This window comes from Lolium perenne, chromosome 5 (genome assembly GCF_019359855.2).
Source record: "Lolium perenne isolate Kyuss_39 chromosome 5, Kyuss_2.0, whole genome shotgun sequence".
Classification (NCBI taxonomy): Eukaryota; Viridiplantae; Streptophyta; class Magnoliopsida; order Poales; family Poaceae; genus Lolium; species Lolium perenne.
In genome coordinates this window covers 212,325,954-212,398,042 of record NC_067248.2, presented here as the reverse complement: position 1 = coordinate 212,398,042, position 72,089 = coordinate 212,325,954, and the positions used below count along the sequence as shown (strand labels likewise).

The following is a 72,089-nucleotide window of genomic DNA, read 5'->3' as shown; positions in this document are numbered from 1 at the left end:
TCTTCACTAAAGCAACATTGGAATTTCAGATGTTTAGTATTCTGTTGAGAGCAATAGTTTATATCATGGCGTTTAAGCAAGATTTTAGCAATTGTATACAATTTTTCTATCACAACACTCATGACTTTACCCGTTCTTGATTCTCTATAATTATTATATAATTCTATAAGCTCCAAATAAGTTGTAGGTTCTCCCATAACAACAGTTTTTAATTTTTAGGTTTTTCAAATTTTTATGGATTTTTGGATATATAAGAAAAATAAAACAAGACAAAAAGAAACTAAGCAAAAGTAAACTAAGCAAAATAATATTTCTCGCCTCCCAGATGACGAAGTGAACCAGAAGGGGGAGCTGAGGGGACCCGAGGTGGGCCCACCCCATAGGCCGGCGCAGCCCAAGGCCTGGCCGTGCCGCCCTATGAGGAGGGGGGCCCACAGCCCCTCTCGCCTCCTTTTCTTCGCGAAATCCTTCGTCCCGAAGACCTAAGCTCCAGAGGGTACCTCACGAAGAGTTACAGCCGCCTCTGCGGGGCGGAGAACACCAGAGAGAAAAGAGCTCTCCGGCGGGCTGAGATCCTCCGGGGAAATTCCCTCCGGGAGGGGGAAATCGACGCCATCGTCACCGTCATCGAGCTGGACATCATCTCCATCACCATCATCATCATCTTCACCATCATCACCGCCGTCTCCACCGCTGGACATCGTCACCGCCGTAGCAATTTGGGTTTGATCTTGATTGTTTGATAGGGGAAACTCTCCCGGTATTGATTTCGACTTGTTATTGATGCTATTGAGTGAAACCGTTGAACCAAGGTTTATGTTCAGATTGTTATTCATCATCATATCACCTCTGATCATGTTCCATATGATGTCTCGTGAGTAGTTCGTTTAGTTCTTGAGGACATGGGTGAAGTCTAAATGTTAGTAGTGAAGTATGGTTGAGTAATATTCAATGTTATGATATTTAAGTTGTGGTGTTATTCTTCTAGTGGTGTCGTGTGAACGTCGACTACACGACACTTCACCTTTATGGGCCTAGGGGAATGCATCTTGTACTCGTTTGCCAATTGCGGGGTTGCCGGAGTGACAGAAACCTAAGCCCCGTTGGTATATCGATGCGGGAGGGATAGCGGGATCTCAGTAGTTTAAGGCTGTGGTTAGATTTATCTTAATTACTTTCTTGTAGTTGCGGATGCTTGCAAGGGGTATAATCACAAGTATGTATTAGTCCTAGGAAGGGCGGTACATTAGCACAGGTTCACCCACACAACACTTATCAAAACAATGAAGATTAATTAGCCGTATGTAGCGAAAGCACTAGACTAAAATCCCCTGTGTCCTCGAGAACGTTTGGTCATTATAAGTAAACAAACCGGCTTGTCCTTTGTGCTAAAAGGGATTGGGCGACTCGCTGCAATTGTTACTCTCGCACTTTACTTACTCGTACTTTGTTCAACTGTTACATCAAAACCCCCTGAATACTTGTCTGTGAGCATTTACAGTGAATCCTTCATCGAAACTGCTTGTCAACACCTTCTGCTCCTCGTTGGGTTCAACACTCTTACTTATCGAAGATACTACGATACACCCCCTATACTTGTGGGTCATCACCCACGTTGTTTCCCTTCGGACTTGGAAGCTTCGTGGAAAAATAAGACCCTAGGCGTTGATTTCGTCCAATTCCGAGAATATTTCTTACTAGGATTTCTGAAACCAAAAACAGCAGAAAACAGCAACTGGCTCTTCGGCATCTTGTTAATAGGTTAGTGCCGGAAAATGCATAAATATGACATAAAGTATGTATAAAACATGTAGGTATTGTCATAAAACAAGCATGGAACATAAGAAATTATCGATACGTTCGAGACGTATCAGCATCCCCAAGCTTAGTTCCTACTCGTCCCGAGTAGGTAAACGATAACAAAGATAATTTCTGAAGTGACATGCTATCATAATCTTGATCAATACTATTGTAAGTACATGTAATGAATGCAGCGTTCCGAAGCAATGGTAAAGACAATGAGTAAACAATTGAATCATATAGCAAAGACTTTTCATGAATAGTACTTTCAAGACAAGCATCAATAAGTCTTGCATAAGAGTTAACTCATAAAGCAATAGATTCTAAATAAAGGCATTGAAGCAACACAAAGGAAGATTAAGTTTCAGCGGTTGCTTTCAACTTGTAACATGTATATCTTATGGATATTGTCAACATAAAGTAATATAATAAGTGCAATATGCAAGTATGCAGGAATCAATGCACAGTTAACACAAGTGTTTGCTTCTTAAGATGGAGAGAAGTGGGTAAACTGACTCAACATAAAAGTAGAAGAATGACCCTTCGACGAGGGAAGCATTGATACGTCTCCGACGTATCGATAATTTCTTATGTTCCATGCCACATTATTGATGTTATCTACATGTTTTATGCACACTTTATGTCATATTCGTGCATTTTCTGGAACTAACCTATTAACAAGATGCCACAGTGCCAGTTCCTGTTTTCTGCTGTTTTTGGTTCCAGAAAGGCTGTTCGGGCAATATTCTCGGAATTGGACGAAATCAACGCCAAACCTCCTATTTTTCCCGGAAGGCTCCAGAACACCGAAGAAGAGTCGGAGAGGGGCCAGGGGGCCACCACACCACATGGCGGCGCGGGCCAGACCCTGGCTGCGCCGGCCTAGGGTGTGGCGCCCCAGTGCCCCCTGCGCCGCCTCTTCGCCTATAAAATCCCTTTCGACCTAAAAACACCGTACCAATTGACGAAACTCCAGAAAGACTCCAGGGGCGCCGCCACCGTCGCGAAACTCCAATTCGGGGGACAGAACTCTGTCCCGGCACCCTGCCGGGACGGGGAAGTGCCCCCGGAAGCCATCTCCATCAACGCCACCGCCTCTGCCATGCTCCGTGAGTAGTTCCCCTATGGACTACGGGTTCTAGCAGTAGCTATGTCGGTATACTCTCCCCCATGTACTTCAATACAATGGTCTCATGAGCTGGCTCACATGATTGAGATTCATCTGATGTAATCGGTGTTGTGTTTGTTGGGATCCGATGGATGATACATTATGATTAGTCTATCTATAAAGTTTGTGAAGTTATTGTTGCTGCAATCTTGTTATTCTTAATGCTTGTCACTAGGGCCCGAGTGGCATGATCTTAGATTTAAGCTCTATACTTATTGCTTAGATTGTATCTACAAGTTGTATGCACATGTCGCTGTCCGGAACCAATGGCCCCGAAGTGACAAGAATCGGGACAACCGGAGGGGATGGCGGTGATGTGAGGGACACATGTTTTCACGGAGTGTTAATGCTTTGCTCCGGTACTCTATTAAAAGGAGTACCTTAATATCCAGTAGTTTCCCTTGAGGCCCGGCTGCCACCGGCTGGTAGGACAAAAGATGTTGTGCAAGTTTCTCATTGCGAGCACGTACGACTATAATTGGAAAACATGCCTACATAATTAATAATCTGGATGTTCTATCTTAATGCTTTGATTCCTGTCAATTGCCCAACTGTAATTTGTTCACCCAACACTTGTCACTTATTGGAGAGTTACCACTAGTGTAGATCGCTGGGAACCCCGGTCCATCTCTCATCATTATATACTCGTTCTACATGTCATTGGAAGTAGTATCAACTATTTTCTGGTGCCATTGCTCTCATATTGCTATTCTTCTTTTTGTGTTACTATTACTACTGCTCTCATATTACTGCTACTTTCACATCACCCCTGTTGCTAGTGCTTTTCCAGGTGCAGCTGAATTGACAACTCAGTTGTTAAGGCTTATAAGTATTCTTTACCTCCCCTTGTGTCGAATCAATAAATTTGGGTTTTACTTCCCTCGAAGACTATCGCGATCCCCTATACTTGTGGGTCATCAAGACTGTTTTACGGCGCCGTTGCAGGGAGGCATAGCTCTACTCATAAGTTCACCTGGGGAGTACACTCTACCTCTCTCTCTGTTTTATTTTATTTTGTTTTGCTTAGTTTACTTTTGTCTAGTTTATTTGTGCTTAGTTTATTTCTGTCTAGTATTATTTTGCGTAGTTTACTTTTGCTTAGTTTATTTTTGTCTTGTTTTATTTGTCTCATATACCCAAAAATCCATAAAATTTTGAAAAACCAAAAAATTAAAAACTGCTGTTATGGGAGAACCAACAACCTACTTGGAGCTTATGGAATGTTATAATTGTTATAGAGAATCAAGAACTGGTAAAATAATGAGTGCTATGATAGAAAAATTAAATACAATTGCTAGAATCTTGCTTAGACGCCATGATATAAACTGTTGCTCTCAATAGGATACTAAACATCTTAAATTTCAATGTGGCTTTAGTGAGGAATATTTTATTAAGAGCTATAATCGGAATTGCTATATTCATTATGGGTTCGAAGAGGTAGAACAATTTGTCTTATTTATGGGAGCCTCCGAGATAGAATCCTTCATGGTTGAGAATTATGAAACTTGTGCTATTTGTAAGGACCTTAAAGATTATGTCTCTACTATCCTTAATTCTTGCATAGAATGTTACAATAGGAATCCTTATATCCTTGATTATAAAGAGAGACACATTAATGCACAAGAATGCACTCACAATTTGCAGGAACCGGTGGAAGAAGAAACTGATGAACCTGAAAGCTCATTGGATGAAAAAGAGGAGGAAATTGATGAACCTGAAAGCTCATTGGATGAAAAAGAAGAAGAGAGCGACGAACAAAAGGAGGAAGAATGGATTAGCTACCCATGCCAACCTTCTAATGAGAGTAACTCTTTATCTCTTACACTATTTGATTGTCCTCCATGCTTATCGAAAGAGGTTGAATGTTATGTTCCTGTGGATTCTCTTGAAATAGTACCTATGAGTAATACTTGTGAGAATAATTATGCTACTGTTATTTATGATAATCCATGCTACTTTGATAAATCTTATGATAATGCTCTGTTTGTGCCTGATGTCGAAATGCATGGTACTAAAATTTTTTGCTTGGCAAATGTTTATGATAAAGCTCTAGATGATGGTCCTATGTTACTTGATAATATTAATTGTGCTACTAATGAAAATGGGATTGGAGAGTTCTTGACTTATTCTATGAGTCCCATATCTCTTGAGATTGATCAACTACCTTGTTATATTATTAATAAAAGTAAGTTTGAAAGTTTTTATTCCACTATTCTTGAACTTGATAAAAATTATGTGTTTGGAAATCATGAGAAGCATGCTGCATGTGATAGTTATATTGTTGAGTTTGTTCATGAAGCTACTGAAAATTATTATGAGAGAGGATAATATGGTAGTAGAAATTTTCATGGTACTAATACACCTCTCTATATGCTGAAATTGTTGAAGTTACACTTGTTCTATCTTCTTATGCTTGTCACTTTGTTCTTCATGAATTTATTTGTGTACAAGATTCCTTTGCATAGGAAGCATGTTAGACTTAAATGTGTTTTGGATTTGCCTCTTGATGCTCTCTTTTGCTTCAAATACTATTTTTTGCGAGTGCATCATTAAAACTGCTGAGCCCATCTTAATGGCTATAAAGAAAGCAACTTCTTGGGAGATAACCCATGTGTTATTTTGCTACAGTACTTTGTTTTATATTTGTATCTTGGAAGTTGTATACTACTGTAGCAACCTCTCCTTATCTTAGTTTTGTGTTTTCTTGTGCCAAGTGAAGCCTCTAATCGAAGGTTGATACTAGATTTGGATTTCTGCGCAGAAACAGATTTCTATCTGTCACGAATCTGGGCTATTTTCTCTGTAGGAAAATCAGAAAAATATGACAATTTACGTGCGCGTTCCTCAGATATGTACGCAACTTTCATTAGTTTTGAGTTTTCTGATTTGAGCAACGGAAGTATTTCTTTTAAATTCGTCTTTACTGGCTGTTCTGTTTTGGCAGATTCTGTCTCTGTTTTTTGCATTGTCTCTTGTGGACTTTAAGCGAGCTTTTCTAGACGTAGAGAGCTGTAGCTAATGTTTTATTGAGTTCTTGCAATGTGCCACTACAGGACCAAGGTGGATTCAAATTTTTTGAGTACTAACCCCTCTAATGAAGTTTATGAGAAGTTTGTTGTGAAGGAAGTTTTCAAGGGTCAAGAGAGGAGGATGATATATGATCAAGAAGAGTGAAAAGTCTAAGCTTGGGGATGCCCCCGTGGTTCATCCCTGCATATTTCAAGAAGACTCAAGCGTCTAAGCTTGGGGATGCCCAAGGCATCCCCTTCTTCATCAACTTATCAGGTTCCTCCCCTGAAACTATATTTTTATTCGGTCACATCATATGTACTTTACTTGGAGCGTCTGTGTGCTTTTATTTTTGTTTTGTTTGAATAAGATCGGATCCTAGCAATCCTTGTTTGGGAGAGAGACACGCTCGGCTTTTTCATATGAACACTTGTTCTTCGTTTTACTTTTAATGTTCAATGATAAAAGTTGGAAGCTACAATACTTATTGTTTGGTTGGAAACAGAAAATGCCTCATATGTTGTGGATAATTTGACACTTGGCAATTGTTTTGAGCTCTCAAATAGATTAAGTTTTTTTTTTCATGTGGTTTAAACCTATTAGTGGAGAACTACCGTAAAGCTTGTTGAAATTGGTTTGCATAATTGATCTCTCTTAAGGTCTAGATATTTTCTAGTAAAAATGTTTGAGCAACAAGGAAGACAGTGTAGAGTATTATAATGCTTGCGATATGTTCTTATGTAAGTTTTGCTGTACCGGTTCATACTTGTGCTTGCTTCAAACAACCTTGCTAGCCTAAGCCTGGTATCGAGAGGGAATACTTCTCATGCATCCAAAATCCTTGAGCCAACCACTATGCCAATTGTGTCCACCATACCTACCTACTATGTGGTATTTCCTGCCATTCCAAAGTAAATTGCTTGAGTGCTACCTTTAAACAATTCAAAATGCTTCTCAATTTGTGTTAATGTTTTATAGCTCATGAGGAAGTATGTGGTGTTTATCTTTCATTCTTGTTGGGCAACTTTCACCAATGGACTAGTGGCTTCATCCGCTTATCCAATAATTTTGCAAAAAGAGCTGGCAATGGGATTCCCAGTCCCAAATTAATTAACCTAAATAGACACTCCTCCATGGTATGTGATTGTTGGACGGCACCCGAAGGATTCGGTTAGCCATGGCTTGTGTAAGCAAAGGTTGGGAGGAGTGTCATCATAATAAAACTAAAATAAAAAGGCACTCCTTCATGGTATGAGATTGTTGGCAGGCACCCGAGGATTCGGTTAGCCATGGTTTGTGAAAGAAAGGTTGGAAGGAGTGCCACCCAAAAATAAAAATAAAAATGGGAGCCGCTCTTTGAAGGTTTGTCTGGCAAGGGGGTTAGAGTGCCCACTACCATTCGTTGACAACAACAAACACCTCTCAAAACTTTACTTTTGTGCTCTCTTTATGTTTTCAAAACCAAAGCTCTAGCACAAATATAGCAATCAATGCTTCCCTCTGCGAAGGGCCATTCTTTTACTTTATGTTGAGTCAGTATACCTACTTCCTTCCATCTTAGAAGCAAACACTTGTGTTAACTGTGCATTGATTCTTACATACTTGCATATTTACATTCATCATATTACTTTGTGTTGACAATTATCCATGAGATATGCATGTTGAAAGTTGAAAGCAACCGCTGAAACTTATATCTTCCTTTGTGTTGCTTCGATGCCTTTACTTTGAATCTATTGCTTTATGAGTTAACTCTTGTGCAATCTTTTGATGCTTGTCTTGAAAGTACTATTCATGAAAAGTTTTGCTATATGTTATCTATTTGTTAGCAACTATAGATCATTGCCTTGAGTCACTTCATTCATTTCATATGCTTTGTAATAGTATGATCAAGGTTATGTAAGTAGCATGTCACTACAGAAATTATTCTTTTTATCGTTTACCTGCTCGGGACGAGCAGGAACTAAGCTTGGGGATGCTGATACGTCTCCGACGTATCGATAATTTCTTATGTTCCATGCCACATTATTGATGTTATCTACATGTTTTATGCACACTTTATGTCATATTCGTGCATTTTCTGGAACTAACCTATTAACAAGATGCCACAGTGCCAGTTCCTGTTTTCTGCTGTTTTTGGTTCCAGAAAGGCTGTTCGGGCAATATTCTCGGAATTGGACGAAATCAACGCCAAACCTCCTATTTTTCCCGGAAGGCTCCAGAACACCGAAGAAGAGTCGGAGAGGGGCCAGGGGGCCACCACACCACATGGCGGCGCGGGCCAGACCCTGGCCGCGCCGGCCTAGGGTGTGGCGCCCCCAGGTGCCCCCCTGCGCCGCCTCTTCGCCTATAAAATCCCTTTCGACCTAAAAACATCGTACCAATTGACGAAACTCCAGAAAGACTCCAGGGGCGCCGCCACCGTCGCGAAACTCCAATTCGGGGGACAGAACTCTGTCCCGGCACCCTGCCGGGACGGGGAAGTGCCCCCAGAAGCCATCTCCATCAACGCCACCGCCTCCGCCATGCTCCGTGAGTAGTTCCCCTATGGACTACGGGTTCTAGCAGTAGCTATGTCGGTATACTCTCCCCCATGTACTTCAATACAATGGTCTCATGAGCCGCCTCACATGATTGAGATTCATCTGATGTAATCGGTGTTGTGTTTGTTGGGATCCGATGGATGATACATTATGATTAGTCTATCTATAAAGTTTGTGAAGTTATTGTTGCTGCAATCTTGTTATTCTTAATGCTTGTCACTAGGGCCCGAGTGGCATGATCTTAGATTTAAGCTCTATACTTATTGCTTAGATTGTATCTACAAGTTGTATGCACATGTCGCTGTCCGGAACCAATGGCCCCGAAGTGACAAGAATCGGGACAACCGGAGGGGATGGCGGTGATGTGAGGGACACATGTTTTCACGGAGTGTTAATGCTTTGCTCCGGTACTCTATTAAAAGGAGTACCTTAATATCCAGTAGTTTCCCTTGAGGCCCGGCTGCCACCGGCTGGTAGGACAAAAGATGTTGTGCAAGTTTCTCATTGCGAGCACGTACGACTATAATTGGAAAACATGCCTACATAATTAATAATCTGGATGTTCTATCTTAATGCTTTGATTCCTGTCAATTGCCCAACTGTAATTTGTTCACCCAACACTTGTCACTTATTGGAGAGTTACCACTAGTGTAGATCGCTGGGAACCCCGGTCCATCTCTCATCATTATATACTCGTTCTACATGTCATTGGAAGTAGTATCAACTATTTTCTGGTGCCATTGCTCTCATATTGCTATTACTGCTGCTGTGTTACTGTTACTACTGCTCTCATATTACTGCTACTTTCACATCACCCCTGTTGCTAGTGCTTTTCCAGGTGCAGCTGAGTTGACAACTCAGTTGTTAAGGCTTATAAGTATTCTTTACCTCCCCTTGTGTCGAATCAATAAATTTGGGTTTTACTTCCCTCGAAGACTATCGCGATCCCCTATACTTGTGGGTCATCAAGCATCGATTGCTATATTTGTGCTAGAGCTTTTATTTTGAAAACAAGAAACAATTTTGTCAACGGTAGTAATAAAGCATATGCATTATGTAAATTATATCCTACAAGTTGCAAGCCTCATGCATAGATTACCAATAGTGCCCGCACCTTGTCCTAATTAGCTTGGATTTACATGGATTATCATCGCAATACATATGTTTTAACCAAGTATCACAAAGGGGTACCTCTATGCCGCCTGTACAAAGGTCTAAGGAGAAAGCTCACATTGGATTTCTCGCTTTTGATTATTCTCAACTTAGACATCCATACCGGGACAACATAGACAACAGATAATGGACTCCGCTTTTATGCATAAGCATTCAACAACAAATAATATTCTCATAAGAGATTGAGGATTGCTGTCCAAAACTGAAACTTCCACCATGGATCATGGCTTTAGTTAGCGGCCCAATGTTCTTCTCTAACAATATGCATACTCAAACCATTAAACTCATGATAAATCACCCTTACTTCAGACAAGACGAACATGCATAGCAACTCATATGATATTCAACAAAGATAGTTGATGGCGTCCCCAGGAACATGGTTATCGCAGAACAAGCAACTTAATAGGAAATAAGATACATAAGTACATATTCAATACCACAATAGTTTTTAGGCTATTTTTCCCATGAGCTATATATTTCAAAGACAAAGAAAGGAAATTTAAAGGTAGCACTCAAGCAATTTACTTTGGAATGGCAGAGAAATACCATGTAGTAGATAGGTATGGTGGACACAATTGGCATAGTTTTTGGCTCAAGGATTTTGGATGCATGAGAAGTAATCCCTCTCAATACAAGGCTTAGGCTAGCAAGGTTATTTGAAACAAACACAAGTATGAACCGGTACAGCAAAACTCACATAAAAACATATTGCAAGCATTATAAGACTCTACACCGTCTTCCTTGTTATTCAAACCCTTACTAGAAAATATCTAGACCTTAGAGAGACCAATCATGCAAACCAAATTTTAGCAAGCTCTATGTATTTCTTCACTAATAGGTGCAAAGTATATGATGCAAGAGCTTAAACATGATCCATATGAGCACAAAAATTGCCAAGTATCAAATTATTCAAGACATTCTACCAATTACTACATGTAGCATTTCCCGTTTCCAACCATATAACAATTAACGAAGCAGTTCCAACCTTCGCCATGAACATTATGAGTAAATCTAAGGACATATTTGTCCATATGCAACAGCGGAGCGTGTCTCTCTCCCACACAATGAATGCTAGGATCCAATTTTATTCAAACAAAATAAAAACAAAAACAAACAGACGCTCCAAGTAAAGCACATAAGATGTGACAGAATAAAAATATAGTTTCACTAGAGGAACCTGATAATGTTGTCGATGAAGAAGGGGATGCCTTGGGCATCCCCAAGCTTAGATGCTTGAGTCTTCTTGAAATATTCAGGGATGAACCACCGGGGCATCCCCAAGCTTAGAGCTTTCACTCTCCTTGATCATATTGTATCATCCTCCTCTCTTGATCCTTGAAAACTTCCTCCACACCAAACTCAAAACAACTCATTAGAGGGTTAGTGCATAATCAAAATTCACATGTTCAGAGGTGACATAATCATTCTTAACACTTCTGGACATTGCACAAAGCTACTGAAAGTTAATGGAATAAAGAAATCCATCAAACATAGCAAAATAGGCAATGCGAAATAAAAGGCAGAATCTGTCAAAACAGAACAGTCCGTAAAGACGAATTTTTTAGGTGCACCAGACTTGCTCAAATGAAAATGCTCAAATTGAATGAAAGTTGACATATCTTAGGATTACTCACGTAAATTGGCAGATTTTTCTGAGTTACCTACAGAGACTACTGCTCAAATTCGTGACAGCAAGAAATCTGTTTCTGCGCAGTAATCCAAATCTAGTATGAACCTTACTATCAAAGACTTTACTTGGCAGAACAATGCAACAAAATAAAGATAAGGAGAGGTTGCTACAGTAGTAACAACTTCCAAGACTTAAATATAAAACAAAAGTACTGAAGTAAAATCATGGGTTGTCTCCCATAAGCGCTTTTCTTTAACGCCTTTCAGCTAGGCGCAGAAAGTGTGTATCAAGTATTATCAAGAGATGAAGCATCAACATCATAATCGGTTCTAATGATAGAATCAAAAGGTAACTTCATTCTCTTTCTAGGGAAGTGTTCCATACCTTTCTTGAGAGGAAATTGATATTTAATATTACCTTCCTTCATATCAATGATAGCACCAACAGTTCGAAGAAAAGGTCTTCCCAATATAATGGGGCAAGATGCATTGCATTCAATATCCAACACAACAAAATCAACGGGGACAAGGTTATTGTTAACCGTAATGCGAACATTATCAACCTTCCCCAAGGGTTTCTTTGTAGAGTTATCAGCAAGATTAACATCCAAATAACAATTTTTCAATGGTGGCAAGTCAAGCATATTATAGATTTTCCTAGGCATAACGGAAACACTTGCACCAAGATCACATAAAGCATTACAATCAAAGTCATTGACCTTCATCTTAATGATGGGCTCCCAACCATCCTCTAACTTCCTAGGAATAGAAGCTTCACGATTTAATTTCTCTTCTCTAGCTTTTATGAGAGCATTTGTAATATGTTTTGTAAAGGCCAAATTTATAATACTAGCATTAGGACTTTTAGCAAGTTTTTGTAAGAACTTTATAACTTAAGAGATGTGACAATCATCAAAATCTAAACCATTATGATCTAAAGCAATGGGATCATTGTCCCCAACATTAGAAAAAGTTTCAGCAGTTTTATCACAAGCAGTTTTAGCAGTTTTAGCACGTTCCGACAGTTTTGCAGGCTTTGCATTAGAAGTAGAAACATTGCCAACACCAATTATTTTACCATTGATATTAGGAGGTGTAGCAACATGTGAAGCATTAGCATTACTAGTGGTGGTAATAGTCCAAACTTTAGTTACATTGTTATCTTTAGCATTTTCTTCTTTTTCCCACCTAGCACGCAATTCGGCCATCAATCTTATATTCTCATTAATTCTAACTTGGATGGCGTTTGCTGTAGCAAATGAATTAATATCTTTATTTTCATTAGGCATAACTTTCGATTTCAAAAGATCAACATCAGCAGCAAGACTATCGACTTTAGAAGCAAGTATATCAATTTTCCCAAGCTTTTCTTCAACAGATTTGTGAAAAGCAGTTTGTGTACTAATAAATTCTTTAAGCATGGCTTCAAGTCCAGGGGGTGTATTCCTATTATTATTGTAAGAATTCCCATAAGAATTACCATAACCGTTACAATTATTATAAGGATATGGCCTATAGTTGTTACTAGAATTGTTCCGATAAGCATTGTTGTTGAAATTATTATTTTTAATGAAGTTCACATCAACATGTTCTTCTTGAGCAACCAATGAAGCTAACGGAACATTATTAGGATCAACATTAGTCCTACCATTCACAAGCATAGACATAATAGCATCAATCTTATCACTCAAGGAGGAGGTTTCTTCAACAGAATTTACCTTCTTACCTTGTAGAGCTCTTTCTGTGTGCCATTCAGAGTAATTAATCATCATATTATCAAGAAGATTTGTTGCGGCGCCTAGAGTGATGGACATAAAAGTACCTCCAGCAGCTGAATCCAATAAGTTCCGCGAAGAAAAAATCAATCCTGCATAAAAGGTTTGGATGATCATCCAAGTAGTCAGTCCATGGGTAGGGCAATTTTTAACCAAAGATTTCATTCTTTCCCATGCTTGGGCAACATGCTCAATTGCTTAAAATTCATTATGCTACTTCCCAAAGATATAATTTTAGCAGGAGGATAATATCTACCAATGAAAGCATCCTTACATTTAGTCCATGAATCAATACTATTCTTAGGCAAAGATAGCAACCAATCTTTAGCTCTTCCTCTTAATGAGAAAGAAACAATTTTAATTTTATAATGTCACCATCTACATCCTTATACTTTTGCATTTCACATAGTTCAACAAAATTATTAAGATGGGCAGCAGCATCATCAGAACTAAGACCAGAAAATTGCTCTCTCATAACAAGATTTAGTAAAGCAGGTTTTATTTCAAAGAATTCTGCTGTAGTAGCAGGTGGAGCAATATGTGTTCATAAGAAATCATTATTATTTGTGTTTGTGAAGTCACACAACTTAGTATTTTCAGGAGTACCCATTTTAGCAATAGTAAATAAAGCAAACTAGATAAAGTAAAAACAAGCAACTAATTTTTTTGGGTTTTTAATATGGAGAACGCAAACAAGATAGTAAATAAAGTAAAGCTAGCAACTATTTTTTTTGTATTTTGATATAGTGCAGCAAACAAAGTAGTAAATAAAAGTAAAGCAAGACAAAAACAAAGTAAAGAGATTGGAGGTGGAGACTCCCCTTGCAGCGTGTCTTGATCTCCCCGGCAACGGCGCCAGAAAAAGCTTTGCTGCTTGTGACGGTAAAGCACACGTCCGTTGGGAACCCCAAGAGGAAGGTATGATGCGTACAGCGGCAAGTTTTTTCCCTCAGAAAGAAACCAAGGTTATCGAACCAGTAGGAGCCAAGAAGCACGTTGAAGGTTGATGCCGGCGGAGTGTAGTGCGGCGCAACACCAGGGATTCCGGCGCCAACGTGGAACCTGCACAACACAACCAAAGTACTTTGCCCCAACTTAACAGTGAGGTTGTCAATCTCACCGGCTTGCTGCAACAAAGGATTAGATGTATAGTGTGGATGATGATGTTTGCAGAAAACAGTAGAACGAGTATTGCAGTAGATTGTATTCGATGTAAAGAATGGACCTGGGTCCACAGTTCACTAGTGGTGTCTCTCCGTAAGATAAATAGCATGTTGGGTGAACAAATTACAGTTTGGCAATTGACAAATAAAGATAGCATGACAATGCGCATACATGTTATGATGAGTAGTGTGAAATTCATTTGGGCATTACGACAAAGTACATAGACCGCTATCCAGCATGCATCTATGCCTAAAAAGTCCACCTTCAGGTTATCATCCGAACCCCTTCCAGTATTAAGTTGCAAACAACAGACAATTGCATTAAGTATGGTGCGTAATGTAATCAACAAATACATCCTTAGACATAGCATTGATGTTTTATCCCTAGTGGCAACAGCACATCCACAACCTTAGAACTTTCTGTCACTGTCCCAGATTTAATGGAGGCATGAACCCACTATCGAGCATAAATACTCCCTCTTGGAGTTACAAGTAACGACTTGGCGTAGCCTCTACTAATAACGGAGAGCATGCAAGATCATAAACAACACATAGATGATAGATTGATAATCAACATAACATAGCATTCAATATTCATCGGATCCCAACAAACGCAACATGTAGCATTACAAATAGATGATCTTGATCATGTTAGGCAGTGATACGTCTCCGACGTATCGATAATTTCTTATGTTCCATGCCACATTATTGATGTTATCTACATGTTTTATGCACACTTTATGTCATATTCGTGCATTTTCTGGAACTAACCTATTAACAAGATGCCGAAGTGCCGATTCTTTGTTTTCTGCTGTTTTTGGTTTCAGAAATCCTAGTAAGGAAATATTCTCGGAATTGGACGAAATCAAAGCCCAGGGGCCTATTTTCTCACGAAGCTTCCAGAAGTCCGAAGGAGAGACGAAGAGGGGCCACGAGGGAGCCACACCCTAGGGCGGCGCCCCCCCCCCCTTGGCCGCGCGGCCCTGTGGTGTGGGGCCCCCGTGCCGCCTCTTGACCTGCCCTTTCGCCTATAAAAAGTCTCCGTGACGAAAACCCCAGTACCGAGAACCACGATACGAAAAACCTTCCAGAGACGCCGCCGCCGCCGATCCCATCTCGGGGGATCCAGGAGATCGCCTCCGGCACCCTGCCGGAGAGGGGAATCATCTCCCGGAGGACTCTACGCCGCCATGGTCGCCTCCGGTGTGATGAGTGAGTAGTCTACCCCTGGACTATGGGTCCATAGCAGTAGCTAGATGGTTGTCTTCTCCCCATTGTGCTATCATTGTTGGATCTTGTGAGCTGCCTAACATGATCAAGATCATCTATCTGTAATTCTATATGTTGCGTTTGTTGGGATCCGATGAATAGAGAATACTTGTTATGTTGATTATCAAAGTTATGCTATGTGTTGTTTATGATCTTGCATGCTCTCCATTACTAGTAGATGCTCTGGCCAAGTAGATGCTTGTAACTCCAAGAGGGAGTACTTATGCTCGATAGTGGGTTCATGCCTGCATTGACACACAGGACGATGTGAGAAAGTTCTAAGGTTGTGTTGTGCTGTTGCCACTAGGGATAAAACATTGATGCTATGTCTAAGGATGTAGTTGTTGATTACATTACGCACCATACTTAATGCAATTGTCTGTTGCTTTGCAACTTAATACTGGAGGGGGTTCGGATGATAACCTGAAGGTGGACTTTTTAGGCATAGATGCAGTTGGATGGCGGTCTATGTACTTTGTCGTAATGCCCAATTAAATCTCACTATACTCATCATGATATGTATGTGCATGGTCATGCTCTCTTTATTTGTCAATTGCCCAACTGTAATTTGTTCACCCAACATGCTGTTCGTCTTATGGGAGAGACACCTCTAGTGAACTGTGGACCCCGGTCCAATTCTCTTTACTGAAATACAATCTACTGCAATACTTGTTCTACTGTTTTCTGCAAACAATCATCTTCCACACAATACGGTTAATCCTTTGTTACAGCAAGCCGGTGAGATTGACAACCTCACTGTTTCGTTGGGGCAAAGTACTTTGGTTGTGTTGTGCAGGTTCCACGTTGGCGCCGGAATCTCTGGTGTTGTGCCGCACTACATCCCGCCGCCATCAACCTTCAACGTGCTTCTTGGCTCCTCCTGGTTCGATAAACCTTGGTTTCTTTCGAGGAAAACTTGCTGCTGTGCGCATCATACCTTCCTCTTGGGGTTGCCCAACGAACGTGTGAAATACACGCCATCAAGCATATTTTCTGGCGCCGTTGCCGGGGAGATCAAGACATGCTGCAAGGGGAGTCTCCACTTCTCAATCTCTTTACTTTGTTTTTGTCTTGCTTAGTTTTATTTACTACTTTGTTTGCTGCACTAAATCAAAATACAAAAAAATTAGTTGCTAGTTTTACTTTATTTGCTATCTTGTTTGCTATATCAAAAACACAAAAAAATTAGTTACTTGCATTTACTTTACTTATTTCATCATGTTTCCTCCTAAGTTTGTTCTTAAAGATGTACCGGTAGGCCGAGGATCTATCCTTGGGAAAGACAATATAGAAGATTTTTTCACTCATATTAGTACGGTCGAAGATTTTGAAGATAGACACTTGGTAGAACTTGCTCCCACTTATGAAATTGCTGTCGCTTCTTTAGTACACGCGTTAGAAGCTAGATTTGTTAACCTTAATCCTGTGATTCAACATATGTTTCTTACACTCAGTGATATGGAAGAAGGAGAAAAGAAAGATTTTGTATTAGAAACCCTTCTTAAAGAATTTGGGGGAATAGCGAGAGAAGCTAGAAAAGTTTTCACTAAATATAATATGCTAGGCTCTTATACCAACTTTGCTAGTACCCTTGAGAAGATAGAAAAGGATAGACAAAAGTACACTAATGAAATTAATTATGAGGGGGATATTAAAACATCAATACCTTGCAAGCTCTTGGGAATGTGTGAGGCACTAGAAAAGAATTTTGATTGGATTGTTCCTGAAGATTTGTTTGATGAGAGTAGCAAGCCCAAGACTAATGAAAAGGGAGCCTCTGAAACTCACATAGAAAAGATAGTATGCATAGTTGAGAAAACTCCACACCCCGCTGTAGAAGTACCATCTCTTGATAATACTTGATACACACTTTCTGCGCCTAGCTGAAAGGCGTTAAAGCAAAGCGCTTATGGGAGACAACCCATATGTTTTTACCTACAGTACTTTGTTTTTATTTTGTGTCTTGGAAGTTGTTTACTACTGTAGCAACCTCTCCTTATCTTAGTTTTGTGTTTTGTTGTGCCAAGTTAAGCCGTTGATAGAAAAGTAAGTACTAGATTTGGATTACTGCACAGTTCCAGATTTCTTTGCTGTCACGAATCTGGGTCCACCTCCCTGTAGGTAACTCAGAAAATTAAGCCAATTTACGTGCATGATCCTCAGATATGTACGCAACTTTCATTCAATTTGAGCATTTTCATTTGAGCAAGTCTGGTGCCATTTTAAAATTCGTCAATACGAACTGTTCTGTTTTGACAGATTCTGCCTTTTATTTCGCATTGCCTCTTTCGCTATGTTGGATGAATTTCTTTGATCCACTAATGTCCAGTAGCATTATGCAATGTCCAGAAGTGTTAAGAATGATTGTGTCACCTCTGAATATGTCAATTTATAATGTGCACTAACCCTCTAATGAGTTGTTTCGAGTTTGGTGTGGAGGAAGTTTTCAAGGATCAAGAGAGGAGTATGATGCAACATGATCAAGGAGAGTGAAAGCTCTAAGCTTGGGGATGCACCCGGTGGTTCACCCCTGCATATATCAAGAAGACTCAAGCGTCTAAGCTTGGGGATGCCCAAGGCATCCCCTTCTTCATCGACAACATTATCAGGTTCCTCCCCTGAAACTATATTTTTATTCCATCACATCTTATGTGCTTTTTCTTGGAGCGTCGGTTTGTTTTTGTTTTTTGTTTTGTTTGAATAAAATGGATCCTAGCATTCACTTTATGGGAGAGAGACACGCTCCGCTGTAGCATATGGACAAGTATGTCCTTGGTTTCTACTCATAGTATTCATGGCGAAGTTTCTCCTTCGTTAAATTGTTATATGGTTGGAATTGGAAAATGATACATGTAGTAATTGCTATAAATGTCTTGGGTAATGTGATACTTGGCAATTGTTGTGCTCATGATTAAGCTCTTGCATCATATGCTTTGCACCCATTAATGAAGAAATACATAGAGCATGCTAAAATTTGGTTTGCATATTTGGTTTCTCTAAGGTCTAGATAATTTCTAGTATTGAGTTTGAACAACAAGGAAGACGGTGTAGAGTCTTATAATGTTTTCAATATGTCTTTTATGTGAGTTTTGCTGCACCGGTTCATCCTTGTGTTTGTTTCAAATAAGCCTTGCTAGCCTAAACCTTGTATCGAGAGGGAATACTTCTCATGCATCCAAAATACTTGAGCCAACCACTATGCCATTTGTGTCCACCATACCTACCTATACTACATGGTATTTTCCGCCATTCCAAAGTAAATTGCTTGAGTGCTACCTTTAAACAATTCAAAATTTATCACCTCTGATTTGTGTCAATGTTTTATAGCTCATGAGGAAGTATGTGGTGTTTATCTTTCAATCTTGTTGGGCAACTTTCACCAATAGACTAGTGGCTTCATCCGCTTATCCAATAATTTTGCAAAAAGAGCTGGCAATGGGATTCCCAGTCCCAAATTAATTAACAAAAAATAGACACTCCTCCATGGTATGTGATTGTTGGACGGCACCCGAAGGATTCGATTAGCCATGGCTTGTGTAAGCAAAGGTTGGGAGGAGTGTCATCATAATAAAACTAAAATAAAAAGGCACTCCTTCATGGTATGAGATTGTTGGCAGGCACCCGAGGATTCGGTTAGCCATGGTTTGTGAAAGAAAGGTTGGAAGGAGTGCCACCCAAAATAAAATAAAATGGGAGCCGCTCTTTGAAGGTTTGTCTGGCAAGGGGGTTAGAGTACCCGCTACCATTCGTTGACAACAACATACACCTCTCAAAACTTTATTTTTATGCTCTCTTTATGTTTTCAAAATCAAAGCTCTAGCACAAATATAGCAATCGATGCTTTTCCTCTATGGAGGACCATTCTTTTACTTTCAATGTTGAGTCAGTTCACCTATTTCTCTCCACCTCAAGAAGCAAACACTTGTGTGAACTATGCATTGATTCCTACATACTTGCTTATTGCACTTATTATATTACTCTATGTTGACAATATCCATGAGATATACATGTTACAAGTTGAAAGCAACCGCTGAAACTTAATCTTCTTTTGTGTTGCTTCAATACCTTTACTTTGAATTATTGCTTTATGAGTTAACTCTTATGCAAGACTTATTGATGCTTGTCTTGAAGTGCTATTCATGAAAAGTCTTTGCTATATGATTCACTTGTTTACTCATGTCATATACATTGTTTTGATCGCTGCATTCACTACATATGCTTTACAAATAGTATGATCAAGATTATGATGGCATGTCACTCCAGAAATTATCTGTGTTATCGTTTTACCTGCTCGGGACGAGCAGAACTAAGCTTGGGGATGCTGATACGTCTCCGACGTATCGATAATTTCTTATGTTCCATGCCACATTATTGATGTTATCTACATGTTTTATGCACACTTTATGTCATATTCGTGCATTTTCTGGAACTAACCTATTAACGAGATGCCGAAGTGCCGATTCTTTGTTCTGCTGTTTTTGGTTTCAGAAATCCTAGTAAGGAAATATTCTCGGAATTGGACGAAATCAAAGCCCAGGGGCCTATTTTCTCACGAAGCTTCCAGAAGTCCGAAGGAGAGACGAAGAGGGGCCACGAGGGAGCCACACCCTAGGGCGGCGCGGCCCCCCCCCCCCTTGGCCGCGCGGCCCTGTGGTGTGGGGCCCCCGTGCCGCCTCTTGACCTGCCCTTTCGCCTATAAAAAGTCTCCGTGACGAAAACCCCAGTACCGAGAACCACGATACGGAAAACCTTCCAGAGACGCCGCCGCCGCCGATCCCATCTCGGGGGATCCAGGAGATCGCCTCCGGCACCCTGCCGGAGAGGGGAATCATCTCCCGGAGGACTCTACGCCGCCATGGTCGCCTCCGGTGTGATGAGTGAGTAGTCTACCCCTGGACTATGGGTCCATAGCAGTAGCTAGATGGTTGTCTTCTCCCCATTGTGCTATCATTGTCGGATCTTGTGAGCTGCCTAACATGATCAAGATCATCTATCTGTAATTCTATATGTTGCGTTTGTTGGGATCCGATGAATAGAGAATACTTGTTATGTTGATTATCAAAGTTATGCTATGTGTTGTTTATGATCTTGCATGCTCTCCGTTACTAGTAGATGCTCTGGCCAAGTAGATGCTTGTAACTCCAAGAGGGAGTACTTATGCTCGATAGTGGGTTCATGCCTGCATTGACACCAGGACGATGTGAGAAAGTTCTAAGGTTGTGTTGTGCTGTTGACACTAGGGATAAAACATTGATGCTATGTCTAAGGATGTAGTTGTTGATTACATTACGCACCATACTTAATGCAATTGTCTGTTGCTTTGCAACTTAATACTGGAGGGGGTTCGGATGATAACTGAAGGTGGACTTTTAGGCATAGATGCGGTTGGATGGCGGTCTATGTACTTTGTCGTAATGCCCAATTAAATCTCACTATACTCATCATGATATGTATGTGCATGGTCATGCTCTCTTTATTTGTCAATTGCCCAACTGTAATTTGTTCACCCAACATGCTGTTCGTCTTATGGGAGAGACACCTCTAGTGAACTGTGGACCCCGGTCCAATTCTCTTTACTGAAATACAATCTACTGCAATACTTGTTCTACTGTTTTCTGCAAACAATCATCTTCCACACAATACGGTTAATCCTTTGTTACAGCAAGCCGGTGAGATTGACAACCTCACTGTTTCGTTGGGGCAAAGTACTTTGGTTGTGTTGTGCAGGTTCCACGTTGGCGCCGGAATCTCTGGTGTTGCGCCGCACTACATCCCGCCGCCATCAACCTTCAACGTGCTTCTTGGCTCCTCCTGGTTCGATAAACCTTGGTTTCTTTCTGAGGGAAAACTTGCTGCTGTGCGCATCATACCTTCCTCTTGGGGTTGCCCAACGAACGTGTGAAATACACGCCATCAGGCAGCTCACAAGATCCAACAATGATAGCACAATTAGGAGAAGACGACCATCTAGCTACTGCTATGGACCCATAGTCCAGGGGTGAACTACTCACACATCACTCCGGAGGTGACCATGGCGGTGAAGAGTCCTCCGGGAGATGATTCCCCTCTCCAGCAGGGTGCCGGAGGCGATCTCCCGAATCCCCCGAGATGGGATTGGCGGCGGCAGCGTCTCTGGAAGGTTTTCCGTATCGTGGCTCTCGGTACTGGAGTTATTATCGACGAAGGCTTATGTAGGCGGAAGGGTAGGTCAGGGGGCACCACGAGGGGCCCACACAACAGGACCGCGCGGCCAGGGCTTGGGCCGCACCGCCCTGGCGTGTCGCCGCCTCGTCGCCCCACTTCGTTTCCCTTTCGGACTTCTGGAAGCTTCGTGGAAAAATAAGCCCCTGGGCGTTGATTTCGTCCAATTCCGAGAATATTTCCTTACTAGAATTTCTGAAACCAAAAACAGCAGAAAACAGCAACTGGCTCTTCGGCATCTTGTTAATAGGTTAGTGCCGGAAAATGCATAAATATGACATAAAGTATGTATAAAACATGTAGGTATTGTCATAAAACAAGCATGGAACATAAGAAATTATCGATACGTTGGAGACGTATCAGACTCCACCGACATCACCCCTTCGCCTATATATTCTTCCGTCTCCAAAAACCCTAAGAGAATCGACGATATTCCACGAAGAGTTCCGTAGCCGCTGTCATCGCGAAGACAAGTTTCGGGGGACAGAATCTCTGTTCCGGCACGCCGCCGGGACGGGGAATTGCCCCCGGAGTCATCTCCATCGACACCACCACCATCTTCATTGCCGTGGCTGTCTCCCATGATGAGGAGGGAGTAGTTCTCCCCCGAGGCTGAGGGCTCTACCGGTAGCTATGTGGTTCATCTCTCTCTCCCATGATGTTACTCTAGTGATGTTATTAAAGTAGTCTATTCCTCCTCCATGATGTAAAGAGGACATCGTGTGCATCATGTAGTACTTGGCGTAGGTTATGATTGTAATCTCTTGTGGATTATGAATTAACTATTACTATGGTAGTATTGATGTGATCTATTCCCCCTTTCATAGCTATTGTTGACAGTGTGTATGCTATGTTAGTACTCGGTCTAAATTGCAATGGTATTATCTTGGATTATGATTTGATGAGGATATCCCTATGAGTGGTGTTTGTCAAGTACTTGATGAACTTTGAGCGAAGCTTTTGTAGCCACTACATGATGATTAGTGATTACAATAGGAGAGTAATTCAGTGTAGCACAAGTGAAGAGAAGTTATCTAATTATGTGATCATTATTGAGAGTGTCCACTAGTGAAAGTATGATCCATAGGCCTTGTTTCTAAGCATTGAAACACCGTTTCCAACAAGTTCTGTTACATGTTCGCTTGCTGCCATATTTATTTCAGATTACAGTTACTACTTACTATCATCCATATTACTTGTATTTCACTATCTCTTCGCCGAACTAGTGCACCTATACATCTGACAAGTGTATTAGGTGTGTTGGGGACACAAGAGACTTCTTGTATCTTAATTGCAGGGTTGCTTGAGAGGGATATCTTTGACCTCTACCTCCCTGAGTTCGATAAACCTTGGGTGATTCACTTAAGGGAAACTTGCTGCTGTTCTACAAACCTCTGCTCTTGGAGGCCCAACACTGTCTACAGGAATAGAAGCGTGCGTAGACATCAAGAAATTTTCGGGCGCCGTTGCCGGGGAGGTAAGGTAAAAGGTATTCACATCCTCCGACTACTAAGCTATTTCCTAGCACTGTTGCCGGTGTGTGAGTGCTCGAAGCTATTTCCTTTAGATCAGGCAATTGCATCTTTTTGTTTCTTGTTTTTATTTTCACTAGTTAGGCTTAATGGAAAACAACAACAAAAATAGAGATCTTTATGAAATTTATATTGAATTAGGACATGATGTGTTTGAAGAGAGAATTAAAAAACCCATGGAACTTTGTTTGCAAAATAGTTGTAGAAATGTTATTAGCATGAACTCTTTGAACACTATTATTGCTAATGCTATGGAAGAATTTAAGCTTGGGGAAGCTGGTTGTGATATTTTTAGTCCCCCAAGTTTTGAGGAGAAATTTTCTTTGATGATACTTTGCCTCCCATTTATGATGATTATAATGATAGTGGTATTTTGGTGCCACCTACTTTGGAGGATAAAGTTTATTATGATTATACCATGCCTGCAATTTATGATGATTACAATGATGGTTGTGATAGTTTTACTCCCACTATTACTAATAAAATTGATTATGCTTATATGGAGAGTAATGATACTTTTATGCATGTGAATAAGAATGCTTTATGTGATAGTTATATTATTGAGTTTGTTCATGATGCTACTGAAAGTTATTATGAGAGAGGGAAACATGGTTATATGCATCTTAATAATATTAAGTTTCCCCTCTTTATGTTGAGAATCTTGAAGTTGCGCTTGTCTTATTTTCCTATGCTTATTGCATTATGCTTACATGAATTGTTTATTTACAAGATTCCTTTTCATAGGAAGTGGGTTAGACTTAAAAGTGTTGCTTATTTGCTTTTGATGCTCTCTTTTGCTTCAACTCTTATTTCTTGCGAGAGCATCATTAAAATTACTGAGCCGATTTAATGGCTATAAAGAAAGCACTTCTTGGGAGATAACCCATGTTTTTATTTTGCTACTATTTTGTTGTGTCTTGGAAGTTGTTACTACTGTAGCAACCTCTCCTTATCTTTATTTTATTGCATTGTTGTGCCAAGTAAAGTATTTGATAGAAGGTTGATACTAGATTTGGATTTCTGCGCAGAAATAGATTCTTAGCTGTCATGAATTTGAGTTGATCTCTCTGTAGGAGAGTCTAAAATATCTGCCAAAATTCATGAGTAATCCTCAGATATGTACGCAACTTTCATTCAATTTGAGCTTCTTCATCTGAGCAGGTTAAGTGCCTTGAAAAAATTCATCTTTACGGATTGTTCTGTTTTGACAGATTCTGCCTTTTATTTCACATTGCCTCTTTTACTATGTTTGAGTGGATTTCTTTGCTCCATTAAAATTTCAGTAGCCTTGGGTAATGTCCAGAAGTGTTGGGAATGATTGTGTTCTCTCTGAACATGTGAATTTTTGATTATGCACTAACTCTCTAATGAGATTGTTTTGAGTTGGGTGTGAAGGAAGTTTTCAAGGATCAAGAGAGGAGGATGATATAATATGATCAAGAAGAGTGAAAAGTCTAAGCTTGGGGATGCCCCCGTGGTTCATCCCTGCATATTTCAAGAAGACTCAAGCATCTAAGCTTGGGGATGCCCAAGGCATCCCCTTCTTCATCAACAACTTATCAGGTCACCTCTAGTGAAACTATATTTTTATTCCGTCACATCTTATGTGCTTTACTTGGAGCGTCTGTGTGCTTTTATTTTTGTTTGTGTTTGAATAAATTCGGATCCTAGCATTCCTTGTGTGGGAGAGAGACACGCTCTGCCTTTTCATATTGAACACTGGTGATCTTAGTTTTACTTTTAATGTTCATGGCGAAAGTTGAAAGCCGCTTCATTTATTACTATTTGGTTGAAAACAGAAAATGCTTCATGTGGTAATTGGTATATTGTCTTGAATAATTTGATACTTGGCAATTGTTTTGAGCTCTCAAGTAGATCATGTTTAAGCTCTTGCATCATGTAGTTTAAACCTATTAGTGGAGAACTACCATAGAGCTTGTTGAAATTTGGTTTGCATGATTGGTCTCTCTAAAGTCTAGATATTTTCTGGTAAAAGTGTTTGAACAACAAGGAAGACAGTGTAGAGTCTTATAATGCTTGCAATATGTTCTTATGTAAGTTTTTCTCTACCGGTTCATACTTGTGTTTGCTTCAAACAACCTTGCCAGCCAAAGCCTTGTACTGAGAGGGAATGCTTCTCGTGCATCCAAAACCTTGAGCCAAAACTTATGCCATTTGTGTCCACCATAACTACATATCATGTGGTATTTTTTCTGCCATTCCAAAGTAAATTACTTGCGTGCTAACTTTAAAATTCCATTCATTGTCTTTGCAATACATAGCTCATGGGAAAGTAGCTTTAAAAACTATTGTAGTAAAGAATATGTCGCTTATGTATCTTACTTCTTATAAGTTGCTTGTTGAGCGGTAACCATGTTTCTGGGGACGCCATCAACTGTCACACCTTTGTTGAATATCATGTGAGTTGCTATGCATGTTCGTCTTGTCTGAAGTAAGGGAGATTTTCCATGAGTTGAATGGTTTGAGTATGCATATTGTTAGAGAAGAACATTGGGCCGCCAAACAAAGCCATGTATCATGGTGGAAGTTTCAGCTTGGACATTAATCCTCAAATCTCTTATGAGAATGTTATCTGTTGTTGAATGCTTAAAGCATAAAAGAGGAGTCCATTATCTGTTTTCTATGTTGTCCCGGTATGGATGTCCTCAAGTTGAGATATATCAAAATTGAGAGATCAAATGCGATCTATCTCCTTGGACCTTTGTACAGGTGGCATAGAGGTACCCCTTTGTGACACTTGGTTGAAACATATGTAATGCAATGATAATCCATGGAAATCCGAGCTAATTAGGATAAAGTGCGGGCACTATTAGTATTCGATGCATGAGGCTTGCAACTTATAGGAGGTTTTATGCATAACACACATGAATTATTAGTACCGTTGACAAAATTGTTTCCATGTTTTCAAAATAAAAAGCTCTAGCACATGAGTAATCCTTGCTTCTCTCTGCGAAGGGCCTTTCTTTTACTTTATGTTGAGTCAGTTTACCTACTTCTTTCTATCTTAGAAGCAAACACTTGTGTCAACTGTGTGCATTGATTCTTACATGCTTACTTATTGCACTCATCATATTAATTTTGTGTTGACAATTATCCATGAGATATATATGTTGAAAGTTGAAAGCAACTGCTGAAACTTATATCTTCCTTTGTGTTGCTTTAAAACCTTCTATTAAGAATCTATTGCTTTATGAGTTAACTCTTATGCAAGACTTGTTGATGCTTGTCTTGAAAGTACTATTCATGAAAAGTCTTTGCTATATGATTCAGTTGTTTAGTCATTATCTTTACCATTGCTTTGAATCACTTCATTCATCTCATATGCTTTACAATAGTATGGATCAAGATTATGATAGTAGCATGTCACTTCAGAAATTATCCTTGTTATCGTTTACCTACTCGAGGGCGAGTAGGAACTAAGATTGGGGATGCTTGATACGTCTCCAACGTATCTATAATTTCTTATGTTCCATGCTAGTTTTATGACAATACCTACATGTTTTATTCATACTTTATATCATTTTGATGCATTTTCCGGTACTAACCTATTAACAAGATGCCGAAGCGCCAGTTCCTATTTTTTGCTGTTTTTGGTTTCAGAAATCCTACACAGGAAATATTCTCGGCATTGGACGAAACAAAAGGCCACGTTCTTATTTTTCCAGGGGCTTCACGGAGTCCGAAGGAGAGATGAAGGGGGGCCACGAGGTGCCCACACCCTAGGGGGCGCGGGCCACCCCTCTGCCGCGCTGCCCTATGGGGTGGGCCCCTCGGGACTCCACCGACATCGCCCCTTTGCCTATATATTCTTCCGTCTCCGAAACCCTAAGAGAATCGACGATATTCCACGAAGAGTTCCGTAGCCGCCGCCATCGCGAAGACAAGTTTCGGGGGACAGAATATCTGTTCCGGCATGCCGCCGGGACGGGGAATTGCCCCCGGAGTCATCTCCATCGACACCACCGCCATCTTCATCGCTGTTGCTGTCTCCCATGATGAGGAGGGAGTAGTTCTCCCCAGAGGCTGAGGGCTCTACCGGTAGCTATGTGGTTCATCTCTCTCTCCCATGGTGTGATCTTTATGTGATCATGAGCTTTGTATCACTTTTAATCTATGTGTTACTCTAGGGATGTTATTAAAGTAGTCTATTCCTCCTCCATGATGTAAAGAGGACAGCGTGTGCATCATGTAGTACTTGGCGTAGGTTATGATTGTAATCTCTTGTGGATTATGAAGTTAACTATTACTATGATAGTATTGATGTGATCTATTCCCCCTTTCATAGCTATTGTTGACAGTGTGTATGCAATGTTAGTACTCGGTCTAAATTGCAATGGTATTATCTTGGATTATGATTTGATGAGGATATCCCTATGAGTGTTGTTTGTCAAGTACGTGATGAACTTTGAGCGGAGCTTTTGTAGCCACTACATGATGATTAGTGATTTCGATAGGAGAGTAATTCAGTGTAGCACAAGTGAAGAGAAGTTATCTAATTATGTGATCATTGTTGAGAGTGTCCACTAGTGAAAGTATGATCCCTAGGCCTTGTTTCTAAGCATTGAAACACCGTTTCCAACAAGTTCTGTTACATGTTCGCTTGCTGCCATATTTATTTCAGATTACAGTTACTACTTACTATCATCCATATTACTTGTATTTCACTATCTCTTCGCCGAACTAGTGCACCTATACATCTGATAAGTGTATTAGGTGTGTTGGGGACAAAAGAGACTTCTTGTATCTTAATTGCAGGGTTGCTTGAGAGGGATATCTTTGACCTCTACCTCCCTGAGTTTGATAAACCTTGGGTGATTCACTTAAGGGAAACTTGCTGCTGTTCTACAAACCTCTGCTCTTGGAGGCCCAACACTGTCTACAGGAATAGAAGCGTGCGTAGACATCACCAACCATGTTATATGAGGTTTTTATTTTACGTAGAGCTATCATTGTACTAATTTATCTCATGGGCTCCTATGTTCAATATTTCATTCCTTAGGAAAACCTACATTGAACCAATATATTCTGAGTCGTATGCGTAAGGTATGTGAGGTCAAGGAAATAATTGTTTATTCAATATGCTTAGCCGCCCTTGACCTCTGAAATCATGCACAATATACTTTAGATCTTGCAATCAATCAACATATTTAGATTAGTAAGAACACATCCAGACAACGACATTAGAAAAATATAGTTTGCATGTGATCCAGTGAATTGATGTCGCCAAGGGTTGACTTAAAATCTTTAGCGTGTATCTAGCAAAGCCTACTTACATAGTAACTTGTATTAGGTTTCTTTGTTGGCTGTTCTATTCATTAGCTGGGTCAACATGCATTAAAACAATATATTTTCAGCCATATATGTAAGTTATTAGAGTACTGAACAATATTTATTTCGATATGCTTAGTTGTGCATTGATCTCATAATTGTGGATAATTATTATGAGGTCATGCAACGAGTCATCGTAAAATTATAGAGTAAATCCAAATTATAGAGTAAATCCAAAATATTTTGCCCAAATTACAGATCCTTCCACCAGCAAGTCCTCCAGAAGCGCTATCCATTCAACGAAGTAAAACTAAGGTCACCAGAACATAGTCCCGATAGCGCACATTGACCTCCAACAGAATCCGATCCAAAGTAAATCTGCCTATCTGCTATATTTGTGCACCGCTCACCGGCATCAAAGTTTGACGTATTTTGGGCCTGGCCTGGAGGGAGAAGAAGGAGAGGAACTACTTCAAGAGGAGGGGTAGGGGATATGAATCAACCCATAGTTCGACGAGATGCGAGTTGTTTGCGTTGGGGAATAAGAGGAGATGAGGGTGAGTCGGGTGAGGACACACGCCAGCAAATCGTGACGAAACGACTTGAAATCAGATCGAATCATGACAAACGCCAGCTGGGAAATATATTGTCCATGATTTGGCTATGCCCTTACTAATATACTCATTCTGTTCCAAGTTAGTCATTGTAGCCTTGGTCAGATTTTGTCTTGTCATGAGCGTGTATCTAGATGAGTTCTATTGTCTAGGTTCGCTTGTTTTGTAAAACTCTGCGAGAACTAACTTATCCGAAATAGAGGGATTGTTTATAATCAAAAATTGCACTTTTTTAATAACTATTATCCATGATTTCTTTGAGAGAATTATCCTTAAACCCCTACAGATATAATCTCCACATAAATTTTCCAAAACTCGAAGAAGGTACACCTGTAGTAAATATATATGTAAAATACACTATGCACAGTAGATGCTAAGAAAAACTTATGTTAATCCCTTGGTGGTATCAATTAATCGGATCCCATACTAACTCTATGTTTTCTTATGTACACAATTTGGTTGTGCGATAAATGATTTGGGTGGTAAATAAAATCTTAAGCCACACTTTTGCGGTATATATTCATTGAAAACCATACTAGTAACACTATATTTCTAGTGTCCACTATTTTGGGTTTACTCTATTTTTTTATGACGATTCATTGCATGACCTAATATTACTATCCATGATTTTGGAGATCAAAGAACAACTAACCATATTGAAAAAAATATTTTTTACTGCTCTAAAAGCTTACATTTACGGCTGAATAATATACTATTTTAATGCATGTTGACCCATTTAATAAATACACCAGCGAACAAGCAAACCCTAATACAAGTCAGTATGTAAGTAGACTTTGAAGGGTACACGTCAGAGATTTTAAGCCAACGTTACCAATTTGTTGTATCACATAAAAACTCTATTTTTTTTAATATCCGCGCTCTGGATGCACTCTTACTAATCTAATTATGTTGATTGATTGGAAGATCTAATAAATATTATGAATAATTTCAGAGAGCAAGTACAACTAAGCATATTGAACAAATATTTCTTTACTTGACTGCTCTCTTATTACTCGCATACAACTCAGAATATATTGGTTCAATGTAGTTTCTCCTAAGGAATGGAATAGTGAACATAGAAACCAATGAGATAAAGAGTACAATGATATATCTACGTAAAATAAACTCTTCACATTACATGGTTGGAAAGGAAAACGCGAAAAAATATCATACATCAACCCTTAGCTAGCTATATCAATTAATTGGGTCTTGTGCTAACCCTATGTTTTGCATTATCTATGATTGGGCTATGCTCTTACTAATATACTCCCTCTGTTTCGAGTTAGTTTTCGTTGCTTTGGTCAGCTCTGGTCTTGATACAAGCATGTATCCAGGTGGGTTTTAGTGTTTACGTTCGCTTGTTTTTGTAAAAAAAAGTATTGCGAGAACTAACTAATCTGAAATGGAGGAAGTGTTTATGATACACAATTGCACTTTCTAATAACTAGTATCCATGATTTATGTGACGACAATTATCTTCCAAACGATACAGATATAATCTACAGGGAAATTTTCCCAAAAATCTTCTTGGATCCTCACCTCTCATATCTAAGAAGTTACAGTTATATAAAATAAAGGAAAAGATCATCAAACTTGTATAAGGTACAACAAAAATGAATATATATGTAAAATACAATATGCACGGTATATTCTAAATAGAGATTATGGACCTCTAGTAATTTTTTATGATGACTAATTACACGGCCTAATAAAAATTATCCACAATTTTTTAGATCAATGAACAACTAAGCATATCGAAATAAAATATTTTTTTACTGCTCTAATAACTTTCATATACGTCTAAAAATATATTATTTTAATGCATGCTGACCAAGTTAAGAATAGGCTTGGGAAAAAAGAAACTTAGTAAAAGTCACTATGTAAGTTGACTATGCAGAATAAACGCTAGAGATCTTAATTCAATCCTTGATGGAATCAATTCGCTGGATCCCGTACATATTCTATTCTTTTCTAATCTCGTTGTCTGGATGCGCTCTTACTAATCTAAATAGGTTGATTGGTTGCAAGATCTAATAAATATTATGCATGATTTCGGAGATCAAGGACGGCTAAGCATAATGAAATAATATTTCTTTCCATGACTGCTATATTATCTTTCACATACGACTCGGAATATATTTGGTTGAATGTAGGTTCTCCTAAGGAATCAAATAGTGAACATAGCAGCCAATGAGACAAAGTAGTAAAACGATAGCTCTACGTAAACACCGCACTTTACATGGTTGGAAAGGTACACGCGGTAAAATATCATAAGTCAACCCTTATGTTTATCAATTATTTGGATCCGATAAAAATTCTACCTTTTATATTTCCATGATTTGGCTATGATCGTACTAATATACTCTCTTGGTTCCATGTTAGTCGTTATAGCCTTGATCAGATTTTGTCTTTTTTTTTTGACCATGATCAGATTTTGTCTTGATACAAGCATTTATGTAGATGGATTTTATTGTCTAGGTTGGCCTGTTTTGGAAAAATATGTAAGGACTAATTAATCTGAAATGGAGGGATTATTTATGATAAATGATTAAACTTTGTAATAACTATTATCCATGGTTCCCGTGTGAGACTTATCCTCAAACCCATATAGATAAGATCTCCTCGGAAATTTTTCAAAAACTCTGCGATATTCACCTCTCAAACCTAAGAAACTACAATTATATGAAACAAATAAAAGATCATCAAAATTGAAAAGGTACAATTGTAGTAAATATATATGTAAAATACACTATGCATAGTATATGCTAAATAAAGATATATTATGCCAATTCCTTGGTGGTATCAATTCATTGGATCCTATACTAAATATATGTTGCTTATGTCCACACGCCCTTACTAATCTATTTATGATATATGATTTAGTTGCTAAAGAAAATCTTAAGTCACCCATTTACGGTGTATATTCATTGAGAACCATACTAGTAACACTATGTTTCTAATGTCCACTTTTTTGGGTGTACTCTATTTTTTTATGATGACTAACTACATGGATTAATAATTACTATCCATGATTCTAGAGATCAACAAAACAACTAAGCATATCGAAAATATTTGTTCACTTATCTAAAAGCTTACATATACGGCTGAAAAACCTACTATTTTAATGCATGTTGACCATGTTAATAAATAGAACTGCCAAAATGGTCACCTAGTACAAGTCACTACGCAAGTATACTTTGCACGAGATATTTTAAGTCAACCCTTTGTAGTATTAATTCCCTGGATCCAATACAGATTGTTATTTTTTCTAACGTTCACACTTTAAATGTGCTCTTACTAATCTAATTATGTCGATTTACTAGTATATCAAATAAATATTATGCATAATTTTGGAGATCGAGGACTGCTAAGCATATTAATAAATATTTCTTTCCTTGACTCCTCTCTTATCATTTGGGTGCAACTCAGAATATATTGATTTAATGTAGAATCTTCTAAGGAATGAAATAGTGAACATAGCAACCAATGAGACAAAGTAGTACAATGATATCGTTACATAAAATAAACTCCTCATGCCACATGGTTGGAAAGGTACACGCGAAAAATATCATACATCAACCCTTAGCTAGCTATATCGATTAATTGGGTCTTGTGCTAACCCTATGTTTTCTATTGTCCATGATTGGGCTATGCTCTTACTAATATACCCCCTCTGTTCCAAGTTATTTTTCGTTGCTTTGGTCAGCTCTGGTCTTGATACAAGCATGTATCCAGATGGGTTTTAGTTTCTACGTTCGCTTGTTTTGGTAAAAAAAAGTATTGCGAGAACTAATTAATCTGAAATGGAGAAAGTGTTTATGATACACAATTGCACTTTCTAATAACTATGATCCATGATTTCTGTGACAAGAATTATCTTCCAAACCATACAGATATAATCTACATTGAAATTTTCCCAAAACTCTTCTGGGATCCTCACCTCTCAAATCTAAGAAGTTACAGTTATATGAAATAAAGGAAAAGATCATCAAACTTGTATAAGGTACAACAACAATGAATATATATGTAAAATACAATATGCACGGTATATTCTAAAAAGAGCTTATGGACTTCCTTGGTGGTATCAGTTCCTCATATCCCATACTAACTCTATGTTTTCTAATGTCCACAATCTGGTTGGGCCCTTACTAATCTATTTATGATAAATGTTTTGGCTAGTAAAGAAAATCTTAAGTCACCCTTTGGTGTTGTCAATTCATCCAAAACTATTCTAGCAACTCTAGGTTTCTAACGTCCACTATATTCAATGTACTCTAGTAATTTTTTATGATGACTAGTTTCACGACCTAATAATAATTATCCATAATTTTATAGATCAACGAACAACTGAGCATATCGAAATAAAATATTTTTTCACTGCTCAAATAACTTTCATATACGTCTGAAAATATATTCTTTTAATGCATGTTGACCTTGTTAAGAATAGCCCTTCCAAAAAAGAAACTTAGTAAAAGTCACTACTCCCTCTCTCACCGTTTATAAGGCATGCGCGTACCCCTAGGTCGTAAATTTGATCAATTTAGCATTAGTTATATGTTATAAAAATTATATCATTGAAAAGCTCAGATGTTCTATTTTCTAATGATATAATTTTTGTATTATATAATTTAAATTATATAGGTTAAATTGATGACCTAGGGGTACGCGCGCGCCTAATAAACTGTGAAGGAGGGAGTATGTAAGTTGACTATGCAGAATAAACGCTAGAGATCTTAAGTCAATCCTTGATGGAATCAATTCGCTGGATCCCATACATAATCTATGTTTTTCCAATCTCCGTTGTCTAGATGCACTCTTACTAATCTAAATAGGTTGATTGGTTGCAAGATCTAATAAATATTATGCATGATTTCGGAGATCAAGGACGGCTAAGCATAATGAAATAATATTTCTTTCCATGAGTGCTATATTATCTTTCACATACGACTCAGAATATATTGGTTGAATGTAGATTCTCCTCAGGAATCAAATAGTGAACATAGCAGCCAATGAGACAAAGTAGTAAAATGATAGCTCTACGTAAACACCGCACTTTACATGGCTGGAAAGGTACACGCGGTAAAATATCATAAGTCAACCCTTATGTTTATCAATTATTTGGATCCGGTACAAATTCTATCTTTTATATTGTCCATGATTTGGCTATGCTCGTATTAATATACTCTCTTGGTTCCATGTTAGTCGTTATAGCCTTGATTAGATTTTGTCTTCATATAAGCATGTATGTAGACGGATTTTATTGTCTAGGTTCGCCTGTTTTGGAAAAATATGTGAGAACTAATTAATCTGAAATGGAGAGATTATTTATGATCAATGATTAAACTTTGTAATAACTATTATCCATGTTTTCTGTGTGAGAATTAACCTCAAACCCATACAGAAATGATCTCCTCGGAAATGCCGCCATGTTCGGTAAAATTCCCCTAGATTTTTTAGATTCCTCAAAAATAAAAAGGAAGAGTTTTAGAAGCATTTAGATTTTGACGAAAAAATACAAATATATATAACAGCTGGACTTGTGGTGCTCCACTGTTATGTTGGTTAGCCCTAGATTCAGATGCACGATCCAACGGCTCCTAACGTGCGTAAACAAACACACTATCCATGGGCTCTTGATTATGCGTTCTTATTGGTGGAGGCAAGGCACACATCCTATCTCTCTCTTCTTCCTCATCCTCTCTTTCACAAGTCCCTCTCTTCTTCCTCATCCACTCTATCATCCCAAGCTATCTTCTCCTTCTCCTCCCTGCCTCCTCCTCCCCTTCCTCATGAACCGACGACCTCGTCGACCGCCTCGTCGGGCCAAGGGTCGCCACCTGCCTCAGTCGCAGCTAGCCTTGGCACGGCCCCTCCCTCCCTCCTCACCAACTGGCCTCCGCGCTTCGCCCCTTCCTCTCCGGCTGCCGTGTTGCACCCCTCCCCCTCCTCTTGCTACCAACACCTTCTCTCGCCTACCACCACCTCTTTCCTGGCCTTTATCTCGCCGACCAAAGCGTCTTTGCTGGCAGCATAGAACATACCAGCATAGCTTAGCATAAGACAAAAAAAATTAAAAATTATTCGCAACAAAAAAAATCCGCAAAAAATGCAGAAACTCAAAATTTCAAAAAAAAAATACATGTGGCGCACTGGTAGCAATTACCAGTGGTGACGACTGAAGCCCTAGTAGTGGCGCATCACATATACACCATTAATACCCATAATAGGTGCGCCGCTGATAGCTATTTTCTAGTAGTGTCAACTTTTTTTTGTCTCGTGTGTCAATTGGCATGTAGCAGAGAAGAGGAGCAGAATGATGGACATGTTTTGTTTATGTTATCTAGCACTGTGCAACAAGTTTGTTGTGGTTTGAGTGGTAGGTAATCAGTTATTTATGTTGGACATCTCTACTGATTTAGTTGATCTTTCCCATGAGTGTTGCATGCATTTTCTATTTAACTGATGATTTGTCATTCGTCTTGTTAATGCCTTAATGTGCTGTCTTGACTAGCACGTACTACCTCTGATCCTAATAAATCGATTAAATCCGACTAGAGAGAGTATCTTGCATACATACCGGAAAATGATTTTCAATACTGAATTACTCTATAACATATAAGAAATTAAATAAAATTCCCGAAGCAACGAGCGGGCATGTTTTCTAGTATATAATACTAGATAGATAGATGTATGTATCATTAACATGAGCAAACATAAAAAACGAAATCCTCTAGTTGTACATTTGTGTGCAAATAACAAATAAGGATCTTCAATTAAATTCTGCTCTCGCCAAATCGATGCCAGCTCCTATATATATGTATGTCGCTATATGTTCCAGTTATGTAGCATCGATCGATCTATCAGATGATCATTGCCTCTTGAATGGATTATTTGCCCAAAGTCGTAGCGCTCCTGGTGACGGCCTTTGCCATTGCCATCCACCTCCTGACCAGAGCTAAGAAAGCATGCCCGGCCAACTTGCCCCCTGGCTCCCTGGGTCTGCCGGTGGTTGGTCAGACACTCGGCATCCTCCGCGCCATGCACGTTAACAGCGTCGACCAGTGGTTTGGGGACCGGATCAGCAGGTATGGTCTGGTCTCGAAGTTCTCTCTGTTCGGCAAGCCGACGGTTCTCCTCGCCGGCCCGGCGGCCAACAAGTTGATGTTCTTCGGCAGCTTGCTGCCGCCGTATGTGCCCCTGTTCTCCCAGCGTATTATCGGGGAGAAGAACATATTGTCCCTCTACGGCGCTGATCACCGTCGGATCCGTGGCGCTCTAATGGAGTTCCTCAAGCCAGACATGCTCAAGCTGTACGTTAATAGGATCGACGCCGAGGTGCGGCACCACCTAGAGGAGAACTGGGCCGGCCGGACGACCGTCACGGTGCTGCCACTAATGAAACGGCTGACGTTCAACATCATCTCCGCGCTAGTCTTCGGCCTTGAGGCGAGCGCCGTGCGGGACTCCTTCGCCCATGACGTGGGGTGCATGCTTGCAGGCATGATTGCGATCCCGGTGAACCTACCGTTCACAACGTTCCGCCGAGCCTCAAGGCAAGACAAAGGGCTCGACGGCTACTCGAGGGGATCATGCGGGAGAAGAAAGGCGGAACAGGGGGACTCGCCCAACAAGAACCTCATCAGCCACCTGCTCAGCATGAGAGACGAGCATGGCCAGCAGGTTCTGACCCATGAGGAGATCGTCGACAACAGCTTGATCCCCATGATTGCCGGCCATGATACCGCGTCCACACTCATGACGTTCATGATCCGCCACCTCGCCAACGATCCGGCCACCCTCGCTGCCATGGTTCAAGGTACGTAGAGCAACTGCCAATCTGCAATGCTGATGTTGTTTTGTTTCTGTCATTTTCTTTTGTCACTTCGGTCAGTCATGTTGTGTGTTAATTTTGAGATACAGAGCATGAAGACATTGCAAGAAACAAGGCTGATGGAGAGCCCCTTACCTGGGCAGACCTGTCAAATATGAAGTTCACATGGCGAGTAGCACAGGAGACACTTCGCATAGTCCCTGTAGTGGTCGCGAGCTTTAAAATAGCACTGGATGACATCGAGTTTGGTGGCTACCGCATACCAAAAGGATGGCAGGTGCATTGCAAATTTGGACTCCATGTTCCTAACTTTCAGCTGCACCATCATTTTTTGAAGCAAAACAATTTGGTGATGCAATTCTCAATCGTCTTATCAGGTGTTTTGGACGGCAAGCGCAACGCACATGGACCCGAGCATCTTCCCGAGCCAGCTAAGTTTGACCCGTCCGGTTTGAGAACCTGTCATCTACGACGCCACCGTGCTCCTTCGTCGGGTTCGGCGGCGGCCCCAGGATATGCCCTGGGATGGAGTTTGCAAAGGTCCAGGTATTGGTGACGATGCACTACCTGGTGAGACATTTTACATGGAAGCTCTCCTGCAAAGAGAACACTTTCACGAGAAATCCGGTGCCGTCGCCGCTGCATGGCCTGCCCATACAGCTCCAGCACAAGAGCGCTCTTTGATTGCATCCAAACCAAACATCAATGTCAAGGATATATGATGGTGTTGTATGCAATGTTAATTCCTCACCTTTCTTGTGGGTATGTAAAGTATCACGTTTTAATTTCATCATGGGTGGCATGTCTTCCCATCTGCATTTTTTTTCTTTCAAAAGTGGGTCTCGGCAACGATTGATATATACAACCATATTTATTTTAACTGTTCACAACTCATGGGTATCCCGTAACGTGGATACACACAAAAGTTTCTTTGGACAAGCAAATGATGTGGACCAATATTATCAACACAACAGAATCCTGCAGACAGTGATTTGAAGAAAAGTTCGGAGGCTGGCAAACCAAATTTACTCGTATGGACAAGAAAAGGATTAGATTACTATATCATTTTTTTGCAAAGCGAAGAAAAAGAAATATCATCCAGCAAAATGGAATATAATATGTACACCAAAAGATCATTTCAATGAGGTTCTAGGACTACATGACAAATGTTTACTTAGCAAATATAATATATACTAAGTTGCGTAGCATCTGATTTTTAGCGCCATGGCGATGCCGTCCTGAGATGACCTATGTAGATCCATCTAGGAGCAATACCAGAATATACCTACCTTAGGTTCAAGATGCCCGGGACAACCGGTCTCATGGTCGTCACGGGGGGGGGTCTCAAGGGCCGCCCAGGCCAGAGGTTGAACCCTGGCTCACCCCACTCCGAGACCGAACACATATAGGCTCCGGGCCAGCCCACCAAAGGCTAGAGTGCTGCATTCAGCCATCATATTTGGGGGCGGTGCCACCCCAACCTTTCACCCCTTTGAACATCAACAAGTTCCCCTTCACCTCCCGCTGTGACCCCGGTAGGTGGCTGGTCGAGTATTGTCAAGACTTCCACGAAGGACAGGGTACATATGAGTCACTAGTGGAAAACAGCGCTTTTGCACCAGTTGGTAAAACCCTTATTTACCGGCTGACCAACCGGTGCAAAGCATCCGGTGCTAAAGCCCCCCCCCCCCCCCCCTTAGCACTGGTTTAGTTGTGAACGGTGCTAAAGGGCACCACGTGGCCCGCAGATGAGCGCCCGGGCGGTGGACCAATAGCACCGGTTTGTAACACGAACCGGTGCTAAAGGTTTCTACCGTGGCAGCGTTCTGGGGCTCTTCCCTGCCGCGGCAGACTCTGCCGCGGCAGGGAATTTCACCAAAACGCTACCGCGGCAGGGAATTTCACCAGAACGCTGACGCGGCAGAGTCTACCGCAACGCCTCCTTTTGAAACACGTTATAATGCACACATATATAGAAAACCATTATATTACATAAAAAACGTTATGAATATATTGATCGAAGATACATACATTCATGCATATATGTCTACATTAACTTCCAAAATAATTTGTATGGATTAGCGACCTCCAAAATTGACTGGGGGCTGATGGTATTCTACGTTTGGATCTATGACTTGCTCAAGTAAAAATCCCGCCAATTATTCTTGAATTGCTCGTACACGCTCGGTTGCTAGAAGACCGTCCCGCAACCGTTGGATCTAATAATTTCAAGAAGGTGGTCAATAATGAAGTACAAGGTGATGAAATAAAAATATAAATGTTGTTTACGTACTTCAAGTTGATCTAAAATTTTGTCCACCTGGTGGGTCGTCTAGCGAATGAACTCGCAAACGTAGAATCCGCATAAATTATTTCCGTCTAATTGCCTCAAGCACTTTACGAGAATAGAGTTCAATTAAAATATTAATCAAGGATGGTAATAATGGTATTGAAACTAGAACCAAAGAGATGCGCGGGCCTAGCTGGTAGCACTTATCGGTAAAGGTCTAAGTTCAAGCTCTTTTTTCCACACACCCGGAGTCTTGTTGGTAAACCGTTTCCAAGCCCTCTAGAGCATATCAGCCATGTCCCTCCACGCTGCAAGGGGTTTACTTTTCGAGTCCATGACTTCTACTACTTCGGCGTCAGGTTCAATGACTAGCAGGATAAAGTGAAACCTGCACACATATGCATAACTCATCAATTACACTTAACATGGAGTAAGCGAAAAAGATTTAATGTGTTCAAGACAGTAACACTCACGAGAAGTTGTAAGGAAATAGTATTTCCCTTTTGTGTGAGTTTTTCCTTAACGCCCATACCAAGTTATCCTCCGTGTCCTTGGGATAGCGTGTGAAAGCATACTCAGGATATTTCTTCGTTTCTGCAGGAAACCCAATAAACCACGTGGAACCCGGTTTGGTTCGTGTTCGTCACAGGTTTTCAGGATTCCCAAGGGCGCGTGCGAGCTCGTCCTTCTCTCTGTCGGGATGGAACTTCCCCTCTGAAACTTCCTTTGCAACATTTCTAAATGCTTCAATGGGAAGTTGGGTTTCCTTATGTATTTGTGTATATATACAGTTCCCTTGTGAGTCCAACGTGCCCCCATGCGCGTAAAACCAATCTCTTGCCCGTTGGTTCCATTTCAATACCTCTGGCTGGATCCCCTTACGAATTACGTCGTCCTCCATTTTCTTCCACTTAGGCCTGCCAGCCTTGTAGCCCCCTTGCCCCAAGATATGGTAGTATATCTTCTTAGAAGTATTTTTTATCGGTTTCTGACCATTTCTTTGCTCTCTCCGATGTCTTGTACTTCACAAAAACCTCCCACTGGTCTTTTATCTTCTCATAGGGTCCATTGAAATCCGGAGTCTTTTTTTCCTTGACAAACAAGTTGTCCAATTTCTTCTTGTAGCCGTTAAACTATTTTGCCATCTTCGAAAGAGCCCACTGACGTGGGCATTACCCTTCGGGTAACCGATATTGCTCTATCCTGTATTATCCAGTCGGAGGCCCATGAAGGCACCTGGAGGCAAGACGGGCCACTTGGATGGCGCACCAGAAGATTCCTGAGCGGGCAAGACAAGAAAGCAGCCGAACAAGGAAAGATTAGATTTAAAACTACTGTAGACCTAGTCGTACTCGGTTAGACCTCTTGAGACCTGGCCCCTTATATAAAAGCCAGGAGAGGGGCTCTCAACACCCGGATTTTTAAGTCCAGATGCCTATTATGCAATTCCTCGCAATCCCAGGAATATTGTTTTTGCGAGACATAATAGATTGATATCACAACACATCATTTATTACAACACATAATCGTCTTACAAATAAAGGATCACATGATCCAGTCTCATTACAATAATAGAAGTTCTATTGATCAATTACATAACACATAGCGGAAGCGAAGTAGCGTAGTAGTAGTCCATCTATTCCACAGGCAACTGTTGACGTCAGGAGTGATCCTAGTTGTCGTAGACGTCCTGCTGTCCTTCTTCCGAGTTCTGGTACTCTTCTTCATAGTCTGGCCATTTGAATAGCTAGGGACACAGCCATGAGTACTTTAAAGTACCCGCAAACTAATAATAAGGTAAATACTATCAACTATAGTAAGGTGGTTCTAAGCTCTAGTTTCATTTGCAGAAAACCAGTTTTATTTCATAAGCACTTTTAATATTCAAAACTTCTTCATTTGCTAAACTCAAGTGGGAACATTAGTGTCATACCCACAACTCAGTTGTGATTCAAAGTCAAAGTCACCTTTCAATTCAAATCACAAATCACCATTCATATTTTTAGAAAAGTTCTGATGACGGAACAGTATGGCCTTTCCAACTGTCCATAACCGCGGACGCGGCTATTCGAATAGGTTAAACTCTGCAGAGGTGTACACTTGTGCCACAATAATTGCAATAGTTCATCAGGGGTAACTGGCCCTGATTTATCGTACGTAGTACGCGGACTACCAATCCTAACATTTCATTTACATACTCTAGTATAGGCACCTCTCCCCATGAGCTTGGCCTCCCGGTGAAAACAAACCGTCAACCCGGGAACTGCACAGGGCTTGGGTAGGACATTCACCTCATTTCACGTCATTTCACAATCAATGGAGGCAGCCTCGGCATAACCCCTATGACGCTTGTTCAAGGGGAACCCATACTAAAATACATAAGTTTCCAGCTAAGCCTTACCCAGATTCAGGTATTGTGGGGGGTACTTGTAAAATTAGAATGGTATCGCATCCGAACCCAACCATCAGTTTTGGTAAAATTCACCAAGTCATTCACCAGTCATATTCACCTTCAAAATCTTTCAATAGAATGACTCATCATCCCAAGGTTTTCAAAGTTAATTTCAATTCACAAGTTCCCAAGTAGAGTAGTCACTTTTAATATTGAGCACTAGCAATTAGTTATGAGGGGTGATAAAATATCTTGAAGCTTGCTAGGCTAAGTGTGATGCTCTTGTACTACTCTATAACTAAACCAAGTGAATCATAAATCAAAAAGTAACTTTGATAAATAAAATTTAATAAAGCTTGTAAAGTAAAAACTGGGGATAGGATCATAAAGTAAAATGTAATGGTGCCTTGCTCTTGTAGAGCTTTGCACTTTGCAAGAATATAAACTTGCAACCAAAATAGTTTGCATTAGCCTAGCTTGCATTGGTAATAGCTTGCCTTGATTGGTGATGTGATCAAAGTTTTCTTGCTCTTCTTCTTGGTAGAAGACCTCTTCCTCTTGATAGTCTCCAGTACTAGCGTCTATAAACGAATACGAGGATACAATCACCAAACAACACTTAAGTAATCTTAATTAGCCTTATTGGCTCACACAAATGATCTAGCATCACTATTAAACATTTATTCACAAATTATGCTAGGGTTTCTTACATAGTAATAGGACAATAATTTCCTCTCATTGAAATTGGAGTTAGGGTTTCTATGTGGTTCTTTGGAGAAAATAATTTCCTCTCATTGAATCTTCTTAAGATTTAAACTTCTCAAATAACCAGGTATGATCACATGTTGACCAAGGTCAACACTTCACACTTATTATTTGAGAAAAATGATTTAAATGAGATTCATCATCTCATGTGATTTAAATAACCATTGTAATTTAACTACTATTTTGATTTAAGTTCCTCAAGTGAGCAAGTATGAACCTAAGCAATAGAGGTCATCACATTACTTCATAACACTTGAGAAAATGATTTAAATGAGGTGCTACACCTCATAGATTTAATTTCTTAAAATTTGAAATAGTTTAAATGGACTAGTATTGACTACATAGCCAATATTTTGCTTCTAGCCCATGATCATGTACAGAACCCATATCATATTTTTACATATACAATTATAGTTTGTGAAATGTGAATTATGAGAGGTGGAATAACCTCAAAATTCAAAAGGGTTGATTTTTAATATTTATTTGAAAACTGAAAAGTATCTGAATTGTTATTTTTGCTATTCAGAATCTACAAAAGCTATGAGGTTGCATCTAGTGGGGTTAGCTAGATCAATTCATAAGCTTTCTGGAACATTTTGATTTGCTAGATTTGAGTTTGTAGATTTGAAACTATTCAATTTTTAGCACAGACCAGTATTGAAAATTTGCTGAAACAAATTAATTGGAAAAAGGGTTGATGGGCTAGGCGGGAAACTAGTGGGCCGAAATGATTCGAAAAAGGGAAAAACCAGCCCAGTAACGACCCGGGCCAGCTGACAAGAGGTCCCACGTGTCAGTGACTCGATTCTACCTAAACGGTACCTGGCAACGCGTGCCGTTGGATTAGAAGTAGATCGTGCGGTTGGCAGTCGTCGTCGTCGACGGGGAGAAGACCTGGCGGCAGCGGCGGAGGTAGGGGGTCGGCGGCGTGATGGAGCTCCGGCGAGGGGCGGCGCAGGTGCTGGAAGAGGTTGTCGACGACGAGGATCCTACTGGTAGCCGTGGGAGGAGCGGAGGTGGACGGAGTCGAGGGATTGCAAGGTGGCGGACTCCGGCGATCGATGGCTAAATTGGGGCTCTCTGTGGCTTAATCAGCGTGGAGAAGAGGTGGAGGAGGTCGAGGAGAGGGAGGGAAACTCGTTGGTGTGAAGGATTCAAGCGCGGGATCGCTCTATTTATAGAGCTCAGGTGGTGCCGTGGGTGCTGTGAAGGAGCGTCGATGGCGTGGCTTCTCCGGCGCTCGAAGGGGCAAGCTAGGGGGTACATGAGGTAGGCGACGGCTAGGCCATGCTCAACGTGCTGCTGGCGCTGCGAGAGGACGAGGGGATCGCTCAGAAGTGTGTATCGAGTGCGGCAGTACCCGTGGTACTCTTCCGACGAGGACGACGGCGACAAGGCGGCCGCAGGCTAGCGAGCGTGTCTACGCGGTAGAGGAGAGGGTGGCGGTGCTCGTTGCAGTCATAGGGATGCAGGAGGAGGACGGGAGCGATCGAGCGCGCGGCGCTCTGGCGCGTCCAGAGCGTGCTCACCGCGTGCCTGGCACGTTCTGGGCGTGTCTGGGCGTGCAACGTTCGGCCAATGCCGTGCTCGTGCGAGCAGGTGCCGTGCTGCGTGATGATCAGGGAGGTCAGGGGAAGGTACTGGGCAAGGTGAGCGTGTGAGAGAGAGGCCAGAGAGAAATGGAGTGAGGGTGGCCGGCATGGGTATGGTGTGGTGATGTTCTCGCTTTCTACTCACTTTAATCAGCAGGGCAAGGACAAGTAGAGATGCAGGAGGTGTAGAGGAGTGATGATCACATCTAATCATGCAAGGTTTAGGCTTTGGACCAGAGGTTAAAAGGGTGTATTGCATTTTCCAATTTCTTCCTGCAAGGTGTTTGTGATAATGGCCGCAAGAACATTTTGGTCAAATTTTGGAAATATTTTTGGTGGAGCTCATTTATATAATTAATGTGATAGAATGGTGGTGGTGGTATTCATTTTGGAGTTGATTTGCAAAGTTTCAAAAATGTGGTCATCTTTACTTTGTTTCAAAGTCCTCTCTTGTCATCTCTGTTCTGGTCAACCTGGTCAAAGTCAGCACTGGTGGTCAACAGAAAAGTTGTTCACCTTGACATGGTCTTGGATGACATGGCAAGAGTTGGTCAAGGTTGGTTTAAGAAAAGTCAAAACCATGGGGGTAAAGTGGTGAAGATTTTATAAAGTGGCCATATGACCATTATCATATGTAAGTTGCATTTGCAATTTTCTTTGATTTGAATTGGGTTTCTTTGATTCAAATGAGTGTGTTATTGATATATAAGTGTTTTACAAACAATGGCACAAGCCAAAGTGGCCTTGATTGAAGATTTGCAAAATTGGCTAAGTGTGTATGTGAGTGAAAATGGGATTTTCTCCCTATTTGATTTCTCTCTTTTTGCTTTGATTTTTCTTGACTCCAAAGTGATTCTTATTAGTTTAGGAACATTTCCAAACCATTGAAACCATTCCAAATGGTCTAGTTCAAAGATTTGCAAAAATGGCCATAACACATAAGAGGTGATGTGTCAAATTTTCTTAATCTTGTAAATTGTTCCCCTTGCTTTGCTTAGGCAAGGTTGAGTGTCAATTTAGTATTAGATTATGTTTAGAGATGGGTTCACACCATTTGGTCAAGGTTTAAAGGCATTGATCAAGGTTTTGGTAAAATGGCTATGTGTCACATATGCCTCTATGCATATGTTGCATTTGAGTTTCAATTTGACTTGGCTTGACCCAATTGGTGTTATTGAGTGTTGAAATGATATAGAGAAGTGATCCGACCATTCACAACATGTGTTAGGGTCAAGATTCTTAAATTCACAAATTTGTTATTTTGCTCTCATATGCCTCTATGGCATTTTTAGTTTCTTTTTATTTTCTTTGGATTCCACTTGGATTGGGTTTGATAAGCACTAGGTAAGGTTTATGAAGGTTTTCCAAACCTCTAAACAAAGTAGAAAAGCTTAGGGTAAAGTTTCAAAAAAATAGCCATAGGCACATATGCCTTTTTCTTATTTAATTTCCTTTTATTTTATTTTAACTTGGGTGGTGAAAAGAGGGGTGAAGATTAGGGTTTAAGATCATTTCAAAATACTTTAACAAGCAATCATGGCAATAGCACAAGAATTAAGCAAGATCACTATGTATCAAACTTAATTTAATAAAAGTTTTTGTTGGTTCCAAAATTTGGAAAAAGGGAAATTCATTTGTTTTGTTTTGAAATTTTTGGGATGTTACAAACCCTTCCCCCTTAAACAAATCTCGTCCCGAGATTTTAAGAAAAGTTAGGTTCCTAAGAGATATTGAGCATTTTGATTAACAGGAAGACATACTTGGCATGGTCTGGGGTGCTTCCTGAGCTTCAGTGGCATTCATGTGGTAGAGACGGCCGTTGTTGTTGTTCTGGTTCCTTCTTCCTGCAAAGCGGCGCTGTTGCTGAGCAGGTGCAGCAGTATTGGCGGCAATCTTGGCAAGCTTCTTGGGGAACTCGTTGGAGTAGTGACCCACAACTCCACATTCATAGCAGTCGATTGTTGCCTTGTCCTTGGGGGTGATGGGGGTAGCATTGCTCCCAGTCCTCAGGACAGTATTGGTGTTGTTGTTGTTTCCATTGTTTTTGTTTCTGTTGGGGTGGTTGTTGTTGTGGTGGTTGTTGTTGTTGTTGCCTCCGGGCTTCGGGGGTCCTCCGTTGTTGTTGGTGTAGTTGGGGCGATAACTCTGAGCAGGGGGCTTGTTGAATCTTGGGGTGAATCCTCCAGAGGAGTTGTTGCGGTACTTCTGGGTATCGTGGGGTCCACTCTGGTTCATCATTCTACGCTTGCGGTTCTCATTGGCTTGATGCAGCTTTCCTTCCATCTGTATGGCTGAGTCCACGAGGGCTTCTAAGTCAGCGAACGGAATGTTCACTAACACAGTTTGCATCTCGTCGTGCAGTCCGTTCAGAAATATCTCCTTCCTTTTTTCGTTGGTGTCGGTCTCATCCAGGGCGTACCTTGACAGAGTGAGAAACCTGTCGCGATATTCCACCACGGACATCCTTCCTTGCTTGAGTTCACGGAACTCGTCTCTCATTTTCTTGATCAGTCCTTGGGGCACATGGTACTTGCTAAACTTCAGTTTGAAGTCTTCCCATGTCATCATCTGTCCCGCATTCATTACACGGGCACTTGTCCACCAGGCTCTGGCAGGTCCTGGCAGGTAGTGGGTGGCAAACAATACTTTTTCTACGGCTTCAACTCCCGCAACTTCGAGGTTGTTCTCCATCGTCTGGAGCCAGTCATCAGCATCAAGGGGCTCTTCAGTCTTGTTGAACATCGGAGGGTTGGTGTTCTGAAAGTTCTTCAGCTTCGATCCAGGTTGATGGTGGTTTCCATGGCCTTGATTGTTCTGAGCTATCTGTTGCAGTGCAGCAATGTTTGCTTGGCGTTCAGCTCTTTCGGCTTCTCGGTCTGCCATCATCGTCTGCAGCAGTTGCATCATGGCATCCTGGGTGGCGTTGCGGGTTGGTGGGGCCATCTGATCATTGAGGTAGATGATAAGATAAGAGGGAATTTTCTATGGTTTGTTTTGTTAAAGTTTAAAAAGTTCATAAATTGAAAACTTGAGTAGTGTTGCGGGGGTAAAAACCAACAACACTTTTTCATTCATACCAAGCATCATACATTACAAATCTAACACACCATTGCTTTGAAGAACCATTCATTCGTTCTACGATACAAGGGGATCCTGATACAACTCACACATACGAAAGTGCTTAAATGATACTATTCTTCAGGGGGGGATTCTTCATCTTCATGGGTAATGTGCTTGGCGAAAAGCGAGGGCATTGTTCAACTCCTTGCGGGTCTTGTACAACATGTAGTCGAGGTAGGCAACATAGTGGTTCATCTCCGGGTGCGGGGGCATGATTATTGGTCTTCCCATGGGGTCATGTCCTGGGTAGTAAATGAAGCGGGTATTCTGGAGCTTGTTGATATTCTATCCGCACAGACGGGCAATTGCTTCTTGCATCGCTCTGACTAGTCCTTCCTTCCAAGTGCTTCCCGTTACAGAAAACCAGATGGTTTCCCATGTTGGGGCTCCAAGCTTTCCTCTCAGATCTGTAGTAACTTCCCACCGAGGTTGTCCTCCCGATAAATTGTTGAGGGGTATTCCAAAGAAATTGGGATACGGGCGTCCTAGATAATCAACCAGTTGTTTCAAATCCTTCTCGAACATTAGGTTTCCTCCGTGGCCAAGCTGATAAGACTTGCAGGTGTACTCCATCTGTGAAGAATTATGATGAGTAAGTTAGAGAGGTGAGTAGTGTGCAAAAATTTTATGTAGTAGTATAAGAAGAATAGAGCATAACTTTCTTATTTTGAAGAAGATTTCAAGGATAAGAGTGAGAATAGGTTTTCATAAATAGTCACTTCATTTGTTTTGAAACTAAATTTGTCAGACATCCATTCTAACTAGGGTCTCCTAAGGTCAAACAATGGCTCTGATACCAACTTGTCAACACCCGGATTTTTAAGTCCAGATGCCTATTATGCCATTCCTCGCAATCCCAGGAATATTGTTTTTGCGAGACATAATAGATTGATATCACAACACATCATTTATTACAACACATAATCGTCTTACAAATAAAGGATCACATGATCCAGTCTCATTACAATAATAGAAGTTCTATTGATCAATTACATAACACATAGCGGAAGCGAAGTAGCGTAGTAGTAGTCCATCTATTCCACGAACAGCGTTGACGTCAGGAGTGATCCTAGTTGTCGTAGACGTCCTGCTGTCCTTCTTCCGGGTTCTGGTACTCTTCTTCATAGTCTGGCCATTTGAATAGCCAGGGACACAGCCATGAGTACGTTAAAGTACTCGCAAACTAATACTAAGGTAAATACTATCAACTATAGTAAGGGGGTTCTAAGCTCTAGTTTCATTTGCAGAAAGCCAGTTTTATTTCATAAGCACTTTTAATATTCAAAACTTCTTCATTTGCTAAACTCAAGTGGGAACATTAGTGTCATTCCCACAACTCAGTTGTGATTCAAAGTCAAAGTCACCTTTCAATTCAAATCACAAGTCACCATTCATATTTTTAGAAAAGTTCTGATTACGGAACAGTATGGCCTTTCCAACTGTCCATAACCGCGGACGCGGCTATTCGAATAGGTTAAACTCTGCAGAGGTTGTACACTTGTACCACAACAATTGCAATAGTTCGTCAGGGGTAACTGGCCCTAATTTATCGTACGCAGTACGCGAACTACCAATCCTAACCTTTCATTTACATACTCTAGTATAGGCACCTCTCCCCATGAGCTTGGCCTCCCGGTGAAAACAAACCGTCAACCCGGGAACAGCACAGGGCTTGGGTAGGACATTCACCTCATTTCACGTCATTTCACAATCAATGGAGGCAGCCTCGGCATAACCCCTATGACGCTTGTTCAGAGGGAACCCATACTAAAATACATAAGTTTCCAGCTAAGCCTTACCCAGATTCAGGTATTGTGGGGGTACTTGTAAAATTGGAATGGTATCGCATCCGAACCCAACCATCAGTTTTGGTAAAATTCACCAAGTCATTCACCAGTCATATTCACCTTCAAAATCTTTCAATAGAATGACTCATCATCCCAAGGTTTTCAAAGTTAATTTCAATTCACAAGTTCCCAACTAGAGTAGTCACTTTTAATATTGAGCACTAGCAATTAGTTATAAGGGGTGCTAAAATATCTTGAAGCTTGCTAGGCTAAGTGTGATGCTCTTGTACTACTCTATAACTAAACCAAGTGAATCATAAATCAAAAAGTAACTTTGATAAATAAAATTTAATAAAGCTTGTAAAGTAAAAACTGGGGATAGGATCATAAAGTAAAATGTAATGGTGCCTTGCTCTTGTAGAGCTTTGCACTTTGCAAGAATATAAACTTGCAACCAAAATAGTTTGCATTAGCCTAGCTTGCATTGGTAATAGCTTGCCTTGATTGGTGATGTGATCAAAGTTTTCTTGCTCTTCTTCTTGGTAGAAGACCTCTTCCTCTTGATAGTCTCCGGTACTAGCGTCTATAAACGAATACGAGGATACAATCACCAAACAACACTTAAGTAATCTTAATTAGCCTTATTGGCTCACACAAATGATCTAGCATCACTATTTAACATTTATTCACAAATTATGCTAGGGTTTCTTACATAGTAATAGGACAATAATTTCCTCTCATTGAAATTGGAGTTAGGGTTTCTATGTGGTTCTTTGGAGAAAATAATTTCCTCTCATTGAATCTTCTTAAGATTTAATCTTCTCAAATAACCAGGTATGATCACATGTTGACCAAGGTCAACACTTCACACTTATTATTTGAGAAAAATGATTAAATGAGATTCATCATCTCATGTGATTTAAATAACCATTGTAATTTAACTACTATTTTGATTTAAGTTCCTCAAGTGAGCAAGTATGAACCTAAGCAATAGAGGTCATCACATTACTTCATAAGACTTGAGAAAATGATTTAAATGAGGTGCTACACCTCATAGATTTAATTTCTTAAAATTTGAAATAGTTTAAATGGACTAGTATTGACTACATAGCCAATATTTTGCTTCTAGCCCATGATCATGTACATAACCCATATCATATTTTTACATATACAATTAGAGTTTGTGAAATGTGAATTATGAGAGGTGGAATCACCTCAAAATTCAAAAGGGTTGATTTTTAATATTTATTTGAAAACTGAAAAGTATCTGATTTGTTATTTTTGTTATTCAAAATCTACAAAAGCTATGAGGTTGCATCCTCTGGGGTTAGCTAGATCAATTCATAAGCTTTCTGGAACATTTTGATTTGCTAGATTTGAGTTTGTAGATTTGAAACTATTCAATTTTTAGCACAGACCAGTATTGAAAATTTGCTGAAACAAATTATTGGAAAAAGAGTTGATGGGCTAGGCGGGAAACTAGCGGGCCGAAATGATTTGAAAAAGGAAAAAACCAGCCGAGTAACGACGCGGGCCAGATGACAAGAGGTCCCACGCGTCAGTGGCTCGATTCTACCGAAACGGTACCTGGCAACGCGCGCCGTTGGATTAGAAGTAGATCGTGTGGTTGGCAGTCGTCGTCGTCAACGGGGAGAAGACCTGGTGGCAGCGGCGGAGGTAGGGGGTCGGCGGCGTGATGGAGCTTCGGTGAGGGGTGGTGCAGGTGTAGGAAGAGGTTGTCGACGATGAGGATCCTACTGGTAGCCGTGGGAGGAGCAGAGGTGGACGGAGTCGAGGGATTGCAAGGTGGCGGACTCCGGCGATCGACGGCTAAATTGGGGCTCTCCGTGGCTTAATCAGCGTGGAGAAGAGGTGGAGGAGGTTGAGGAGAGGGAGGGAAACTCGTTGGTGTGAAGGATTCGAGCGCGGGATCGCTCTATTTATAGAGCTCAGGTGGTGCCGTGGGTGCTGTGAAGGAGCATCGACGGTGTGGCTTCTCAGGCGCTCGAAGGGGCAAGCTAGGGGGCGCATGAGGTAGGCGACGGCTAGGCCATGCTCAACGTGCTACTGGCACTGCGAGAGGACGAGGGGATCGCTCAGAAGTGTGTATCGAGTGCGGCAGTACCCACGGTACTCTTCCGACGAGGACGACGGCGACAAGGCGGCCACAGGCTAGCGAGCGTGTCTACGCGGTAGAGGAGAGGGTGGCGGTGCTCGTTGCAGTCATAGGGATGCAGGAGGAGGACGGGAACGATCGAGCGCGCGGCGCTCTGGCGCGTCCAGAGCGTGCTCACCGCGTGCCTGGCACGTTCTGGGCGTGTCTGGGCGTGCAACGTTCGACCAATGCCGTCCTCGTGCGAGCAGGTGCCGTGCTGCGTGATGATCAGGGAGGTCAGGGGAAGGTACTGGGCAAGGTGAGCGTGTGAGAGAGAGGCCAGAGAGAAATGGAGTGAGTGTGGCCGGCATGGGTAGGGTGTGGTGTTGTTCTCGCTTTCTACTCACTTTAATCAGCAGGGCAAGGACAAGTAGAGATGCAGGAGGTGTAGAGGAGTGATGATCACATCTAATCATGCAAGGTTTAGGCTTTGGACCAGAGGTTAAAAGGGTGTATTGCATTTTCCAATTTTTGCCTGCAAGGTGTTTGTGATAATGGCCGCAAGAACATTTTGGTCAAATTTTGGAAATATTTTTGGTGGAGCTCATTTATATAATTAATGTGATAGAATGGTGGTGGTGGTATTCATTTTGGAGTTGATTTGCAAAGTTTCAAAAATGTGGTCATCTTTACTTTGTTTCAAAGTCCTCTCTTGTCATCTCTGTTCTGGTCAACCTGGTCAAAGTCAGCACTGGTGGTCAATAGAAAAGTTGTTCACCTTGACATGGTCTTGGATGACATGGCAAAATTTGGTGAAGGTTGGTTTAAGAAAAGTCAAAACCAGGGGGGTAAAGTGGTGAAGATTTTATAAAGTGGCCATATGACCATTATCATATGTAAGTTGCATTTGCAATTTTCGTTGATTTGAATTGGGTTTCTTTGATTCAAATGAGTGTGTTATTGATATATAAGTGTTTTACAAACAATGGCACAAGCCAAAGTGGCCTTGATTGAAGATTTGCAAAATTGGCTAAGTGTGTATGTGAGTGAAAATGGGATTTTCTCCCTATTTGATTTCTCTCTTTTTGATTTGATTTTTCTTGACTCCAAAGTGATTCTTATTAGTTTAGGAACATTTCCAAACCATTGAAACCATTCCAAATGGTCTAGTTCAAAGATTTGCAAAAATGGCCATAACACATAAGAGGTGATGTGTCAAATTTTCTTAATCTTGTAAATTGTTCCCCTTGCTTTGCTTGGGCAAGGTTGAGGGTCAATTTAGTATTAGATTAGGTTTAGAGATGGTTTCACACCATTTGGTCAAGGTTTAAAGGCATTGGTCAAGGTTTTGGTAAAATGGCCACCCTCAACCATCTCGTAAATTGACCCTGTTGGTTCCAAAATTTGGAAAAAGGGAAATTCATTTGTTTTGTTTTGAAATTTTTGGGATGTTACAAACCCTTCCCCCTTAAACAAATCTCATCCCGAGATTTTAAGAAAAGTTAGGTTCCTAAGAGAGAGTGAGCATTTTGATTAACAGGAAGACATACTTGGCATGGTCTGGGGTGCTTCCTGAGCTTCAGTGGCATTCATGTGGTAGAGACGGCCGTTGTTGTTGTTCTGGTTCCTTCTTCCTGCAAAGCGGCGCTGTTGCTGAGCAGGTGCAGCAGTATTGGCGGCAATCTTGGCAAGCTTCTTGGGGCACTCGTTGGAGTAGTGACCCACAACTCCACATTCATAGCAGTTGATTGTTGCCTTGTCCTTGGGGGTGATGGGGGTAGCATTGCTCCCAGTCCTCGGGGCAGTATTGGTGTTGTTGTTGTTTCCATTGTTGTTGTTGCTATTGGGGTGGTTGTTGTTGTGGTGCTTGTTGTTGTTATTGCCTCCGGGCTTCGGGGGTCCTCCGTTGTTGTTGGTGTAGTTGGGGCGATAACTCCGAGCGGGGGGCTTGTTGTATCTTGAGGTGAATCCTCCAGAGGAGTTGTTGCGGTACTTCTGGGTATGGTGGGGTCCACTCTGGTTCATCATTCTGCGCTTGTGGTTCTCATTGGCTTGATGTAGCTTTCCTTCCATCTGTATGGCTGAGTCCACGAGGGCTTCTAAGTCAGCGAACGGAATATTCACTAACACAGTTTGCATCTCGTCGTGCAGTCCGTTCAGAAATCTCTCCTTCCTTTTTTCGTTGGTGTCGGTCTCATCCGGGGCGTACCTTGACAGAGTGAGAAACCTGTCGCGGTATTCCACCACGGACATCCTTCCTTGCTTGAGTTCACGGAACTCGTCTCTCATTTTCTTGATCAGTCCTTGGGGCACATGGTACTTGCTAAACTTCAGTTTGAAGTGTTCCCATGTCATCATCTGTCCCGCATTCATTGCACGGGCACTTGTCCACCAGGCTCTGGCAGGTCCTGACAGGTAGTGGGTGGCAAACAGTACTTTTTCTGCGGCTTCAACTCCCGCAACTTCGAGGTTGTTCTCCATCGTCTGGAGCCAGTCATCAGCATAAAGGGGCTCTTCAGTCTCGTTGAACATCGGAGGGTTGGTGTTCTGAAAGTTCTTCAGCTTCGATCCAGGGTGATCGTGGTTTCCATGGCCTTGATTGTTCTGAGCTATCTGTTGTAGTGTAGCAATGTTTGCTTGGCGTTCAGCTCTTTCGGCTTCTCGGTCTGCCATCATCGTCTGCAGCAGTTGCATCATGGCATCTTGGGTGGCGTTGCGGGTTGGTGGGGCCATCTGAACATTGAGGTAGATGATAAGATAAGAGGGAATTTTCTATTGTTTGTTTTGTTAAAGTTTAAAAAGTTCATAAATTGAAAACTTGAGTAGTGTTGCGGGGGTAAAAACCAACAACACTTTTTCATTCATACCAAGCATCATACATTACAAATCTAACACACCGTTGGTTTGAAGAACCATTCATTCATTCTACGATACAAGGGGATCCTGATACAACTCACACATACGAAAGTGCTTAAATGATACTATTCTTCAGGGGGGGGGGGATTCTTCGTCTTCACGGGTAATGTGCTTGGCGAAAAGCGAGGGCGTTGTCCAACTCCTTGCGGGTCTTGTACAGCATGTAATCGAGGTAGGCAACATAGTGGTTCATCTCCGGGTGCGGGGGCATGATTATTGGTCTTCCCATGGGGTCATGTCCTGGGTAGTAAATGAAGCGGGTATTCTGGAGCTTGTTGATATTCTGTCCGCACAGACGGGCAATTGCTTCTTGCATCACTCTGACTAGTCCTTCCTTCCAAGTGCTTCCCGTTACAGGAAACCAGATGGTTTCCCATGTTGGGGCTCCAAGCTTTCCTCTCAGATCTGTAGTAACTTCCCACCGAGGTTGTCCTCCCGATGGATTGTTGAGGGGTATTCCGAAGAACTCGGGATACGGGCGTCCTAGATAATCAACCGGTTGTTTCAAATCCTTCTCGAACATTAGGTTTCCTCCGTGGCCAAGCTGATAAGACTTGCAGGTGTACTCCATCTGTGAAGAATTATGATGAGTAAGTTAGAGAGGTGAGTAGTGTGCCAAAATTTTATGTAGTAGTATAAGAAGAATAGAGCATAACTTTCTTATTTTGAAGAAGATTTCAAGGATAAGAGTGAGAATAGGTTTTCATAAATAGTCACTTCATTTGTTTTGAAACTAAATTTGTCAGACGTCCATTCTAACTAGGGTCTCCTAAGGTCAAACAATGGCTCTGATACCAACTTGTCAACACCCGGATTTTTAAGTCCAGATGCCTATTATGCCATTCCTCGCAATCCCAGGAATATTGTTTTTGGGAGATATAATAGATTGATATCACAACACATCATTTATTACAACACATAATCGTCTTACAAATAAAGGATCACATGATCCAGTCTCATTACAATAATAGAAGTTCTATTGATCAATTACATAACACATAGCGGAAGCGAAGTAGCGTAGTAGTAGTCCATCTATTCCACAGGCAACTGTTGACGTCAGTAGTGATCCTAGTTGTCGTAGACGTCCTGCTGTCCTTCTTCCGGGTTCTGGTACTCTTCTTCATAGTCTGGCCATTTGAATAGCCAGGGACACAGCCATGAGTACTTTAAAGTACTCGCAAACTAATACTAAGGTAAATACTATCAACTATAGTAAGGGGGTTCTAAGCTCTAGTTTCATTTGCAGAAAGCCAGTTTTATTTCATAAGCACTTTTAATATTCAAAACTTCTTCATTTGCTAAACTCAAGTGGGAACATTAGTGTCATTTCCACAACTCAGTTGTGATTCAAAGTCAAAGTCACCTTTCAATTCAAATCACAAGTCACCATTCATATTTTTAGAAAAGTTCTGATTACGGAACAGTATGGCCTTTCCAACTGTCCATAACCGCGGACGCGGCTATTCGAATAGGTTAAACTCTGCAGAGGTTGTACACTTGTGCCACAACAATTGCAATAGTTTGTCAGGGGTAACTGGCCCTAATTTATCGTACGCAGTACGCGAACTACCAATCCTAACCTTTCATTTACATACTCTAGTATAGGCACCTCTCCCCATGAGCTTGGCCTCCCGGTGAAAACAAACCGTCAACCCGGGAACTGCACAGGGCTTGGGTAGGACATTCACCTCATTTCACGTCATTTCACAATCAATGGAGGCAGCCTCGGCATAACCCCTATGACGCTTGTTCAGAGGGAACCCATACTAAAATACATAAGTTTCCAACTAAGCCTTACCCAGATTCAGGTATTGTGGGGGTACTTGTAAAATTGGAATGGTATCGCATCCGAACCCAACCATCAGTTTTGGTAAAATTCACCAAGTCATTCACCAGTCATATTCACCTTCAAAATCTTTCAATAGAATGACTCGTCATCCCAAGGTTTTCAAAGTTAATTTCAATTCATAAGTTCCCAACTAGAGTAGTCACTTTTAATATTGACCACTAGCAATTAGTTATGAGGGGTGCTAAAATATCTTGAAGCTTGCTAGGCTAAGTGTGATGCTCTTGTACTACTCTATAACTAAACCAAGTGAATCATAAATCAAAAAGTAACTTTGATAAATAAAATTTAATAAAGCTTGTAAAGTAAAAACTGGGGATAGGATCATAAAGTAAAATGTAATGGTGCCTTGCTCTTGTAGAGCTTTGCACTTTGCAAGAATATAAAATTGCAACAAAAATAGTTTGCATTAGCCTAGCTTGCATTGGTAATAGCTTGCCTTGATTGGTGATGTGATCAAAGTTTTCTTGCTCTTCTTCTTGGTAGAAGACCTCTTCCTCTTGATAGTCTCCGGTACTAGCGTCTATAAACGAATACGAGGATACAATCACCAAACAACATTTAAGTAATCTTAATTAGCCTTATTGGATCACACAAATGATCTAGCATCACTATTTAACATTTATTCACAAATTATGCTAGGGTTTCTTACATAGTAATAGGACAATAATTTCCTCTCATTGAAATTGGAGTTAGGGTTTCTATGTGGTTCTTTGGAGAAAATAATTTCCTCTCATTGAATCTTCTTAAGATTTAATCTTCTCAAATAACCGGTATGATCACATGTTGACCAAGGTCAACACTTCACACTTATTATTTGAGAGAAATGATTTAAATGAGATTCATCATCTCATGTGATTTAAATAACCATTGTAATTTAACTACTCTTTTGATTTAAGTTCCTCAAGTGAACAAGTATGAACCTAAGCAATAGAGGTCATCACATTACCTCATAACACTTGAGAAAATGATTTAAATGAGGTGCTACACCTCATAGATTTAATTTCTTAAAATTTGAAATAGTTTAAATGGACTAGTATTGACTACATAGCCAATATTCTGCTTCTAGCCCATGATCATGTACAGAACCCATATCATATTTTTACATAGACAATTAGAGTTTGTGAAATGTGAATTATGAGAGGTGGAATCACCTCAAAATTCAAAAGGGTTGATTTTTAATATTTATTTGAAAACTGAAAAGTATCTGATTTGTTATTTTTTCTATTCAAAATCTACAAAAGCTAAGAGGTTGCATCCAGTGGGGTTAGCTAGATCAATTCATAAGCTCTCTGGAACATTTTGATTTGCTAGATTTGAGTTTGTAGATTTGAAACTATTCAATTTTTAGCACATACCAGTATTGAAAATTTGCTGAAACAAATTAATTGGAAAAAGGGTTGATGGGCTAGGCGGGAAACTAGTGGGACGAAATGATTTGAAAAAGGGAAAAACCAGCCCAGTAATGACGCGGGCCAGCTGACAAGAGGTCCCACGCGTCAGTGACTCGATTCTACCGAAACGGTACCTCGCAACGCGCGCCGTTGGATTAGAAGTAGATCGTGCGGTTGGCAGTCATCGTCGTCGACGGGGAGAAGACCTGGTGGCAGCGGCGGAGGTAGGGGTCGGCGGTGTGATGGAGCTCCGGCGAGGGGCGGCGCAGGTGCTGGAAGAGGTTGTCGACGACGAGGATCCTACTGTTAGCCATGGGAGGAGCGGAGGTGGACGGAATCGAGGGATTGCAAGGTGGCGGACTCCGGCGATCGACGGCTAAATTGGGGCTCTCCGTGGCTTAATCAGCGTGGAGAAGAGGTGGAGGAGGTCGAGGAGAGGGAGGGAAACTCGTTGGTGTGAAGGATTCGAGCGCGGGATCCCTCTATTTATCGAGCTCAGGTGGTGCCGTGGGTGCTGTGAAGGAGCGTCGACGGCGTGGCTTCTCCGGCGCTCGAAGGGGCAAGATAGGGGGCGCATGAGGTAAGCGACGGCTAGGCCATGCTCAATGTGCTGTTGGCGCTGCGAGAGGACGAGGGGATCGCTCAGAAGTGTGTATCGAGTGCGGCAGTACCCGCGGTACTCTTCCGACGAGGACGACGGCGACAATGCGGCCGCAGGCTAGCGAGCGTGTCTACGCGGTAGAGGAGAGGGTGACGGTGCTCGTTGCAGTCATAGGGATGCAGGAGGAGGACGGGAGCGATCGAGCGCGCGGCGCTCTAGCGTGTCCAGAGCGTGCTCTCCGCGTGCCTGGCACGTTCTGGGCGTGTCTGGGCGTGCAACGTTCGGCCAATGCCGTGCTCGTGCGAGCAGGTGCCATGCTGCGTGATGATCAGGGAGGTCAGGGGAAGGTACTGGGCAAGGTGAGCGTGTGAGAGAGAGGCCAGAGAGAAGTGGAGTGAGGGTGGCCGGCATGGGTATGGTGTGGTGATGTTCTCGCTTTCTACTCACTTTAATCAGCAGGGCAAGGACAAGTAGAGATGCAGGAGGTGTAGAGGAGTGATGATCACATCTAATCATGCAAGGTTTAGGCTTTGGACCAGAGGTTAAAAGGGTGTATTGCATTTTCCAATTTCTTCCTGCAAGGTGTTTGTGATAATGGCCGCAAGAACATTTTTGTCAAATTTTGGAAATATTTTTGGTGGAGCTCATTTATATAATTAATGTGATAGAATAGTGGTGGTTGTCGGGGGGAAGACCCCGGATAGGGCAATGGACGCGGAGCTGCCGGCTGGCCACTGGCCGGCTCGCGGCAAAGGCCGGCTGAGGAGCAGCCGGCTGGCGCCGTGGCCGGCTGGTCCGGAAGCCGGCAGGCTCTAGGTCCTAGTCGGCCTGGCTACGGCCACCAATGCTGTAGCTGGGCCGGCTTCTACAAGCCATATCCGACTGGGGTTTGTACCTCAGACCGACTCGAGGCTGGCGAGTCTTGCACTGGAAGGAACCGGGTTGGTGATCCGGGTTCCCAAAGTCCACGCTGACTCCATCTTCCGTAGCGCGGGCACCGTGGAGCAATAGTGCCACGCGCCGGACAGGCCGTCGGGGCTTACGACGATCCGTGCGGCTGGCGGGCTGACGGCGACAGGGACACCTCCTCCATACCGCTGACCGTGGCAGCCGGATGGGACAGGCCACGATGCCTCAACCACTCCTGACGTCACCGCCTCGGGAAGGAGCGGAAGCCGAAGCCGGCCAAGCCGGCCAGTAGACTATAGGGTCTTATGTGTAAAGTGCCGGTGCCTATATAGGCCGCACTACCCCTCTAGTGCAGGGACGATCGATCATTTATTACTTTCACCTACCTACAGAGCTGCCCTGTGAGAGAGACCATCGTCTCCCTTAGCCTCTCAGGGCCAGCCGGACACAGCTCTAGGAGCACCACTGTACTGTGTGATCATCATATACACTCATAGCAGGAGTAGAGGTTTTACCTCCACCGGAGGGCCTCGAACCTGGGTACGTCGCCGTGTCGCTCGTGCCCATACCCGCTTCCGGATACCGCCGTGAGATCTCTCAGGAACCACTTCGATTAGCCACCCTATGGCATATGCCGTGACGATACCACGACATTTGGCGCCCACCGTGGGGCCTTCAGCATCCTCGGCCGGTGTCTTCATCCGGACGGGCCTCACCATCACCACCGGCGAGCGAGTCGCTTCAGGCTTGATCTGGAGATTCGGCTCCCTCGACTGTGTCAGCGACAACGCTGGCTGCTTCGCTGACCGGCCCTTCCCAGCCGGCGGCAGCGTCATCTCCTTCGGCGGCTTCGACGTCTACGTCGCCACCGTCGCACCGCCGCGCTACCCGCGGCAGGTGCTGCGCTGCGCTAGCCCTCCTCCGCGAGCCGGCAGCAGCGCTCCCGCCAGCCCCGCCGTCGTGCAAGTCATGATGGCTGGCGACGAGCTCCCCACCAAGAACCCGCGCATGCGCGGCCCCGACCTGGAGCGCAACTTCGACCCCAACGCCTCCGGCTCGGGCCCGAAAGCGCCACCACCACCGTCCCGGCTGGATGCAGTCCGGGCAAAACTGAGCACCCCGCTCACGCCTGGTGCCGACCCCACCGCCATCGAGGCGGACTTGGAGGCGCACCGCCAGCTCCTCCTCAAGCAAACCGAAGAACTGGCTGCTGCTAAGCGCCAGATGGAGATCACCCAGCGCGAGTACAACCGCGCCCACGGCCTCACTCCAGGCGGCGACGAGCCAAGCCGAGCCGGCCATATCCGCCGCAGGGGCCGCGACCTTGGCGCTGAGATCGCCCGCGACGGCGCTCCCTCGCCGGCTCCGTCCGCGGAGCTCCCCGTCTACAACACCCCCGACAAGAACGTGCGCGCGGCAGAAGCCGCCGCGGAAGAGCTGAACCGCCTCGAAGGCGAAGAGTTACGCCGCCAGACCAGGCGGGTGACTGAGCTGCTCAACGCAGCCAACAGGCAGATCGCCGACCCCAGGTATGTCAACGCCCCCAGAGCTTCTCACGCTCGTGGAGCTGCAGGCAACGACAGGGAAGGCGCCAGGGACACGGCCGAGTCCGCCTCCCCAGGACCAAGCCGGCGCCATGACTCCCGAGCCACGCACAGCTCGGGCCGGCCAAGCCACCAGCCGAGCGGCAGCGGTCGCAGCCGGCCCCCTCCAAGCCGGAACCAGGAGCAAGACTCCGGGCCCCGCCGTCATCACCGGCCGGCTCCAGAAGCAAGCGGCGCGCGCCAGCCGGCACACTCCCGGCTGGGCCCGCGCATCGAGCCCGCCGACGCCCGAGATCGCCTCGACCGGCTGGTCGAATCCCGCATTGCGGAAGAAGAAGCTCCAGCCGGCCCAAAGTGCTTCGGGCCCCGCATCGCCAACGAGCCCACGCTCGAAGGCTTCACGCTCCCCCGCGACACCCCCAAGTACGACGGCACCGCCAAGCCGGAGGACTGGCTGCAGGACTATTCCACCGCAGTCGGCATCGCCAAAGGCAACAAGCGCTGGGCCGTGCGCTACTCCGCCCTGATGCTGGTCGGCTCCGCCCGCACATGGCTCAACAACCTGCCAGCCGGCAGCATAAACGGCTGGCTGGACTTCGAAGCCGCCTTCATCAGTAACTTCACCGGCACCTATCGCCGGCCGGGTCGCCCCCAGCAGCTCGAGATGTGCAAGCAGGGCCCCGACGAGACGGACCGCGCGTACCTGACGCGTTGGTGCGAGATGCGCAACTCCTGCGAGGGCGTGCACGAGATCCAGGCCATCAGCTTCTTCATGGGAGGCTGTCGGCCCAACACCATGCTGTGGCACAAGTTGCGCCGCAGTGACCCCAAGTCGATGGCCGCCTTGATGGCCATCGCCGACAAGTACGCGCTGGCTGAGGAAGCCGGCAAGGCGCCGGCTGACATTCCGCCGGCCCCCACCCGAAGAGACAACCACAAGCCGGCCGAGGGCGCCTCGCACGGCAGCCGGCGGGACAACTACCGCGGCAAGCGTCACAGCGACCAGCCGGACCGCCGGTACGGCTCCGCCCACGTAGCCGCCGTGGCGGACAACGCGGCAGGCGGCAGCCGCCGCCAGAAGCAAGACCGGCAGTGGAAGCCGAAGTACACCTTCGAGCAGATGCTCGACTCGCCGTGCAAATACCACAGCGGCAAGAACCCCTCCAACCACACCACCCGCGACTGCCACTTCATGAAGCGGCTGACAAGCGGTGAACCCCTCCCGCCTCCTCCCCCGCCTCCACCAGCCGGCGGGCCGGGTGGACAAGCCGGCGCAGAGAACGCCAACCTCGAGCACCACGAGGCTAACCAAGTGCACCATGGCGGCCGGTATCTGGCTGAAGACGCCACCTACATCATCTTCACCTCCGAGCCCGAGGACAGGACGAGCCAAGAGCGCCGTTCCCTCGAGGTCAACGCGGTCATACCGCCGGTCCCCCAGTACCTAAACTGGTCAGAGCAGGCCATCACTTTTGATCGCCGCGACACGCCGGCTGTCCTGCCGAAGCCGGGCAGCTACGCTATGGTCCTCGACCCCACCATCGGCACAACCCGGCGCAGAGTGCGTTTTTCGCGCGTCCTCATCGACGGCGGCAGCAGCATCAACATCCTCTACCGCGACACCGCCCGCAAGCTGGGCATCCAGGAGGCCGAGTTGCGCCCCACCCCCACCGTCTTCCATGGCATCGTGCCAGGCCATTGCTGCCAGCCGATCGGCCGGATCACGCTGGAGGTGATGTTCGGGCAGCCGGACCACTTCCGCACAGAGAGAATCGAGTTCGAGGTGGTGGACCTCGTGAGTCCCTACCACGCGCTCCTGGGCAGGCCGGCCCTGACCAAGTTCATGGCGGTGCCCCACTATGGGTACCTGAAGATGAAGCTGCCTGGCCCCAAGGGGGTCATCACCGTAGCCGGCGACTATCGCCGCTCCATGGACTGCGCCACACAGAGCTCCAAGATGGCCCAGACGCTGGTCATCGCCACCGAGAAGCAGCTCGTCCACGACGCCGTCGCCCTCGCCAAAGCCGCGCAGACAGACATGCCGGCTGCGGGCAACCCGGCTGGGACGACTCACTTCCAGCCGGCCGACAACACCAAGAAGATCCTGCTGGACCCGGCGCAGCCGGACAAGTTTGTCACCATCGGTGCCGGCTTGAGCAAGAAATAGGAAAGCGAGCTCACCAGCTTCCTCCGTGAGAATCGGGACATCTTCGCATGGACTCCAAGAGACATGCCGGGTGTGCCGAGGGAGTTGGCTGAGCACCACCTCCACGTCCGGCCTGAGGCCAAGCCGGTGAAGCAGCCTCTCAGGCGCTTCGCCGAAGAACGAAGGAAGGCCATCGGTGAAGAAATCGCCCGGCTCCTAGCTGCCGGCTTCATCATGGAAGTGCTGCACCCGGACTGGTTGGCGAACCCGGTCCTGGTGTTGAAGAAGAACGGCTCCTGGTGCATGTGTATCGACTACACAAGCCTGAACAAGGCGTGCCCAAAGGATCCCTTTCCCCTGCCGCGCATAGATCAAGTCATAGACTCGACTGCCGGCTGTGAACTGTTGTCTTTCCTAGATGCCTATTCAGGCTACCACCAGATTCCTTTGAATCCGGCTGATCAAATAAAGACTTCGTTCATTACCCCGTACGGGGCTTACTGCTACACGACTATGCCATTCGGCTTGAAAAATGCAGGCGCCACCTACCAAAGGTGCATGCAAAAGTGTTTGCAGGATCAAATCGGCAGAAATGTTCACGCATATGTGGATGATGTCGTTGTAAAAACCAAGGAGATGCCTACCCTCCTTGACGACCTGAGAGAAACCTTCACCAATCTGAGAAGATTCCGGATGAAGCTCAACCCGGCCAAGTGCACATTCGGCGTGCCGTCTGGCCAGCTCCTCGGCTACCTCGTCTCTCAGCGAGGGATTGAAGCCAACCCGGACAAGATCAGTGCCCTGGAGAAGATGGAACTGCCGCAGTGCCTCAAGGACGTCCAGAAGTTTGCTGGCTGCCTGGCCTCCTTGAGCCGCTTCGTCAGCCGGCTGGGGGAGAAGGCACTGCCCCTGTATCAACTAATGAAGAAGGCGGACAAATTCGTCTGGTCACCGCAGGCGGATGAAGCCTTCCGTGACTTGAAGCGCGTGCTCTCAACCGCGCCAATCCTTGCAACGCCGGCTTCAATGGAGCCGATGCTGTTGTACATCGCAGCCACCAACCGAGTGGTTAGCGTTGTCCTGGTGGTGGAGTGCAAAGAAGCCGAAAACAGAGAGAAGCTGGTCCAGCGCCCAGTCTATTACCTCAGCGAAGTGCTCTCCCAGTCGAAGCAAAACTACCCCCACTACCAGAAGGTCACCTACGGCGTCTACATGGCGGCCAAGAAGCTCAAGCATTACTTTCAAGAACATCCCATCAGGGTGGTTGCCACAGCACCTTTGGCGGAGATCATCGGCAGCAAGGATGCCAACGGCCGGGTTGCCAAGTGGGCCCTGGAGCTAGCCGCCCACACCATCCTCTACGAGCCACGCACAGCCATCAAGTCGCAGATCCTCGCGGATTTCTTCGTCGACTGGGCTGAGATGCAGTACCTGCCGCCTGTGCCGGATTCCACACATTGGAAGATGCACTTCGACGGCTCGAAGATGCGCAACGGCTTGGGAGCCGGCATCGTCATCACTTCTCCCAAGGGAGACCGGCTGGACTACGTCCTGCAGATCCACTTCGCCGCATCCAACAATGTGGCGGAGTATGAAGCGCTCATTCACGGGCTGAAGCTGGCCAAGGAGATTGGCGTGCGTCGCATACTCTGCTTCGGCGACTCCGACTTGGTCATACAGCAAGCATCTGGCGACTGGGACGCGAAGGACGCCAACATGGCCTCATACCGCTTCCATGTCCAGCAGCTATCCGGCTTCTTCGACGGCTGCGAATTCCACCATGTGCCACGAACAAACAACGAAGCGGCTGATACCTTATCCAAGATTGGCTCAACCCGGCAAGCCATCCCGCTGGGTGTCGCCTTGGCGGTTCTCAAGAAGCCGTCCATCATACCGTCACCGGACTCGGATTCAATATTCGTGCCGGCTGACCCGGGGGCTTCATCGCCCAAGTCGGGGGCTAACAAGCCGAACCCGCCGGCTAGCATGCCGAACCCGGGGACTTCTCAGTCCAACCCGGGGGCTTCATCGCCAAACTCGGGGGCTAGCAAGCCGAACCCGCCGGCTAGCAAGCCGGACCCGGCGACCATGCAGTCGAATCCGGAAGCTCCCACGCAGGAGGCCCTGTTGGTCAGCGTATTCGAGATAAGAAGCGTACCTTCATGGGCACAAGAATTCCTCTCCTACCTCACCGACGGTGTGCTGCCTGATGATAGAGTCCAGGCCAGGCAGATTGAGAGAAGGGCCAAGGCCTATACCATCATCAACCACCAGCTGTACAAACGCAGCGTAAGTGGGGTGTTCCAGCGGTGCGTCGAGCCGGCTGAAGGGATTGAACTCCTACGGGAAATCCATCAAGGAGAGTGCGGACATCACGCCTCATCCAGAGCCATAGTGGCCAAAGCCTTCCGGCACGGTTTTTACTGGCCGATCATGCGCTCGAGAGACGCAGAAGATCTGGTGAAGAAGTGCAACGGCTGTCAGCGCTTCGCAAAGCAAAGACACCAGCCGGCTTCCGCCTTGAAAACCATCCCCATCACATGGCCATTTGCCGTATGGGGCTTGGATATGGTGGGCCCATTCAGAACAGCGCGAGGCGGCATGACACATCTCTTGGTGATGATTGACAAATTCACCAAGTGGATCGAAGCCAAGCCAATCAAGAAACTGGACGGGTCCACAGCCGTCACATTCCTCAAGGAAATCATTGTGAGATTCGGCTACCCCCACACCATCATCACCGACAACGGCACCAATTTCTCCCAAGGCATCTTCTCTCGCTATTGCGGGGAAATGGGGATCCGGATGGCCCTATCTTCTGTGGCACACCCAGAGTCCAACGGACAAGTGGAAAAGGCTAACGGCTTAGTCCTAGCCGGCATCCGGCCCCGGCTGGTGGAGCCGCTCGAGCGAGCAGCCGGCTGCTGGATTGAAGAATTGCCCAATGTGCTGTGGAGCCTGCGCACAACGACAAATCGCTCAGTCGGCTTCACACCATTTTTCCTCGTATACGGGGCCGAAGCCGTCTTGCCGACTGATATCGAGCATGACGCGCCAAGGATCAAGCTCTACACAGAAGCCGAAGCCAAAGAAGCTCGCGAAGATGGAGTCGACCTGGTCGAAGAGGCCCGGCTGCTGGCTGAGTCTAGATCTACCATCTACCAGCAAAGCCTCCGGCGCTATCACAGCTGGAAGGTCCAGCCCTTAGCATTCCGAGAAGGGGACCTAGTGCTCCGGCTGATCCAGAGGACAGCCGGACAGCATAAACTGTCATCCCCATGGGAGGGTCCCTTCATCGTGAGCAAGGCAGTAGGCAATGATTCCTACTATCTCATAGATGCCCAAGAGGCTAAGAAAAACAAGCCGGACAAGGCTGACGAGGAGACTAAACGTCCCTGGAATGTCAGGTTACTCCGCCCATTTTACGCATGAGAGCAGGAATGTATGTATCCCTTGTATCCCTTTTGTGAGTTATGAAAAAGCTTGCGCCAAGAGCGCCGTTTCCGACAAGTTTTTCGCATACTTTACCTTGTTTCGCCAATTGGCTTGAACCCTCTCACGCGGTCGGCTCAGTAACGTGATCCGGTTTCCGACAGCCGGCTTCCGACCAGCTACAGACCGCAACCCGGCTGTCCGGCTGGCGGGAGTAAGGCCTAGGGAGCCGGCACGCGAAAAACGACTAAGGGAAAGAGTAAAAGCGAGTTGACTTGCAACTTTTCCTATAAGTGCCGGATTGCCGAATTCAGCTCGTTCGACTGAAATACTATTGGCCTCACCCAGCGGCCCGCTCTTGATCCGGCGACGGATCGCAAGTCGGACGTACGACCGGCAAGGGCACAGCCAAAGAGTGGGGCGGATGGGAAAAAGCGAACGAGTCGAAAGAAAGCAACTCGGCACACAAATGATTAACAAACACACTAAAGTGTGACTTAATAAAAGGATAATAATATTGTCTTACATCTGCACCCGGCATCCCGGGGATTTAATAAATTGTCTTGCAAAAGAACAACTGAAAAGCAGGAAATCTAAGCCGGAGGGGCATCAGTGGAGCCGGCGGCTGGGTCGTCCTTGGGCACGTCTTCCGCCTCCTCATCATCCATGTATTCTCCATCGGATGGAGGAGGGTTCGGGTCCGCGACGAAGAGCGTCTTGTCGACGAAGTCGGCGATGGTGCTGGCTCGAGCAAGGCGGGCGGCCTTGAAGTCGGCTGGGAGCTTGTCCTCCACGCCGGCTCGCCGGAACTCAAGCTGTCCCAGGTCCACCTCGTTGTACCAGGAGAGGACGAAGGACAGCGCCATGTCGGCACCGGCGCGCGTGGCCGACTCCTTCCAGTCGAGGAAGCGGTCCGGCACCTGCTCCATCGAGGAGATGAGGCCGGAGATATCTTGCGGCGCCGCCTCCCCAGGCCACAGCATGGGCACCAACTCTTCAGCCGCCTTCCGAAGCTCCCAGCCGAGCTTGGTGACGGGCTCGATGCGGGCAGCCATGGACGCCAGGTGGTCCTCCATGGAGAAGTACTCCGAGCTGCCCTCGCCGGTCTCCCGCCTCCTGGAGTCGCGCGCGACGCCAACAGCTGCCAAAGCCGCCTCCTGCGTCTCCGGGAAGGCCGCTGCAAGAGGAAGAAGCAAGTCAGAAACCATCAAAGCCGAAATAAGCTGAAAAATGCAAATTTTCGAAGTCCTAAGCCAAAAGGAAAAGCCTGGCGGCAGCCGGCAAGAACCGACTGCCACCAGCCCAAAGATGAGGATAACGAAGCAGTCGACAGCCGAAAGCCGGCAAAGGGAAGGAACATAAAGATGCACTCACCCGCCAAGCCGCGATCAAGCGCGCTAAAATCGTCGGTCCAACGCTTGGCGGTGGCCGTCAGCTCCGTGGACTTGGCGGTGACCTCCTCCTGCAGCGCAAGCCGCTGCTTCTCCACCTCCGTCAGCCGCCGGCTCAGATCATCCACCTTCTCCTTCTCTGCCGTCCTGAGGGCGTTAAGCTCGGTGAGATGGTTCTTCTCCAGCAGGCGCAGCCGCGTCAGCTCCTGCTCAGCCAGCTTGAGCTTGCCGGCGGAGGATCGGCCCGCCTCCTCGCTCTCGGCGCACTGGGCGCGAGCGGCTCGGAGATCTGACTCCAGCTGCGGGACCTTGGCGGCTTCAGCTGCGAGGCGGCCGGAAAGAAATATCAGCCAACCAAGATTAAAAAGAAAATAAGACATCAAGTCGAAAGAAGCGTAAAGCTCACCCTTGACGACCTCCAGCTCACGAGCCAAGGCGGCCCGCTCGATCTTGGCCCGGTGGTAGCTGGTCACCACCTGGTTGTACAAGAAGGTGCGCCGCTCCTCAACCGTCTGAAAGAATCAGTTGTTTAGACGAAACCTGGACCGGCTTCAGGCAGTCGGCCCACGTCTCGGAGGGCTACCAGGACAAGAAAATCGCAGAAGAAAAGAAAACACACCTTCTCAGCATCCTCCAGCGTCGCCAGCTGGGCAAGGGTCTCGGCGGCCTTGGTCTTGAGGCTGGCGCGATAGCCGGAGAAAAGCATCTTCATGGGCGCCGTGCCAGGCTGCCCCTCCCGGCTGAGTACCTCGCAGGAATTCGCCTGATGCCATGCCTTCTCCATGGTTCCTGCCGAGCCGAAGCTGGAGTCGGAGGCGGACGGCACAGCCACCAGCCGGGCACCCTTGGCCACATGAAGGCCCTCAGACGGGCCCGCTGGGCCCTCCGTCCTCACCAGCGCGCGCGAGTCAGCGTCCCCAGTGCGCGCCGGCTCGTCCCTTGCCGGCTCCTGCCTGGCCGGCTCCTCTGGTGTCGGCTGCGGCGGCGGCGTCGTTCGGCGCAGCGAATGGCCCAGCCGGCCCGGTTGCCTCCGGCGCACAGGGCGCCTCCGGGCTCTCGTCCAGCTCCACCACGGTGGGCCTGGTGCCGGCTCCGGCCGCGGGCGGCGCAGCCACCTGCCGCGCCGGTTCCAGAGCAGCCCCTGCCGGCTCCGGCTCCGGTTGAAGGCGGCATGCCCGCCCGGCCCCGCCGGCTGGGTCCGGAAGAGGCGTCCGGCGCGGGAACATGTCGTCCAGCGTCGGCTGCCGCGTTGGCTCGACCCGCGTGCCGCGATCTGGCGCGGAGGCCAGCGGCACGGCGAAGGAAGAAGCCCCCTGTCGCAGCGGCGGCGGCGTAGGTGCGCGCGAGGAAGGCTGCGGCGTCTGCTCCCTCCTCTGGCGCGGAAGCGGCGACGCAACGCGCGGAGCTTGCCGGGAGCCGCCGCCCTGGGCAAACTTGATAGGGGCCCTAGCCGGATAAACAGAAAGATGGTAAGCATGAAAGTAAGGAAAGAAAAGGAATCAAACAAGAAAACGAGAGAGAACTCACCCGGCCTGCTCCGGGACCTTCTTCGGCTGCCGCGGCGCCGCTTCTTCGCCCTCGACTCCGCGGCGGCGGTGGAGCCGGCTCTCTTCGTGCCCTTGGGCGCCGAAGTCGCCGTGGTGCTTGGCGGCCTCGTGCGCAGAGGCACGGCGGGGATTGGCCCCGTGCCGGACGTCGCCGGCTCCTCCTCCTCCTGGTGCTCTGGTGAAGGGGGCGGATTGTGCTCCCCCTGGCCGCCTAGATCAGGCGCCTGCGGCAGGTCGTCGTCACCGGCATGGTCGCCGGCTTGGTCAGCCGGATCGACGTGATCCGGCGTCCACCTCTTCGTCGCCAGGTCGCCGTCCTCGGCGTTCTGGCGCTCAAAAACCTAGAAAGACAGAAAAAACATGAGCATATGACAAGCCGGAAGTCGGCAGAAGAAAAAGGAAGTCGGCCTCGCAGCCGCAAGCCGGAAAATGGCAAAGACACGAAGCTTACCCGCGCCGGTGGATGGTTCCTGTCGCAGGGCACCAGCCCGTAGCTCCAGTCCTCCGCCAGGTTCGCCTTGGTGATGTGGTTCACCCGGCTGGCCACCTGGGCCTTGGTGAGCGGCACCTTGGACGTCCGGTTCGGATCGAACCGGCCGGACATGTGCCCGATCTTGTGGGTGCGCATCTGGAGCGGCAGCACCCGGCGCTCGGCGATGGTGCAGAGGAGATCTTCGGCAGTCAGCCCGCCACCGGTGGCTGTCGCCAGGAAGTCCCAGAGAAGGTTCACCTCCGCGTCCGGATCCGTCGAGCGGGCGTTGTGGCTCCAGTTGATCCGGCCGACTGGAGGAGCCGGATTGAACTCCGGCAGGTTGATCCGGTCGACGAGCTCCCCCTCGTTGCGCACATAGAAGAATGACATTTGCCAGTTCTTCACCGAGTCGACGGTGGGGATCTTGGGGAAAGGCGTACCAGGCCGGGTGTAGATCGAGGCGGCGCCGCAGGCTCGCAGGCGGCCGTCGTTGGTCTGCGCCTTCAAGAAGAAAAGCCGGCTCCAGAAGTCGATGTCGGGCCACAAGCCGGCGTAAGCCTCCATGAACGCTACGAAGCAGCTCAGGAGGATGCACGCGTTGGCCGGCAGGTGGTGCGGCTGGAGGCCGAAGTGGTCGAGGAATTGCCGGAAGAACGGCGAAGCCGGCAGACCCAGCCCGCGATCAAGGTGCGCGCCGAAGACGACGCGCTCGCCGTCCCTCGGCTCGGGCTCCGTCTCCTCGCCGGGCACCCGCGTGATGACCGACTGCGGGATCCGCCGGAGGCGCACCAGGCGTTCGATGTCGTCTTCCTGCATGTAGGAGCCCCTCCATGATCCGCTGGGGGACGCCATTGGCGAGGTCGAGGAAGAAGACGACCAGGAGAGGCTGAACGGCGAGGAAGAACCTTGCGACCGCGGCGGCGACAACGGCGGCTGAGGACGCTCCGTCGAGATGCGTGGCCCCGTGGCGCCGGATTGACGAAGCGGCGGCGGCGGATCGGTGGAGGCTCGCCCGTCGGAGTTCGCCAGCGGAAGGAGGTCGCCGGAGCAGCAGCAAGCTCGAGCGCGCAGAGGGCGATGGAAGCAGGAGCGCGAGGAGGAAGAAATGGCAAGTGGCCGCCTCGAGGCGCTCCCCCTCGGCATTTATAGCCACCCGACGCGGGCGGTTGGCCTCCAAGTGGCGGTCGTGGGCCGTAACTCCTCCCACGTCGCCGGATTTACTGCGCCGTAACTGCGCCGTAACTCCTCCCACGTCCACGACGGTTACCGAAAACGGCCACACCACGTCGCCCACTACCGCACCGGATCCGGGGGAACATTGATGTGACCAGACGAACCGACCGCTAGGCCAGGCGTCAGACCGGTCAAGTCGGGCGCAAGGCCCGAGGCGGCGGAGGCTCCGGCGCGCCGCAAGCCGGAGCCGGACGATAAGTTCCACTCGAGCCAAAATTCATCAGCAAGGCGGAGGCGCCATCAGATCTTGCGAGAAAGCAAAAATTGTACAAGTGTAAAAAGCGGCCGGCTGGGGAGCAGCCGGCAGGAACGAGCCGGATGAGGGCGCAGCCGGCTGAATGGAAATTCTCAGTCGGCCCCTCCAAGCGCCGTCTAATATATTCGGGAAGCCAGGAAAACCTGCCTAGGTCCTTCTAAACGCAGGACCTTGCCAGCTTCGGGGGCTAATGTCGGGGGGAAGACCCCGGATAGGGCAATGGACGCGGAGCTACCGGCTGGCCACTGGCCGGCTCGCGGCAAAGGCCGGCTGAGGAGCAGCCGGCTGGCGCCGTGGCCGGCTGGTCCGGAAGCCGGCAGGCTCTAGGTCCTAGTCGGCCTGGCTACGGCCACCAATGCTGTAGCTGGGCCGGCTTCTACAAGCCATATCCGACTGGGGTTTGTACCTCAGACCGACTCGAGGCTGGCGAGTCTTGCACTGGAAGGAACCGGGTTGGTGATCCGGGTTCCCAAAGTCCACGCTGACTCCATCTTCCGTAAAGCGCGGGGCACTGTGGAGCAATAGTGCCACGCGCCGGACAGGCCGTCAGGGCTTACGACGATCCGTACTGGCTACAGCGGCTGACGGCGACAGGGACACCTCCTCCATACCGCTGACCGTGGCAGCCGGATGGGACAGGCCACGATGCCTCAACCACTCCTGACGTCACCGCCTCGGGAAGGAGCGGAAGCCGAAGCCGGCCAAGCCGGCCAGTAGACTATAGGGTCTTATGTGTAAAGTGCCGGTGCCTATATAAGCCGCACTACCCCTCTAGTGCAGGGACGATCGATCATTTATTACTTTCACCTACCTACAGAGCTGCCCTGTGAGAGAGACCATCGTCTCCCTTAGCCTCTCAGGGCCAGCCGGACACAGCTCTAGGAGCACCACTGTACTGTGTGATCATCATATACACTCATAGCAGGAGTAGAGGTTTTACCTCCACCGGAGGGCCTCGAACCTGGGTACGTCGCCGTGTCGCTCGTGCCCATACCCGCTTCCGGATACCGCCGTGAGATCTCTCAGGAACCACTTCGATTAGCCACCCTATGGCATATGCCGTGACGATACCACGACAGTGGTGGTATTCATTTTGGAGTTGATTTGCAAAGTTTCAAAAATGTGGTCATCTTTACTTTGTTTCAAAGTCCTCTCTTGTCATCTTTGTTCTGGTCAACCTGTTCAAAGTCAGCACTGGTGGTCAACAGAAAAGTTGTTCACCTTGACATGGTCTTGGATGACATGGCAAGAGTTGGTCAAGGTTGGTTTAAGAAAAGTCAAAACCAGGGGGGTAAAGTGGTGAAGATTTTATAAAGTGGCCATATGACCATTATCATATGTAAGTTGCATTTGCAATTTTCTTTGATT

General features: G+C 45.0%; 1 pseudogene; it reads left to right on the top strand.

The window, feature by feature from the left end:
* Positions 1-36,044: 36,044 nt before the first annotated feature.
* Positions 36,045-37,828, top strand: LOC139831358 (taxadiene 5-alpha hydroxylase-like; annotated as a pseudogene).
* The last annotated feature ends 34,261 nt before the right edge of the window (positions 37,829-72,089 follow it).